This window comes from Trichosurus vulpecula, chromosome 1 (genome assembly GCF_011100635.1).
Source record: "Trichosurus vulpecula isolate mTriVul1 chromosome 1, mTriVul1.pri, whole genome shotgun sequence".
Lineage (NCBI taxonomy): Eukaryota > Metazoa > Chordata > Mammalia > Diprotodontia > Phalangeridae > Trichosurus > Trichosurus vulpecula.
The window spans coordinates 412,830,867-412,902,955 of NC_050573.1; the positions used below are offsets into that span (position 1 = coordinate 412,830,867).

At 36.7% G+C, this 72,089-nt stretch overlaps 2 protein-coding genes across 2 annotated transcripts; one reads left to right on the forward strand and one right to left on the reverse strand.

Moving 5' to 3' along the window:
* Positions 1–14,889: 14,889 nt before the first annotated feature.
* On the reverse strand, positions 14,890–51,871 carry EMB (embigin). The gene is made up of 8 exons (XM_036739233.1): positions 51,790–51,871; positions 40,752–40,868; positions 28,030–28,216; positions 27,352–27,440; positions 20,725–20,852; positions 17,061–17,340; positions 16,415–16,448; positions 14,890–14,968 (listed from the first exon to the last, which is right to left on the reverse strand). The coding sequence occupies exons 1-8, from the start codon at positions 51,869–51,871 to the stop codon at positions 14,890–14,892; spliced, it is 996 nt and encodes a 331-aa protein (XP_036595128.1).
* LOC118831802 (60S ribosomal protein L35a-like) lies at positions 47,674–48,052 on the forward strand. Its single transcript, XM_036739245.1, has one exon. It carries the CDS (start codon positions 47,698–47,700, stop codon positions 48,028–48,030), a length of 333 nt encoding a protein of 110 aa, XP_036595140.1. The 5' UTR covers positions 47,674–47,697; the 3' UTR covers positions 48,031–48,052.
* Positions 51,872–72,089: the final 20,218 nt, after the last annotated feature.

The following is a 72,089-nucleotide window of genomic DNA, read 5'->3' on the forward strand; positions in this document are numbered from 1 at the left end:
ATGTCTGTATACAGAGATATAGATATATTCCTTTTTTTTTTTTTCTAATCAAAGGAAGACGAAATATAAGTGAAAATGTGGTGAAATGGATAGGGAAGACTGATTTAATGCTAATATTGTCAATTAGCTGATAAAACATCAAAATAGACACTGCTCCTTAAATTGCTAAACTATTAGCATATTGTTCTACTTACCATCATCATGCTAAAGTTATAGTGGAAAATCGAACTTAGATGCATGATCATTGTCTTCCTCTAACTTCATATTTGCATATAGTAGTGTTAAATTTTTTTTAAAAGGTTGTTGTGTAGACATTTCCCAATATATTCCCCTTCCTGCCAGTCATCCTTTATTGGGGGTGGGGTGGTGGGGAGGGATGGGGAATGTCAGCTAAAGTACTCAATACATTAATTGAATTTGAGATTATTTGTAGTGTTCTGCATTCATTGTACTTCACCAGCTCTGTAAAGAAAGGAGAGAAATGCATTCTCATCTCTTTGGGGCCAAGCATAGTCATTATAATTTCATATCATTCATTTTCAATTATCTTCTTATTCTTACAATTTATATTGTTGTAGTCATCATGTATATCGTTTTCTTGATTTTCCTTATTTCACTTTGTATCAGGTCATAGAATCTGTCGTTCTGTGCTTCTCTGACCTCTTCATATACATTGTTTCTTACAAAATATTAATATTCCATTACATTCATGTGCCATATTTTTTGGTATTTGCCAATTGATATTTACATAATGTCCTTTTCTTAGATAAATAGATAAAACATATATTAGACACTTATTTTGTGTAAGGCACTGCGCTAAATTTGGATACAAATCCATGCAAATAGTCCCTAACCTTAAGGAGCTTACATCCTAATGGCAAAGATCACACTAAAAAGAGGACTAGAAGTTGGCAGAGAAGAAGGAGAGCCAGAAGGGGAAAAGGTAGAGAAGTCTGCAGAAAGTCTAGGCATAAATGAGTGAGGGGCTTTTTTTTTTCAGATAGCACATCATTTAATGATCTGAAAGTTGTACAGTTAGCCACAGAGGAGCTAGTACCCTATGTCCACCACAACACGTGAAAGCAATGTTAACCATGGGTTAGGAAAGTGGCTATTTCCATTTCTCCCTCCCCTCCCCCCCCCCATCACCAGGGACTAACTGGAGATGCTTCCCTTTGACCACCACTGTTTAATGTGGAAGGGGTATGCATTCCACATGCAGGAGATCCTCCTCTTCGAAGTAAGGAGTGACCCAGGACTTTTATAATTAAGAGAAGAGGGAGCACAGCTGCACCTAAACTGGTAAATACAGGACAACACACAAGGGGTTAGGGACTGACCCCTCCACTTCTGCTGATTTTCCTAGTTTCTTCATCCATTACTTAAGCAGAAAGTAGGGCTGCATCTAATGACTAACACCTTTTATATTGAGTGACATGACATGACCTAAAATTGGATGTTTAAATAGTATTTTTGATCATAATGAACACAATATCTGAAGATTCTTTCTATTGTGTGTGGGGTGAGACCACCCGCCAGCAATTAATTTAATAAGTCAGAGGTCTCTCAAATTTAGGAACAGAAAAACTTCTTTATTAAGATCCCTCAGGAAAGGGCGGTCTCTGAACCGATAGACAATTGGTAGGGAGAGGCAGGGCCCAGAGGGCAGAACCCTGCCTTATACTGTAATTTAAACAACCCCCACACCGCCAGTAAAACTCTCATTGATGGAGTCCAGGCTCACAATTTCTCGGAAACCTACCACCCCAGGTACAATTTAGCCAATGCCCCACTCTTAAAGACACTTTTTCCTTATTTGGCAAGGACATGGTTCAGGTGATTTTTTTTGTAACTCGAAACTTAGGCCTAGCTGTCAATCAGAAGCCCTGAGCCATGCCAAAAGGTCCCCACCCCCATTCATTCCACTCAACTCACAGAAAGGCCGAGATCCAGATTCCATGAGAGGGCTTCACCATCCCATTCAACTGCATAAGTTAAATATACATCTACCTAATCTTCATATTACTTCAGTAGAAGTAAAATCAATAATATTGGCAGTTATGAACTTTTCAAAGTAAGAACGAAACCCCAGATGAACCGACTGGAGTTACTCAGAAACAACTAGACAAAAACATTTATACAGTATCCCTAAGGCAAATTACCTATTTCCTGGGAAAACCATGAACAAGTCACTCATTTTCAGGCCAGAATTTTGAAATTTAATCAGCCAGCTGATAGAATCAGTATTCACATACATCAAAATGTCAGTGAGGCATATTATCAGTTGGATCATTTTTATTTATTTTTGCTCATTGTTGATTTGGCCAGGCTGTATAAGTAGTAAAAGAAAATTCTAAACAGATCATGTAACCTTTCAAAATCATTTTTGAAATATAACAAAATCTCCCCAACAATGTAAACTCCTTCAGGATAGTGTCTTTTATTTTTGTCTTTGAATCCATAGTTCCTTGCATACAGCAGACACTAAATAAATGCTTATTGAATTTTAAAATTACAAATTGATTTTAATCTCAATTTTGAACTTTTCCCCAGTAATACAGATCACAACTCTTCCCTTGCTTGCCTATTTTATATAATTTATCTCCTATCAATGCATTATAGATAGAACTCATTGGATATACCACACACTCACCAAGTGACTAGCCTATCTTCCTTTACAGTATACAATTTCTTCATATTATCTTCACAGTTTCTTATTTGATAAATGTTTTTCAGTCAGTTTACCTCTATCATGCATTGCTCCATTGCACTCTCATTCTTAATTCTTTTTAAAAAATGATATTGTATGTCTCAATGCCACAAAAACTGTAGAAAATTTGTATTAATTACTTGAGGGATATAACCACATACATAAAAATACAAATACACAGTGAGATACATATATATGTACATACACATATACATATATATGTGCTATATATATTGTACATAGTATACATGTATATATACAGATTACCTTGAACCTTGTGTAATAGGCTCTACCTTCTGGTGTATATATGTGTATATGTATACACACACACACACACACATATATATATATACATATATGGCAGTATATATATACACATACAATATAATCTATTTTGTGTGCATATGTATATACATACATATTTATTATTTTTAAGAATGTCATCTCTATATCGGTTTCCATGTTGGGGGTCACTAAATAAGTTTTAGACCAATAGTCTGGATTTGTGAGAGATACCGGCTCAAATCTGAACCAATGTTTACTTTTCCATTTAGACACCAGTAGCTACAGGAGGAAAGAAGAGTATGCAGATCCTGTAGATTTTCATTTTCATTTGAAGATATATGTATCACAGGTATGGGTCACTTACCCTTCTTCTCTTGGTTCTTATTCTTTGGGTTCATTTAACCTCTATCTTTTAACCTATACCTATAAAGGTTTAGAGACTTGAAGATTTTAAAATTTATTCTAAATTTTGAATTCCTAAAACTTTGTGATTTTAGCTTGTGTGTGTGTGTTCTACTTGACTTAAGTGGGATGAAAGATTTCCACATTAATTTTTGCTGTACTATTAGGATAAAATACTAACTCATTTTTCAGTTGTTCTCTTGTGTCTGACTCTTCATGACCCTGTGGATCATAGCTCACCAATATTTGGCATGTGACCTGGTTATAGCACAGGAAGTCTAAGTCACATGTAGTGAGAGGAGCTTCCTGACAGGAAGTTATATCACAGGAAAGGGCGGGGGGAGGGAGAGAGAGAGAGAGATATGTCATGATAAGAGCTGAACAGACTGTGACTTAGCTAGTACTATGAATTTGTCTTTGGGAAGACCCCAGCAGGGGGTCAGAGAGGTTTTGGGATGGTGAGCCTCCATATTGTGATATTATATATTGAATATTTTACTGCTCTGATAGATTGGATAAATGGCTTGTGGGATATAGTTCTCTGGTGTCTGAATAAATGGTTTACTACTTCTACCTATGTGGAGAGTCTTGTATACTTTGCATTTTGACAGTTATCATCTACATTGTTATCATTGCCTTATTGCTGCACAAGGTCACACACCTAGTGTCTAAGGCCAAATTTAAATTCAGATCTTCCAGGCTCAGCACTGTATCCACTGAGTTACCTAACTGCCTCTTTTCCTTTTTTGCAGGGGAGAGGTGGAGGGGGGTGGGGTCACCTAGCTGCCTCTTCCCATTTACCTTGTAATCATTGTGTATACTTTCTTCTGGTGTTGTTATATTTTGCATCTACTCACAACTTACCACATTTCTCTGTATTCTTCATATTCCTTTTTTTTTTCATATAGTGCAATGATATCCCATTACATTTATATGCCACAATTTGTTTAGCAATTTCCCAATCAACAGGTATCTATTGCTTTTAGTTCCTTGCTAGTATAGAAAACACTACTGTGACTACTTGGATACATACTGGAACCTTTCCATCTTTGAGCTCCTTGGGATATATATCTACCCATGTAACCTCAGTAGAAAAGCAATAGACATACATGTTTGTCTCTTTCTTAGCATAATTTCAAAGATTTCTAGAATAGTTGGACTAATTTCGCAACTCCACTAATGGTATAGTAGTGTGTCTACCTTCCCACAATCCCTCCAACATTGACCATTTCTACCTTTTGAGACCTTTGACAATCTACTACTAGAAACGTCAAACCTCAAGTCATTTTGATTTACCTTTCTCTTATTATTAGTGATTTGGTGCAATCTTGCACAGGCAGGTTTTTAATTAGTTAAAAAAAAGGCAGTAACCACATTTACATTAGACCTACTTTTTCAACATCATATTTATCTTTTGTAATTAAGGGAATACTAGAGGGGCAGTACCTTAGTACTGTAAATCCCAGAGTAAAACTAGTCTAAGGATTGGCCAGCAGGCCTCAAGACTCTGGTCAGGAAAAAGCAGATATAGAATTATCTGATCTGCTTCAAAATACAAATCAAAGTTTTCAATTCTTAATCAAGGGTTAATAATCAAGTAATTAATTACCATTGCTACTATGAAGGCATAACAATCTATTTCCCCTGGCATCCTCTCAAAATTTTTATGAATTCAGAGACCTTGGCTATATGTTTTTAGTTTTAAGTTTCATTTTTCTGATACTACTAGTTCCCTTATAGTCAAGTCCATAGCGGACCCTTTCTGCTCTACCCCACCATTCCATTGCACCTTCTGGAACACAAAGTATAAAAATTTCCTCACTATATACTTGTGCCTTCCTCCAATAAATCACTTTGTATGTGTCTTCCACATAAGTTTTCATGTTTACTCATTTCTGAAAGCTTTAGAATTATCATAAAGTTCCCAAACTCCCAAAAAAATTTCTTCCAAAGTGAGTTTTTAATATTCAGAAAGTAGACACAAAACAAAGTCAAGATTTTCCTGTTGACTAATTTGTTGAAAGGAGACAACCAAACATAACAACTAAGACTTGAAAACAGGATTTGAGGAGACAAATACTCATTAGCCTGGGGTCTGTGGAATAGTCAATTAAGCAACCAGGTTATGGCTTTATTTCCTTTGTGATCAGAAATATTTATATCTATGGAATGAGCTATTTTGTTTGCTTATAAGGCTAAGCTGTTATAGATGAGGTCCATAAGAGTACCTGGAGAATGTTTAGTCCATGATGAGGGAATAGATCCCCTTGCCTACAGGCCAACCAACATGTCATGACATTCTGAGAGAAATGTAAAGGGTGAGTGGTTGAGTGCCATTGATCTATGAAGTTCATCAATTATCATTCCTGGGGTATAGGGCAAGGATAAAAGTAGAGCAATTACATAATTCAGCACAATTCTGCTAGGAGAGTCACGTTATTATAACGTACGTGTTTTAATAGTCTCTTTCAGGAATAAATTTGGTTTCAGTAACATCTATTCAGGTGGTTAGATGGTTTTTTGAGAAGTCTTAACCATAGAGAATATAGAAAATGGGTTCCAACCAATACATTGTTTCTCCTTTTATCAAGAAATCCCAATCATATACAAAAATATCTTCAGCATAAACAAAAAAAATCACTTGGCATAAAATCATCCTCTTTCAAAAACAATTTTTTAAAGTTGAAACTTAAAAGCCTAAGTTAAAACAGGGCAAAATGTTAAGACCAAATTCTGTTAATAATCTTCATAGATGGTTATCAAGAACATATCTATCTGGATCCTCAAATGAGATTCCCTAAAATATCAATTAACTTTAGATAATTCTTAAAATCTCCAAAGCTTTATGATTCCTTACATCAAAACCATGAAGAGATAATTATGAATCATTAATTTTACAAGGATTATTCTATTTCTAGGTAGCTTACTTTTATGAAGAATAACTCAATTTATGTATGTTGCACAAAAATAAATGTGTGGGGGGGCAAATTGGAAATTAGAATGTATTTCTGTGTAAAAGAAATTATACAACACATGATCTTATAGGAAGATAAATACATTTATGGTTTGCTACTGAATCTATATGTTCACCCTTTAGCATTTATAAAGAATGTATTTTTTTTAAAAAATGGATATATCCATTTCACATAATAGTGAGTATATAGTACTTGTTTTACTTAATGTAATTACATGCAAGATCTCTCTGTTGCATTCATTCATTCTGAAACAGATAAACATTTTAAAACTAATATATTCTGTACTCTCTAAATAACAGAGTAAGGCATTGATAAGCAACATGTCCTTGGGGGAGAAGAAAATAAGGTAATTATCCTGAGCTGCACCATATTTGAGGAAACATCTTAATTTCCACAATTGTAAATTTTTTTACAAATATCAATAAACCCAACAGATAATATACTAAATGTTGCTATTCCTTTCCCTTTGGCTTCTAGATAGGAAAAAGTGAGTCTTCATCTTGTGGCTTGCTAAAAGTAATTTTAAAAATTATGTTTCCTTTAGTATTCTTTGACTTGGTTAAACTGTACTTTAAACAAAGAAGTAAACAAAAACTAGTATCCTCTAATCGAGTGACAGACTACTGAGTATTTTTTACTATCCATTTGTTAAGAAAAGTGGCAAAATTGGCTCTATCTAGTTATATAAAGTATTAAAAGGAAAACTGTATTTGGCTGTTTCCATGTTTCTCAAGACAGGGCAAAAAAATTTCTAAATGTTTTATCATTCTCTAAGGTATTTCATGGTCTCAATTCCACAGGGACATGAAAACACAAAGATGACCTAGCATGGTTGCAATGTGGTTATATGCCTTAAAAATATTACTTATAAAACTTAATATTCCTAAAATGGATATTCATACTTTGGTTAGATCCTGCCCCTTGAGATAAGTTCAAATTATGCCTATCTTGTTATTTTATATATAAATTCAAATCCTTAAGATGCTCAACAAAGACCCATAGGCCTGATAACAGCCACATTTGTCAATAATATTCATGTAATTAGTCCATTTTTTTTAAAAAAAGCTGTTAAAGGTGGAACCCTTAGTCATTCCCAAATGAGAAAAATGTGTGTATTGACAATCATTTCATTATGATCAAAGGGAAAAGACCTAATAGTGACTTGATAACTTTAATTCTTTATTATAACAACAGAATCATAGATTTAGAGTAGAATACCCTCATTTTACAGGTCAGGAAACTTGAGACCCCAAAACATTATATGACTTACTGTCACGTAGTTGGCAAGTGGCAGTCATTTCATTGTTTGTCACAGAAAAATTTATTCATTCAAGAAAGGTACTATACTGAATTTGGAGTTAGGAGGATATGAGTACTAATTCTGGTGCAGCTAATTGCTTTCTGTGACCTCGGGTAAATGACTTCATCTTTTTGCATCTTAAGTCTCCCTAAAAATAAAATGAGGGCTGATCTTGGTCACTATAGTCCCTTCCAGCTCCAGTCATTTCAAATATTTATTGTACTGCTACTCTATATAAGACACTATGCCATGTAAATATTGTAATATTTGTGCCTTCTTTTTAAGAGGCTCTTTGCTTGTTTTTTTAATGAAAGATTGATTCCTCATCGTATAAATAAAAACAAGATGGCTGAATGATAAAATACCCGAGTAGAAATCCATACAAGTGAAGAGCCAGAGAAACTGCCATAAGAGCTGATAATTGGTTGTCTCATTTATATTTTAAATGAACTTGACCAAGAACAGAAAATTCAGCTAGTTTATTCTAAAATTTCCTTTGAGTCCAAATTTTTTAAAAAGTAGCCATCTGCATTGTGTCTTTCAAGACAAGGAACAAGCAAAATTGATCATACTACATATTTGAACATGCAGTACCACAGTACACAAATATAAATACATAAGTCTCACTAATTGAGACCAATTGGGAACTTGTGATAGTTAAAACATGAGTGAGCCTGTAGTTAATGTTTTCATTCTCTGTGGGGAAAAAGATGGGATTCTGAAATAAGTGAAGAGATTAAAGAGACTTAGTGAAGGATAATAGGATGCTCCAACCATTTAAAGCACTTTAGAACTATCCACACATAAAAAGGGCAAATGGGGAAGATTTCTTATTTGGTCATTAAAGGAAGTCTGTAGGAGTTCTGTTTACTCACTAATTTTCATTATGTCCTCATTCTTGTAAATAGCACAACCAACATTTCTCTTTGAAAATATTCTGTAGTTCAGACTTTTCTCTAATTCAGACAGAGCTCCCTACCAATTAAGCAAAATCAATAATTTCCCATTGAATTTGTACATTACCGTGAAATGAGATGCCTTTAGATATTTTAGGAAGTATGCCACTGATGAACTTAATGAGGCTTTATTTATTACACTGAGACAGTACACTGTTAGCATGACAAGTTTAATGTATTTTTTCCCAAGTGTATAACAACATCGTGGAGCAGCTGAGGCACTAGAATCATTTGGCTAGCTCAGTCCCTCATTAGTCAATCCATTTAGCATGTCCATGAGCAGCTTGGCCAGGAAGATCATTTTCTGTTTTCTCTTAAAATCTAACCCATCTGAGAGGATTCTGGAAAAGGTGCAGCTTCACTTTATTTGGGGAATATGTTCCATTGATATACATACTAATCCATAAAACTTTTTTCCAGGAAGGGGAAAAAAGTTATTTACTGTATGAATATTTTAGACTACCATGAAACAGCAATTTTCCTTCCTTGAAAATTATTTCACGCTAACTGGATGAGAGTAAAGGAGTACAGAGAAAGCATAGTGGAACAGATGAAAGAAAGAGCATAAATTATTAACTTGCAGAGCTAAAACTATTTTAAACTATGTCTTCTCAGGACTATTAAACCCATCACTTAACTTGCACATAATGAACTGGTCTATTCAGTCAAACACTTGCCTGAGTGTTTTCTAGGAAGTAACAACTGACAGGTTCTTTGAAGAAAACTGATCAAAGTGATCAGTTATGTTGGAAGCTACCTAAGTATATCCAGGCTAGAGGCACTTACAGACAACACAAATGCTGTGGCATTAGCTGGGAGACTCAGGGTTAGGGGAGTGTAGCATCATGTAGAGGTGGCAATTTCATTCAACAGTGTTCATCTGTAATGTACATGACTGCAATTAACAGGCAGGGCTGTCACAACTTCGATTGCTCACTAATAGCAATAAACTTTTAAAAACAAAGATCAAGTCTATCTTTATTCATTAATAATTTTGTATTCATTAATAATTTTCACAATTTGATTTCCAAGCCAGGTCACCATTTCCTTCTTTTATTCCATAATTAATAATTGGCCTTGGTGTGTACCTTTCTGTGTTTTAATTGCTGACCTTCTACTATAGCAATACATCCAGGATCTTTAAACACAATCCTAAAGAATTTATGCCTCAGCATGAGTGCTATCATGGATAAGATTATGGATGAGACTTGGCTTCAAATGCTACCCAAGTCACCTACTAGTCCAGTTATCACGAGAAGCGTCAGAGCCTCAGTTCTTCCTCTGGAAAATAGGGATAATAATTTTTGCTCTACGACCACATAGGGATATTGTAAAGAAAATGCTTTGCAAACTCTAAGGTGCTACAAAAATATTGGTAGCCATACTTGTTAAAAAATGCCTTGCCTTGAGTTCCATTTAGGCAATGGTCATGTGCTACATTCTTATTTTAAAGAAATACTAGCATTTACTAAGGTAGCAGTGAAGTACAAAATACGTTAGTCTTCTGGCTACCATTATCCGTAGTTTTGCCAGGTGAAGTCACCCAAAGCAACATGTGGATATGGTTTTTTTCTTATTTAATATTTTATTTTCCCAATTACACATAAAAACAATTTTAGCATTTTGTTTTGAGTTCCAAATTCTCTCCCTCTTCCCCTCATTGAGAAGGCAAGCAATTTGACATAGGTTATATGAGTGTAGTCATACAAAACAAATTTCCCTGTAAATCATTCTGTGAAAGAATACAGAGCAAAAAGAGAAAAAGAAAATATATCTTTGACCTGCATTCAGGGCTTTACTAGTTCTTTCTCTGAAATGGACAGCACCTTTCATCATAAGTCCTGCAGAATTGTCTTGGATCATCGTACTGCTGAGAATAGCTAAGTCATTCAAAGTTAAATCATCATACAATATTGCTGTTACTGTGTACAATGTTCTGGTGCTTCTCATTTCACTTTGCATCAGTTCATACAAGTCTTTCCATGTTTGTGTGAGAGCATCCTGCTCATCATTTCTTAAAGCACAATAGTATTCCATCACAATCAGCTACCACAACTTGTTGAACCATTCCCTAATTGATGGGCATACCCTCAATTTCCAATTCTTTGCCACAACTAAAAGAGCTGCTAAATATGTTTTTGTATACATAGGTCTTTTTCCTTTTTTTTTTTTTAATCTCTTTGGGATACAGACCTAGTAGTGGTATTGCTTGGTCAATGCATGGTTGTATAATCCTTTGGGCATACTTCCAAATCGCACTCCAGAATAGTTGAATCAGTATGTAACTTCACCAATAGTACATTAGTGTTTTAATTTTTCCACATCCCCTCCAACATTTGTCATTTTCCTTTTCTGTCAGTCATATTAGCCAATTCAATTAGCTCAGAGTTGTCTTAATTTGCATTCCTCTCACCAAAAATGAATTAGGCACTTTTTTTCATATGATGTTGATTACTTTGCCTGAAAACTGCCTGTTCATATTCTTTGACCATTTATCAATTAAAGAATGACTCTTATTTCTATAAATTTGACTGTTTTCTATGTTTGAGAAATGAAGTCTTCCATTAGAGAAATGCATTGTAGATTTTTTTCACAATGATTACCAAACTATATATTCCCCTCCATCCCATTTTTCCCCATTTATTCTATTCTCTCTCTTTTACCTTGTCAATTCTCAAGTGTTTTGCTTCTGACTTTTACCTCCTCCAAACTGCCCTGCCTTCTATCAGCTCCCTTCCCACCTCCAGCCCTTCTCTTATCCCCTTCCCTTCCTACTTTCCTGTATGTCAAGATAGATTTCTACACCAAGCTGAGTGTGTATATTATTCCTTCTGAGCCAATTGATGAGAATAAGGTTCCTGTCCTGCCATCCCTGATTTCTCCATTTTCCTCTCCACTATAAAATCTATTCCAGGGCTCTTTTATGTCAGATAATTTATCCTATTCTACCTCTCCCTTTCTCCTTCTTCTAGTGCATTCTTCTTCCTCATCTACGTTTTCAAGCTACTATCAGGCAACTGAGGGACCTGGAACTCAAGCCAGGTGATACTCTCCATATCTGCTACTTACCTCTCTCATTTCACAAAGCTAGAATAGAATTGTTAATAACACCAAGGTGTACCTCTCAGTTACCATCACTAAAACCCCATCCTTTGCTCCCACCTCCACTCTACAGCAGGCACACCTGGGAGAACCCAAAGAAAGGTGTAGCCCTAACAAAGTCAAAGGTAGCTACATTCCTTACATTCTTTTTTATCTTGTGAACCATCTTGCCAGGAATCAATGAAATTTATGCATGCATTTGCGGTTAAACAAGCTAAATCAGAACAAGTAGTCACCTGCTGCTTAACAGATTCAAGCTATTTGCCCCAGCATATACTAAGCTTCAAATGCTCACTGAATGACTAACTGATAAAAACACAGTCTCTGGAGAACTATTTTATTTTTCAGAGTATTCAAGGCTAAAATAACAGAACAAAATCCAAATTGTATTGATATAAAGTTGACAGTAATAGTTTAACTACAGTACATTAAAAAAGGGAGAAACTAGCATTTTTTGTTGTCAGAAACATTTTGACAAGACATTAAGATATAAAAATAAGCAAAATAAAATATTGCTTATAACATGACTTCAATATTAAACTAAAAGACACTGGTATTAAAAACATCACATAAATTCACATCCCATTAGATTTGAAGTAAATGGAATAAACAAATATTTGAAGATATGTACACCAATAGTATCTTCAACAAAAGGATCTTAACCAACAAAAAATGACAAAAAATTTTGTTCTCTCTTATTTTTTTTAGGAAGAACTTTTAAAAAACATCTCATTCTAAATAAGACAAGAAACAAACTACTTTTATGCCCTTAAAAGTAAGTCAGTTCACTCAGGACATCATAATTTCTGTTAGCCAAAGGAACTGCATGGATTATATGGAACATGTAACAATTAATGCCTTAGTTTCCTGAGGACAGAGGCCATTTTGCTTTCTGCCTTTGGATCCCTCGTATTTAACATGGTGCCTAGAATACAGATGACACTTAAAAAATATTTGGAGATGGACTGATTGATTAGCTATTTAGATTAGTCATTGAAATAAAAAAGGTCAGAGAGGCTGGGGAAAACAACACCTATGGAATTAGCATGATATTCACCTGTTTGAGGCATAGTAAATACAATGTGTTCAGTCTCAATCCTCTGGAGCAAGTCAGGGCTGGGAGGAAATTCCAGGATTACATATTAAAAGATGTATAGGAGCAATCATCTCTAGAGGTCATATAAAGCACCAGGCATCTCTAATAGTAATGCTGCTTAACAAACCTAATATTGAGACAAAGAGCCAGATGTGAAGTAGAAAATCTCTGGACATCTCCTCTGGGTCCAAGATGATGCTCTTTGAATTTTAAGTGACCCCACACCAAAACTAGAGAGCAATGTGGCCCCAATGTGAGAAGGTAAAGGAATAGGAAATAATACACTTGACCTTGGTCTGGGGGTGACAAGATATGAATCTAAACAAATAATATAAAAAAAATTATTTCTTTCCAAATTTATTTATACTAAGATTTAGAGGTAAAGGGGTATTTTTTTTTGAAATAGGCTACAATCTTTTACAAAGGAAGGCATTGCTTTCCCAATTAGGGATGGGGATAGGAACTGGACCTGTGATTCCACTGGTATAGAGAAGGCTGTGCTAAGGAAACCCTCTCTACCAAAGGGATGTTGGCACTTTCTATGCAATTTAAAAGTTTAAGGAGTAGGGGCAGCTAGGTGGCGCAGTCAGTAGAGCACCGGCCCTGGAGACAGGAGGACCTGAGTTCAAATCTGGCCTCAGACACTTGACACAAGTACTAGCTGTGTGACCTTGGGCAAGTCACTTAACCCCAATTGCCCTGCCAAAAAGCAAAAAAAAAAAAAAAAAAAAAAAAGTTTAAGGAGTTGCCTAGACCTATGAGAAGTTGGTTAACTTGAGTGGGGTCACAAAGCCACTATTCATCAGGGATAGGAGTTGAACCCTGATCTTCCTGGATTCAAGGCCAATTCTCTAGTCAGTATGATATGCTTCCTCTCTTGAATTAATAAAATAAATTTTCACTAAGAGTGACCCTTTAAATTATACATTTTTTTTCCCTAATAGGCATCCTACATTTTGTTATCCCTTCAAAAATATTTCAACATTTTATTAAGACACATGGTAAAGGCTTTTCTTTTAATGACATCTTTGGTGGTGGTTGTTTTTTTTTTCTTTAATGCACAAGTATCTATTAAGGATTTTTGCTGGTTTCTGTTTGGTGTGTTCTTTGAAGACTAGCATAAAGCTAAGATTTTTCATAACACTGGGGAACACCCTGCTGAGCATGATTTTACTAAAAAAAGTTAATATCTACATGTCCAATTAGTAATAATACTTCTGCTTTTCACTAATATTGTGAAATAATCACAGCATGGAAATATGCCCTGGAATAAGTATGTACTATTTATTAAGTAACTTATCGAGCACAGGGATGGCATCATGTTTCTATTGCCTGATATTTCATTCTTTAAAGCAACAAGAAAAATCATATACTCTTAAAAGAAAGTATAAACAATCTTGAAATATGCAACTGTGAACACAGCTTCCCAGGATTCTTCATTATGAAATGATTTTTCTTTTGTTGGCTTGAAATTTCCTGAATCAAATAAAGCATTTTAAACATGATTAATGACATTTTCTTTGACAAGTAGCATTATTACACTATTCTATAGCATTAATTAAACAGTGCTGGAGGAGGGTGGGACTCACAAAATTTGCCCAAATGAAGCTCCTAGACTAAATTCACAAGTGTTACCATACAGAAGAAAATACAAGCGGAAAAAATCAGTAAAGAAATTGAAGCAAAATTGGTGGAAAAAAGTCAGAATGAATTTAGTCATTCTTCTCAGCATAAAAAAAAAACCCAAAGAGGACTAAGGAACTTATATTAAAGAGGATGTGAATGTGTCATGGGCTGAAAAAGCAGCAGAAAAAAGGAGATCAAGGTGGGAACAGGGCAAAACAAAATCACCCTGATTCACTTTTCAGGCAGGGCTACATTGCCCTTCTACGGAAATAGGCATCATGACATTTTAATTTTTGACTAAAATTTATGTTTCTTCTACATAATTTGTGTTAAAAATATAAAAGTGTACTACAAATTTCTGGGTCTTTTTATGAAGCAAGAAAAAACATGTACATCCATGGTATAGCTAGAAGTTAATTCTACCTTTAATTGGAGCATTAATTCACACTGGTATCACCCTTTCTGTGCCTGGTTCTTTGATTATTCTTGTGTACTCCATTGTGATCTTCTGATTTTCTGCATGAAATTTAAACAAACAAACAAAAGGACAGTCATCACATACTTACTATATATTACCTATATCAGGATCATTTACCATATCAGAACGTCAGTTAATATTACATAGATAGCATCAAAGCATAATTGAGCTCTCCAAAAACTACCTACTTTCACCACAGTGGTGGTCCAGGACCCTAAGCTAGAGAAGCTTCATTTAATGGCTTGGTGACATACTGTTGACTGAGGATCAGATTGGCTAAATTTACAATGGTGCACAATTTAAGAAGGGTGGCCTTCACAGCAATTCCTTTGGCCAAATGAAATATTGTGACCTGTCTATTAAAAGGCCATGAAGGTATCTGATTTTATGCCATAAAGCACATAAAGAAGTTGTCCTTAAGATCACTCTTAGGCTCAGACTGGAAGATAGAATTGTTCCTCAAATTGCTACAGATCAAATTTTGGCTAGAAAGAAGTATGTTGTACACGTATCAATGGTGAAACCAACAGATACATATTGAGGCTTATTCCAATAAGTATGATATCCCCACTTCTGAAGTGAAATACACTTATTCCCAAATGCTATGTAGCCAAAGCATTTCTACAAGTGGAAGTTTTATCTTTCAAGGTAGAAGAGATTATCGGGAGACTCTTAACCCATACCCATTTTGGATTATGGAAGTGTCCTGAATTCCTTAAGACCGCCTACATGATGAGACATTGACTACAACTAGTAAAGAAGTAATGGTCATCTGGAGTTAAGCAGACTAGATCTAGGCCACTCAATACTCATATTTTGAATTGATTGAATAAACTAGACATTTTAGTGTTGTGAAGATATTATTCTTGGTACAAGCTATCAAAATTTATAGTGGTTCTAATTCTGTATAATCAATATGAACTCAGTATCTATGGATTTCAATATCTGACTAAAGAACTATTGAGGAAAACAAAAGATATCAGTTTAATATTTTATAGTTTGAATTTTATTTATATTTCATATTTTATAGATATATTAATTATATATAACATGATAAATATCTTAATATTTTATAGTTAAATCATTTGCAAAAGAATGATTCCAATTCGAGTTTGTTTCTTCCCTTAGTTCTTAGATCTTGGCTCCCTTGATACAATAGTACCAATTTTGGAGAGATCATGAACCTTCTGTTTATATTGATTAAATATTTATAAAGTAAAAACTGGACTATCATGTATGAAAATTATGAGAATTTCTTTGTTTACTCAGGAAAAGAGTAAAACCAATAAAGTAAATATTTGGACATATGATTCTATTAATGTCCATTTTCCATTCTTATTTGTTTCATTAGTTGAGCTAACCAATAATTTCAACATTTGTTGGTCAACCTTTGGGGGAAGAGTCTCTAGCGAAATAACAATCACATTAAATGTTCACTTTTTTCTCAGCTACATCCTTTCACATAACTTAATACTAATACTTACAGCTGTTCAGCTTGTTCAAATTCTTTTCCACTTTCTGTGTTAAAAAAAAAGAACAATTTAAATTTTAGGATTCTTTTATGATATTTTAAGGATCATGTTTGATCAGATTTCTATAAATGGATTTCTCCAAAGAATGTGAGAGCTGACTAACATATCATTTTTCAAGTTATTTTACAATTTTCCAGTGAAAAAAAAAATAAAGTGTTATATGAAAAATGTGTTTCTCAAACTATTTAGGCTCATATATATATGCTATATTTAAAAAGTAAAATTGACATAAGAATTGATTCTCCTATCTTTTACTTAACTAAAAATTGTAACTTAAATAGATTAATAATGATGGCATTTTAAAATTTTTGCAACATTTTATCATATAGGACCATCACAAAATTCACTGACATATTCTATTGCATACATTTTTATGTACCATATAGTATGTGGCTCATTTAAAGAACAATGAGGCCAGGTAAAACTAGAAAGTACTCTATAAAATTTATATATATATATATATATGCTGGTATAGAATAAAAGGCTATTAATGTTAATAATGGCTACCTCTGGGAGTAAAATAAGGGCAACTAAAACTTTTTAAACTTTACTGTGCACTGATGGGTCATAATGAAGTATTTTGGAATAACATTCCTACCTGAGGATAGCTGTCTCCTTTTGGTGTATAGCTCATAGAGAAAAATACCAGTTATCAAAATAACAACTTCAGCAGTTACTACAAGAAATGGTTTCAGTGGCACCAGGTAGGTTAGCACTTTGAGGTTCTGCTTTCCTTCACTGTCCCCTAGGAGGAATATCGCGCGGCACCAGTATAGTCCACCGTCTTTTGATTCAAGGTGCTTTATCTTGAGCTTTGTTTCATTATGTGAGGATGGTACAATTTCATACTTGTTTTTCAATGTAAGATCAATGGGAACCTAATATAAGGAGACATTCATATCACACGTATAAGAATTATATGGGTAGAATTTTTTGGTTTGAGTGATTGTTTTTAAATTGGACCTATGATTTCATCTTGGAAGGGATGTCTAGTACCGACCTTCCTCTACCAAAGCAGACTGGCACCCACTCTCCAGGTTTAGTTTATTGATTTAGATTGGAACTGTAGGAGTTAAGTGACTTGCCTATCATCAGACAAATCCTCCTGACTTTAAAGCCAGCTCTTTGTCAATTTTGCCAGACCACCTTACACAAAATTTTTCTACATTTAAAAGCTGTTTGGGTGAGATATTCTCAAGAAAAAAATGTGTCATAGAAAAAAAATTAAGTAGTAGGCATCCAAATCTTTGAAAGCAGCACCACCCCTCCAGTTTCACAGGTTCATAACTTGAGCATTGTCCTAGACTCCTCCTTCTCCCTCACCTTATACATCCAATCAATCATTAAGTCTTGTAGTTTCTACCTTCAAAACATCCTTCACATCTGACCCTTTCTCTCCACTCACAAAACTATCACCTTAGTTCAAGACCTCACCACAGCTCAACTATTTCGATACTCTCATAACTGAGTTTTCCTGCCTCATATCCCCTCTTCATTCCAGTCCATCCTACACACTGCTGCCAAAATAATTTTGCCAAGTACAGATTTGACCATTTCATTCCCTTACTCTGGTGGCTTCCTATCACCTGTAGAATGAAACATTCTTCACACAGTGCATACAACATAGCATTTAATACTTGATTGCTATATGTAACACTCATCTTGTGTTATTAATGCTCATTTCAAGGAAAGCAAAGCAGAAAGCATAATTCTAAAGAATCACTTTCAGGTTTTGAAAATTCAACAAGGAGATCACCCTCTCTAGTCTTCTGTTTCCTTATTGTAAAATGAATTTGGATTAAATGAGAGATTCTTAATTTAATTTTTATTGTGGATCCCTTTGTCAGGCTGGTGAAGCCTATGGACCCCTTCTCAGAACAAAGATTTTAAGTAGATGAAACAAAATATTAAAATATTACAAAGAAAACCAATTATGTCAAAATTATTTTTAAAAATACAAAGAAAACCAATTTTGTTGAAATCTAGTTATACACATATCTCTGTCTTTATCTATATATGTAAATTTCAAGGACCACCCATTAAAAACTCTTGAAATTAGATATTCTTCAAATCTATGATCCCATAATCATTATGGGGAAATACTCTTAAAATGATTTAATTGACACTCACTGGTAGAGTAGAAATAGCATGGAGATGGGATGCCATCTTGAGCAATGGTATGTTGGTAAACTTAAATCTGGCTCTTTCCTTGTTCTAGATATTTTGGATGGGGTAGAAATTCTTAATATCCTCTATATTTTTAGTTTCTCATATTCAGACACTGTCTGGGACTATTACCTAATATAACATAAATCAATTTACTGGCTGAATTGTCATGACTATGTATCTCAAAAGAACTTTCAAAATCTGATTAAGACCTAGTGGCCGTCTCTTTATCATCTGTGAGTAGATTATCCAAACTCAAGACCTCCTGCCAGCCAACAGCCTTCTGGGTGCCCCTTCAAGAGAAGGTTGTGGTCCTGGGACTAGAGAGAAATACAAGCATTTATTTATTGTATTCAAAAATACAATAAAAATAGCTTTATATCATTCTTTGTTTATACTAAATCAACAAGCACTTCTTAAGTACATTCTAGGCACCAGGCACCATCAACTACACTTTCCTATCATATGTACGGATAACTGGCAGTTTGATAACAGTTAAAATGTTGGGGAAACCCCATCATTTAACCACTCACTCAAATTAATGTTATCTGATACATATATTGATAGCTGTGTCTTTTTTATTTGTTGCACAAAGACAAGGAGATATGATACTGTAAAGTCACACCTGAATTTTATCAGAAGTCTCCACTCTCTGCCACACTGTACCATAGCATTGGAAACTGTCTCTTCTAAAAGAATCAACTCTCATTCCTCTGCCCTCAAAAGTTGAAACAAGATCAATCTTGTTTGTGTTGGAATGTCCTATCAGATTTGGAAGCTCAGCACAACTGCATACTAGTATTATTATCTGACAAAGTAGTTTGCCTTTGACAGGAATTTATTTTCAGGTGTTACAGCAGTGGAAGAGAAAGAATAAAATGGTGACAGTCCACTTTACTGCCATTATCAAACAATGTGGAAAGGCTTTGATGAGCATTATGGATTATCTATGTCTTTATAGTTGGTGATTGGAAAATCCACTCTTCTAGATTATTGGAAATTGACATTCTTTAGCTTTCCTTGGCTACCTGCCACCCGTAGACACCTTGTCTTATTTTGCATGCAAAACCTGTAGATCTGATTTGAGTTGGAATAAATTCATGTGCAGGTTAAAATAAGAACAACTTTGGAAAAGAAAAACAACAGGTTTTCCTATCAATCTAAATGTGAGGCAGCTATATGGCGCCGTGGATAGAATACTGGATATAATATCAAAAAGACCTTAGTTAAAATGTCAGATACATACTAGCTGTGTGACTAAATGGGTAAGTCACCTAATGGTTAAGTCCTAACCTGTCTTCCTTATTTTTTCATCAGTAAAATGGATTTCAAAAATAGTGCCTATCTCCCAAGGTTGTTATGAAGATCACAAGAAGTAATATTTGTAAGGTACTGAGTAAAGGACCTGGACATAGTAGGTACATATTCCCTCCTCATCCCTTCCCTCTATATTACAATGGTAGTGAGAGAGGGATAGAGAAAAGAATGACAGATTTCTTTCAGGGTCTGGAATGGGGGAGGGGAAGAGTCTTTTACCATGATTTTGTTGTTGCTGTCAGGAATCTGCCACCATTCTAAAATTCTAGAATGTTAGACATTCACCTGGAGCATTGACAGGTGAAATGACTTATCTAACCTCCCAGAACCAGTACATGTCAGAGAAAGGACATGAACACAGGTCTGTTTGATCTAGAGAACAGCTCTTTATCTACTATGCAATGGCCTTATCAACTTTCCAGGTAGCAATCTGGGATGATAATGAATAAGGTATCTTTCCTTAGGGATATATTTCTCCAGATCACCAATTAAAAATGCAAAAGACTAATGAATTGTGCTCTCCCCTCAAAAAGACTGAATAAATCACTAAATCTTCTTTTAAAGTCAGTTCTGTGCCTTATAGAAGTAAACTCTGAACTCTGACTATGCAGATGATAACATATTTGGCATTGAGGTCATTTGTTTTTTTCTAAGAATTCTAACTCAGAGAATAACATGGAGCTGAGAAGTTTAAATAGATCTAGGATCCTGGGTCTATTATTAAAGATGCAATAAAAAGCTTTCACTTTTTTTTTTTGATCAGAAAAAATAAATTCTACCTTTTCACTTCCATTACTAGCATACCACATCCACTCCAAAGCAACATAGTTTTTACTGTTACAATTCACGACAGCAGAATCCCGTTCATAATTCACCAGTGGCTTTTCTTTCACATAAATTTCAGGAACTAAGGAAAATTAGAGGAGAAATGTACAGTTAGTAAAAATAAATTTAAACAAAATACAAATTTGTGTTTAAATATTTTCTGAAAGAGTTCTCTCAAGTTTCTAAATGATTAATGATCTGTAATGTGGTATTATTTGCTTTTTGGTTCTCTATAATTAGTAAAACAATGTCAGAAGTAATGAAATGCTCATCCATGTTTCAGTTTAATGTAGCTAGTTCTAATATAAATTTCAACAATGTTGATCAAGAAAGATCGGAGTAGAACATAGTTCTGAATCAGCATTAGTATGCATTAGATATAAAAAAGCAATGGAAACCTAAGAAAAATGACTTATGAAGTGAACAATCACTTCTAGAATACTGATGGTAAATCATGTGTCCTGCCACTTAACAAAGACACGATGGTGTAGAATAAGGCAGCCGTTTATAAACGCTGTCCACATGAAGATTGCACATAAGGGTGTAACTATACTTACTTGTTACAACCTAAGGTATTTATCTGGGGGACAGAGTTGGGAGGGAGTAGAAGGGAAATGACAATAAGATACTAAAAAAGAGGCAGAAATGAGGGGAAAGGAGATAAATGAATCATCAAAAATACACAGAAAAGAAAAAAGTTCAAAAGGGGACACAGAGATACGTAGGTCAGCGTCAGAACTACCGGATTAAAGTTGAAATATGCAAAACAAAAGCACTCTTTTTTCTGTTCTTTGTATACATAAATGCTTGTCTGTGTCAAGTTAATAATAATAAAACTAAATTTGAAAAAAAAAGCAACAGAGAATCAAGAGTTTTGACGTTAGGAATAGTTTGTTCAAAATGATTAGACTTCAACGAGACCAAGACTACTTCCTACTACCTCCAAGTTGTCTGTTAATAGTATGGAGACAGGGATGTGCTGCTATAAATGCTTGACAACTGGCTCGGGGGAGGGGTGGGATGGAATTGGGGAGACACGGAAAACATTTTAATGTTTAATTTCCATTATTCCCTTCATAACTTTCATAAGTCCAGAAAGCAACAAAACAATTAAGTCAAGCCTTGATTTGTAGCATTTGCCTATTTCTGAGGTGTGAATGAACACACTGAACATTTAAACAATTGTTCTTGTGACAGTATGAGCTGACTTCAGCATACCACTGGATGTAATTAGCCAGGCGAGATCAGAATGGCAAGTCTGATTATCTGAGTGGTCTTTTGAGTGTGTCTGTATTTGTGTGTTCCACTACGATGAGATGCATGTGCTGGCTTTTACTAAGGTTTTTAAGGCATGCAGAAGAGATGGGTAAGCAGTAACATGATTTCATAAAGGCTATTTCAGTTATGTCGGTGAATCTGATTTTGTCCATAGCTAGGCAGGTATGGTTTTAAGGATTCTGTACACACACACACACACACACACACACACACACACACACAAACTCACAGTAGTAACTGGCAAGAGATTCATATTAGAAGATAGTTGGTGGCTCTAGTCACAGCAATGAAATAAATCAAGTAGTGTTTAGGGTAGGAAGAACTTCATCAGTTCTCTCTTCACAATGTATAAATGTATATCTAACCAGAGAGGAGAAGCATCTAGAGCAACTTTCTGCATGTTATAAAACAAAAGAAACTAGATTTAATGTAGAAATGCCAGTCTGTGCATCCATATCATAGAAGATTCTGATACAAGAGGAGGGAAGAAAATAACACTGGCAAAGACAGAAGCCAAGGAACAGTGAAAAGAATTGATCTTAACATTATAGGACCACTGTGTCAACAATGTTGCCAGCAGCTGTTGTCGGGGTGAAAGACCAACAACAAAAGCACACGGGAAGGCTGCTAGTACCAGTTCTTTGATCTGCTTCTCTAAGGAAAGCAGCTTTAAGGGGTAACCATCTCACTTTAAACATACATATATCTTTCACTTAGTTCAGGGGAAAAAGTCAGCACCCTGAACTTCAGAGCAAATACAAACAGATCAACAGACAGGCATTGTCTGATCAAGACATCACATACATAGTTACCAAATAGAGAAGCAACAACATCTGGGTTTTCAAAGCCAGTGGGCTCTTAACAATGGCTACCCAGAGTCTCATCTGGTCAAATCACACAACATCTTCCAGGGAGTGAGAGCCCCAAAACAAAATACCAACCTCAGATCTTACATACCCTTCTCAGGGTCAGAGGATGTCATAACCATGTAAACTAGGCTTTCTTGTTTCTTAAGCAGGTCAAAGACTCTTGATTCAATCAAAGAAACAAAAGACAACAAAAAAGTCCACTTTGCTTGCCATTACATTTGAAAGTCAAGACTCTTCAAAGGTACTTGATTACCTCGGCATTCCAAAAGAGAAAACAGTAAAAAAGTTCCACCCTGATTACCATAACAACCATATACTTAGAACTATCTGTAAGAGACCTTTGGAGAAATCTAATCTAACATTCTCATTTTGCAGATGAGGAAACTGTGCCAACAGAATCTAAGTGATTTTCCCAAGGTCATACAGGTAGCAAGTGTTGGGACCAGGAATCTAAGGTTTGATTCCAAATCCAGTACTCAGCCCACTACAGCATCCAGGCTGAAAAACAGTGAATCCAAGAAGACAATTTCATGACAGAAAAGTAAAAAGTATTTGTCAATCAAAATTTCTCGAGCATTCACTACGAGAGGTTGAACAAGGGGCTAGTTGAAGAGACTTACTCTGATGACATTTGCACAATAGATAGTGTGTTTCTGCCTTTTCCCATGTAAGTGTAAATGAGATCATTCCAAATCAAGGCATTCCTTGACTGCTCCATTGCAATAAAAAAGAATGGACATGGTAAAAGCTACAATGATTCTCAATGTCAGCATAGCACAGGAGAAAAAATAAAGAACATAAGCTAATTTTGACCAGCTGATGTGACCAACAGTATTTCAAGCAACATGTACCTTACAGGCACTGTGAAGGCTAAATTTAAAGCAAGAGTGAACTTCCTATACAAAGTGACACAGCATTTCCCTCATATCATCTCTTTCTAATTAATAGAGCACATATTGTGGCAATGCAATAGAAAAGGTTGTACTTCCCTTATGTAATTGCTTGACCCAGTTTTGGCAAAGGTATTTGTGTAGGCTCAGCTCAATTTTCTTCTGCAGCTAGCTATCCGTCAGCTAAAAAGGAATGATTTGTCCTATAGATGGAGGTAACCTGTAAAACTATCATTGGAAGCAGCCTCATGGTCCAAGTGAACAATTTAGCTAAACTGGTACTGGTAACAAAATTCTCTAGAAAATGAGTCAAAGTAATATGTTTCACTTTTTCTTGAGAAAGAAGACCAGATGTTTAAAGCTCAAGTATGCACAATGTCAACGCCAGGATGAATCTCAAAACATCAGCAACTATAATGAATTTTGTGGAGGTAGCTTTCTTTTTTGGCATAAGGTATGGGGGTGGACAATATCCTAGTCCAGAAACTACATTCCATCTTTTGAGTTAAAAGTCACCCCCAACTCATTAGCAGCTGCAGGTTCAGAGTGTACACTTAGGTTACCATTCCCTTTCTGGCATCAATTACCCTCCTAATAGCCAAATACCAAAAGACAGCAACATTTTTTTGTCATCACACTAATCAGCTATGTAGAGGCCCTTTTATATTCTCATAGTAATAAATCATCTCTGGCTAGCACACAGACTAAGACAGTGACAATGTTGTTGAATTGGTCTCAGGGTTCAGGCTTGTACGCTTGTGTTTGACTTATGAACTTAGTAGCAGACATCCATTGATTGCCCTATTTAAAACTGAGGCTTCCATAGACTTTCAGGCATGTACTACTCTTTCAGAAAAAGAAGTTAAGGCCTCTTCTTAAGAGAACTGATGAGTCACATACAATGTGTGTGGAGTAACAGAAAGACTGGGTATTTATAAAATATCTATCCCTTAAAGGTCTGATTAAACAACTGCAATATGAATTGTTCTGTGCAAGCCTTTAAATTGTATTCTGATGAAATTAATTGCCTCTTCAGGCAATAATCATTTTTAAATGACTTGTAGGGCAGGATTCTCTTTTAGGAAAAGAGCTAGAAGGGATACATTTATTAACTTTACAAATACCTCCAGGATAATTAATGCTTAAAGTTGCATTAAAGTTAAATGCACATTAAAAACTAATAAGCTCAAATGAAAAGTTTGCATCTAAATTGCAAAAAAGAAAAAAAAGACACTCCTAACACTCAGGTATCTTTTTATCCAAAAAAATAAATAAATAAATAAAATGCTTGAATAAAACCACACAGGCTTTGTGTTGAGGTTCTAGTCAAAAACAGGAATTAGTTGAACTAAATCAAAGTGGAGAAGTAATAAAAAAGGTGGCCACTGAAATACAGATACATGTAAATGTACGTATATACATGTGCATATCATATATCGTAGGGGCAAGCAAAGTGGGCCTTTTTACTGTTTTTTCTTTTGGAGTGTTTCTCAGCACTAAGGCAAACAAGTGCCTTTGATTGGGTGTGAAGCCCTCAGGCCCTCAAAAAGTGTATATATATTCTGAGGATATCCATTAAGCTAGAACTCTCAGAACCGAAGGAGGAGAAGTTTTGCTTTGGAGGCTCACTCATCAGAAGAGCATTCATGTGATTTGGCCAGACGAGACTCTGGGTAGAAATTAAGGAGCCCCCTGGCTTAGAAACCCAGATGTTGGTGCTTCTCTCTCTGGTAACTATGTATGTATAACTTTGATCAGATGGCTAGAAGCCTGTTGATTTGTGTTATTTTCTGTTTATAATTTCTACTCATAATTTCTATTTGTATTCTCTCTGAAGTTCAAGATGCTGACTTTTTCCCCTGAACTAAATGAATGATATATGCGTGTTTAATTAAAGTAAGATTGTAAACCCCTTAAAGTTGCTTTCCTTAGAAAAGCAGACCAAAGAACCTGTGCTAGCAGCCTTCCTGTGTGCTGGTGTTGTTGGTCTTACATAGCCACAGTAGCGGCAAGTAGCACTGTTGTTACATATGTATATACATATGTACACACATACATACACACATGTTATTTGTTGTTTTGGGAAAAACAAAAAATAAAAGTAATATAAGGGAAGAATGAAAGATTAAAAGGAAAAAGGGAGGAATTAGCAATCACAAGTAAAAATACCACTTTTAATTATACTACATCATGAATCAGAAATTAGCACTGTCAAAGCAGTATGTCTACTTTGTACATCTTTCATTAGAAGAGCAAGCCTTAATGAAAGAAAAAAAAATAGGTAATGTCTAAATACTTGCTGAACATTTATTTTATTTGTCTCTTTTCTTGAACTTGTTATGGTTTATTCCACAAAATCTATGACTTGAACCAGTATATCCATCAAGAAACATGCAATGGACACATTCTGTATGTCTATCAAAACTCTAAATTGGGGAAGAGGGGATAGAAGAAAGTTAAAAGAAAAAAGAGAAAAAAAAGAGCATAGAAGTTTCTGTCCTTGGTGACATACTCTACACAAATAAGTCTTAAAAGTACGTTACTAACATGTATAAAATGAAGGAGAACAGCCTGAGTGTGTGTAGGTGGTAGGATCATATAGAGAGAAAGGAGTAAAGGAGTGATCACTCTGTAATCATGATCACCAAAAAGCAATGAGTTGTGGCTACTGACTGGGAATTTAAAAGAATATTAAATGGAAGCTTTCTCGAAGTATTAAGTAACTGAAAATGAAACAAAAGCCTTTAAAAGACTTAAAAGATTATTTTTATAGTTAGTCTAACCTGGACCAACATTTCTCTCATTGTCTAGCCAAGAAAATACTTTACTCATAATACTTCACTTTGCCAGACAAAATTCCTTATTTCAGAAATTTGTCTGTTTCTGACAAGTCATTCTTATTTTTATTTAAAAAGTTTGTGAAAATTCACATTTTGTAGCTTTTTAGAAATACAGAAAATTTTCATGAGGTCTGGAGGTTCTAGAAATGTACTTCCCTGAAAATTGATCGAGGGATAAGATCAAGTTCCTAATCATTTTCTTATATTGTACATGGTCTTTTTTTTTTTAAGAAGGTGGAGAGATCCAGTCACCATAGGAAATTACTGGTGTGAAGATTCTTTCTACCAATATAAGTATTCAACTCTTTTCTAATGGATAGTCCTATAGTATTTTGTGGGGTACCAAGAAGCTAAATGCCTTGTCAATTGTCATATAACCAAGATGTAACAAAAATGGAACTTGAATTCAGGTCATCTAGACTCCAAGGCAGGCCCCTTAGTTTGTGACACTGCCCCCTCATATTCAACATGGTGTGGTTGTGTATAAAATATGCATGTGTATATACATATATAAATATCATGTGTAGTGTGTACATAAATAACCATATATATGTGTGTATACATGTGTAAATCTGTTGTGTACATGTCAAATATAATTACATTCTGTTGACTGCATTATTTTTTTCATTAGAAATGTAACAAAACTAGGAGGCTTTATAATTCCTAGAATATAACATTGACATGGTTAAGTTCTCATTACTGACCTTTAAAATGAAATGTGCCCTTTCGTTCCTTTATCCCTTCAAAAACACAAGAGTAGCTATCCATATGCTTTTTATCAGTGACTGTCAACCTAGAGAGAATTGAAATGATTATGTTTGCATGTTTTTACCTTTCGAGAGTGAAAAATGAAAAGATTTAGATAGAATAAAACATAAGCTTAAGCAACATAAAAATACTATAAAGTAAACATTTAAAGGGATGAACATAATATTTTAAATAACAAGTCAACAAAATAATTAAAATTCAACTACCTTATGGTCATAGAAGTTGTTTTTCAAAAGTTAAATTCCAAATTCTCTGTCATTGAAAGTGTTAAAGCAGAGATTGGAGAACTACTTTTCAGAGATACTACAGAGGAGATCCATGCTACAGATGGATCTCTTGGCTTCCTTCAAATCACAACTACAATCTTTCCTTCTTTAGGAAGCTTTTCCTAATCCCCTTCAATTCTAGTGTCTTCTCTATGTTGACAATTTCCAATTTATCTAATATATATCTTGATTATAGATAATTGTTTCTATGTTGTCCCCCCCATTAGACTATGAGCTCCTTGATAGTAGGGATTGTCTTTTGTGTATGTGTCCTCAGTGCTTACTACAATGCCTGGCACATAGTAGACATTTAATTAAAAAAAAAAGTCAAATTCCTGCATCACTTACCTGATATGAGCTTGCATGATATTTTCAAATACTCTGACACTACTTGTTGTAGGGATCCGATCATTACCTTTTTTCCAATATACATACACGAATTGTGGATGTCTGGTGGTACTGAAGTTACATTTTAGTTCTATGCTAGCAGGGTTTCCTATTGTCACATTTTTTTCCACAACAGCATCAGATGTTTCTATTAATTAAAAAAGATAAAGGATATAAAAAACAGGTATTGAGAATTAAACATAGTGGCTTCAAAATACTGATTATAATTTTATAATTTCTTACCAAAACATAGCTTTTCAAGAGTTCTCCCTCTAAGTTGTTTGATTCACTTTATTTTTTTTCAAATTTGAAAGAAATTAATGTTAAATGACTAATATGGAAATATATTTAATATGATTGCACATGCATGGAGGGGGAAATTTTAGAACTTAACATCTAATAAAACTGAATGTTGAAAACTAAAAATAAATATTTTTTAAAGAAATTAATGTTAATAGTTTTCTCAATTAGATTTAAAGCTCTTTGAATTGTATTTTCCTTTATATCCGCAACATAATGGAAGGGATTAAATAAACATATCTTGCTGGTTGAAGTGTAGTCTGAAAGTATGGTTGAAGCAGCATAAAATTTTTAGTATAAAGAAAAACTTTAGAATTTAAAAAGAGTTTCTTAATCCCAATAATACTTTAATTTTTTGATTGCAAAATAGGGATAATAATACCTATTTTAACTACTTTATAGAGTAGATGGGAAACTCAAACAAGATGATATATGAAAAGTGCTCTGTAAGTATGATAAAAAAAAAGTATGAACTCTTCTTAATAGTATGAGTTTGAAGAAGAAAACATACACGTCACAATATAAGAACTCATTTTTATGATTATTAATGTTAAAGATAGGCAGGACAGAGTTGTGACTAGAAAGCTGTCCTCAGAAGCAGGAAGAACAAGATTCAAAGTTCCTTCTCTGACATTGTATGACCCATAGTATATTACTTAACCTTTCAATTCTATAGACAACTCTCTAAGCCAAAAGATGCAGAGAAGGAGCTGCCTTGCACTGGGTACTAGGAGTAACCTCAACCAGGAGTTCCCTATATCAATGAAATCCCCATCCTTATCATTAAAAGTCAGGTCCTAAGGGTATGCTATTATCAGTTAATGACATTTCTTCCTATAGAGCTTCTTGAAGCTTCCATAATTCTCTGTAAGACACTCAATTCTCTGGAATGCTTTATCCCCCTCACCTCCCCCCCCCAAATTAACAGACTATATAAAGGACAAGATGTGTGTAAAAGCTGGATAGCAAGTAGCTTTTGTCCAATAGCTTATAGTGTCATCACTCATCATTATATTTAAAAATTTAGAAAGCAAGAAAATGCTTTCCTGAGCAACAACCAAGTATAAAGTTTTAAAAAACTATGCACAGCTAATCCGAAGTGCTTTGTGAGCAAATGCTAGAAATAACTGCTTGTATAATTAAAAAACAGCTGAATTGAATTTCCTGCTTTAAAAAAGAATGCCTTTGAGTACAGAACAATGGAGCCTAGAAAGTATAATTTTGTGATATCATGATCAATAAAAAATATAGCATAGGTTAGAAATAGTTTTGAATACCGTTAAATATTCCAAGACACATGAAATATCCTCTGCTTTTATGGTCTCAATTCAATCAACATTAATATCAAGACCTGATGATAGGCTACAGAGAAAAAAACAAAAATGAGACTATTTCTACTTTCAGGTAGCTTACATTCCATTTAAAAGGCTTCACTATGTAAGACAAAGTATACATACAATACAGAGTTTATTTCAAAAAGGAGAGCATAGTAACAACTGAGTGAATTGGCAAAGACTGCCTATAGGAGTTGGCAATTGACCTGTGCCTTAAAGAAAGCCAAGACTGTTGGTGTTTGGATAACCTCAAGGATGTAAAGAATCAAGCTATTTTCTTTATGACGAAAAATGCTATCCACCTCTAGAAAAAGAACTAGATGTAGTCTGAATGCAGATCAAAACATCCAATTTTTTACTTAATTTTTTTGTGCTTTCTTTTTGTCTATTTTCTTTCACAACATGACTAATGTTTTGCATGCCTGGACCTTTATAACCTATATCAAATTCTTTGCCTTCTCAATGGGGGGGGGGGGGGCGGGAAGGAAGGTAAAAGAATTAAGTCAAAATTTTAAAAAAGGAAACCTTTAAAAATTGTTCTTGCAGGTTTTTTACATGAAATTGGAAAAAATAAAGTTTAGTTTTTTTGAAGAATCAAATTATCTAAATTACTTCCATTCAGCAGGATCACATCAACAAAAAAAAAAAGTAACATCTGAACACTTACTGTGTACTAAGCATTATATTATGGATATAAATGGAAATACCCTCAAAAACAACTTACAATCTAGTTGAGAAAGTGCGACTAGAACACCGAAATTATTGTATGTTATAATTGTTAAATTTAATGCTATGAATTAGCTACAAAAATCACACAAGTGCTGAAAAAGGTAGATCACTTTTTTATTTTTAGTTTACAACATTCAGTTCAACAAGTTTTGGGGTTCCAAATTTTCTCTCCCTCCCTTCTCCTCCCCCTCCCCCCCCAAGATAGCATGTAATCCAATACAGGTTCTACATATACCTTCACAATGAACTTATTTACATAACAGTCCAGTTGTAAAGAAGAATTATAACCAATGGAACAAATCATGAGAAAGAAGAAACAAAACCACAAAAGAAGGGAAAAAAAGAGAGAAAATAATTTGCCTCAATCTGCATTCAGACTCCATAATTCTTTCTCTGGATGTGCATGGCTTTTTCCATCATGAGTCTTTTGGAGCTGTTTTTGAACCCTGTATTGATGAGAGGAGTCAAGTCTATCAAAGTTATTCCTTACAGATACTGTGTGTCTGTAATCATGTATAATGATCTCCTGGTTCTGCTCCCCTCACTCAACATCATTCATATAAGTCTTTCCAGGTTATAATGAGGTCTGTCTCTTCCTCATTTCTTATTGCACAATAGTATTCCATCACATTCACATACCACAATTTGTTTAGCCATTCCCCAATTGATGGGCCTCCCTTTGATTTCCAATTCTTTGCTACCACAAAAAGAGCTGCTATAAATATTTTTGTACATACTGGTCCATTTTCCACTTGTATGACCTCTTTGGGATATAGCCCTAGAAGTGGTATTGCTGGGTCAAAGGGTATGCAAGGTAGATCACACTTCTGAAGTAAAAACTATATGTCAAAGTGAAGAGTCCAGGATTTGAAGTGAAAAGGCCTAGGTTTTAAGGCCTTTTTCCATTTCATTATAACCAGGAGACCTGGGACAAATTACTTAACCTCTTGCAAGCTCAGTCTCCTTACTTGTAAAATAAGGCTAATGATACATCCACTTAGAAACTTTCAGTGTCATTGTGTCATTTGCACACATTGGATAATGTGTGCAAAATAATCTGTAACTGCAAAGTTCTACTTGGATCAGCTACTATTGTTCTCAGTTTTGCTACTGTAATTCCAAGAGCAGAGAGAACAATAACGGCAGACTTGATCCAAGGATACTGGACTTAGACTGAGCCTTGAAAGATGGGAAGAATTTGGAAAAGTCTAAGTTAGGGATGGAGACATTCAACATAAAGGGCATGTTGTTCCAGAGGCTGGGCATCTTGTGAGTAATGAAATGGAACACTAAACATGTGCTCGTCAAAAAACAATGGCAGCTGCCCACAGTAAGAGAGATAATACCATTATCATCTCCTTCCCTCAAGTTTCCTTTCCCCCTAGTTTTTTTCATTCCACCAGGAAATTAAAGTTTGCGTAGCACTTTGAGGGAAGATTGAAAAATGTATCTCTACTTTTTCTCCAACAGCAATGTCCTTGTATCTGGAACATTCTCATTCTGAGCCTATCTTTTTTTTTAAAAAAAGAACTAAGTGTTAGTTCTGTATGATACAATACATTGGTCAAGCATCCATTGGAAAAAGCAGGTTATTAGTGACACAAAAAAATCAAACATTCAGAAAGTATACACATAAGACTGAAAGATAAAAAGGCTGTGAAATTGAAAATAGTTATTTTGTAAACTTTGGAAATACAAGGCCTAAAGAACTGAACATAAAGAGGGTAATACATTACCCTCTTTGGAATGGCTGAACTTCATGGTTTATAAATCTAATGACGCATTATTGTATCATATGAGAGGCCTGTTGTGGTGGCAAATAATTGGAAATTGAAGGGACGGCCATCAACTGGGGAATGGCTGACCAAGTTGTAGTATATGGATGTAATGGAATACTATTGTGCTATAAGAAACGATGAGGAGAGAGACTTCAGAAAAACCTGGAAAGACATACGAACTGATGCTGAGTAAGGGGAGCAGAACCAGGAGAACACTGTATACAGTTACAGCCACGTTGTGCAATGACTAACTGATAGATCTAGCTCTTTTCACAGTGTAAGGTTCTAAGACAGCTCCAAAATACTCATGATGGAAAATGCTTTCCACATTCAAAGAATTATGGAATCTAAATGCAGACTGAAGCAAACTATTTGCTCTTTTTTGTGTTGTTTCTTCTTTCTCATGGTTCATTCCATTGGTTATAATTCTTCTTTGCAACATAACTAATGTGAAATAAGTTAACGTTGTAAATGTATATGTAGAGCCTATATTGAATTGCATGCTGTCTTGGGGTGGGGTGGGGGGGACAAGGAAAGACAGGGAGAAAATTTGGAACTCAAAAGCTTGTGGAACTGAAATGTTGTAAACTAAAAATAAATTAATTGGAAAAAAATTTTTAAATGATGAGGCAAACCTAGAAAGTCTTTTATGAACTGACGCGTAATTGGTGAGCAGAACACCAGGAGAACAAATCATATAATAACAAATGCACCATAAAGACAACTTTAAAATACTTATGAAATGACTATAGTAGCCTTCTGTTCAACAAGTATAAAGATTTAGGTTTTTAGGATAAGAATTCATCATTTGGCAAAAATTGTTGGGAAAGCTGGAAAGCAGTCTGGCAGAAACTGGGTATTGAACAATATCTTGCACCATTTACCAAGATAAGGTCACAAAATGAATACATAACCTAGATATAAAGAAAGTTTGAAGAACATAGAAAATATAGGGGAACAATTTATAAATAAACAAGAGGTAGAGAGCTATGTGAGGTATAAAATCAGAAAATTTTGATTACATTAAATTATACAGTTTTTGTACAAACAAAACAAATGTAACCAAGATCATAGAGAAAACAGAAATTGGGTGGGGAGGGGGGCAGAATTTATAGACAGCTTCTTAGATAAATGTCTCATGTCTCAAATATATAAAGAATTTTGTCAAATCTATAAGAATGTAAGTCATTGCCCAATCGATAAATGGTCAAAAGACATGAACAGGCAGTTTTCCAATGGGAAAAAAAAATCAAAATTATTTATAGTCACATGAAAAAAATTCTCAAAACCATTATTGTTTGGAGAAATGCCAATTAAAACAACCTTGAGATAACATTTTACATCTATGGCATTGGCTAAAATGATTGAAGGGGAAAGTAATATAAATTTTGGAGGAGATGTGGGAAAATTGAGATGTGAACTGATCTAACCATTCTGGAAAGCAATCTGCCCAAAGAATTATTAAACTGCCTATACCCTTTGACCCAGCAATACCACTACTAGATCTCCTTCCAAAGATGATTACGGGAAAAGGAAAAGAACCTATATGTTCTAAAATATTTCTAGCAGCTCTCTGTGGTAGCAAAGAATTGGAAATTACAGGGATGCCTGTCAATTGGGAAATGGCTAAACATGTTGTGGTATATGACTGTCATAGAATACTATTGTGCTATAAGAAAGGAGCTCAATGATGTTAGAAAAAAAAATAGATAGACCTACACGAAATAATGAAGAGTGAAATGAGCTGAACCAAGAGACCATGGCATATAGTAAGGGCAATATTGTTTTAAGAACAACTTTGAGAGACTAAGTCATTTTGACTACTATAAATACCCAAATTAACTATAAAGGACCTATGAAAGAACACACTATTTGTATCTAGAGAAAGAATTGATAAATAGAAGTATGTATAAAATGGTTTTACATATATACATATCTGTGTCTAATGGTACTCATCTCTAGGGCAGAGGTGGGGGGAGGGAAAAAAAGGAAAAAAGTTACATGATAACTTCATTACACACTTAAAAGGAATAGCAAGTTTTACATAATAGAATTGTAGCTTCATGTACAATCATCTTTTTTTCTATTCTATATTATGGAAATGCTTGTTTCATTTCTTAAGTTCAGATAAAATAAATTAAATAATAAAAAAAATTCTTATCAACTCTTACAACCACAATTCCAGAGTACAAACGATATAGCACCCTATCCATCTCCTAACACTGAGATTATGGACTCAAGATACAGAATGAGACAGACACACATTTTTGGACATGGTCAAAGCAGGTATTTGTTTTGCTTGACTATGAATGGTTGTTAGAATGTTTTTTTTTTTTAAGTAAGGGAGAAGTTGGGGGGACAGAGAGGCTAGGGACAGCCCTGTCCAACCCATCCCCTGAAGAACAGAAATAAAAGCAAGACCAGAAACAATAATAAGTAGAACATCTTTTAAAGTTTTATGTGTTGAATTATATTGTTTTTTTTTATTTCAGTCATGTCTGACTAGGGGGTTTTCTTGGCAAAGGTATTGGAGTGGTTTGCCATTTCCTTCTCTAGCTCATTTTAACAGATGAGGACACTAACACAAATAGGATTAAGTGACTTGCTCAGGGTCACACAGCTAGTAAATGTCTGAGGCCATATTTGAACGCAGGCCTTCCCAATGCCAGGTCTGGTACTCTATCCAATTTGCCACCTAGCTATCCATTGCAACTGTGTACTTTTAAAGAGTGCATTTTAAAAAGAATTTCTTCATGTGGGGAGCACCCTATGTCAACAAAACCAAGTCTGATTCCTAAATTTCATGATATTATCCTCTTCTTTTTTAAAAAATCATTTTAATATCGTTTTAGAGGCAAGAAAGAATTGAAACACAGAAACTTTCACTATTGTTTTGATAACCATCATTAATGAATATCAAAGGGCTTTACATTTTTCTTTTTTTAATCTTATTCTAAGCTTAAATACTAATTAAAAGTGTAATTTTTATCAACATTGTGGAACAGGAAAGTAGTGCATGAAATTGCAAATCTATTATGTAGATTTTGCTTTAAAGTTGAATTATATACTTTAAAATAAATTGAAGTTGATTTGTATACTTTAAGATAAATCTTTGAATGCTTATTAAGTGCCAGGGACAGTACAAATACAAGCAACTAGACAATCTTTACCCTCAGGGAGTTTACAATTTAATAGAGGAAGCCTACACACAGAAGGGAAGGTAGCTGGAAAGCATGGGTTAGGGGATGTGGTGTGGGTGTCCAAAAAGTCAGAAGCACAACAGGAAGGGAAATGAAGGATGTATTCACCGGGGCTCCATCACAAAATGAAGGTCCATGGAGGAGCTAACTCATCAATAGGAGAAGGGGCAGGCACAACAGAGGGATGTACCAGGGAAAGAAGACAGCATGGGATGATGTATGTTCCAGGCTAAGACAGTATATGAGGCAGAGTATTAAGGGCCGGAACATGAGAAGCATGAAACTTGTAACCTCTGTGAGAGTCTACTGAAACTGTGACTACTCAGCATGGAGTAGTCAGACTCAGATCAGGCTATTGAACCCTGAGAATATTCATGACAGAGTGCACCCCAGTTTACGAGGAAGATACTGGGTCGCTATTTTTTTTTTTTACGAAGCTATGTCTTTTGGCTGATTATTGAAAGATATGAGGCAGCTAGATGGAGCAATATTGACTGCAGAGCCAGAAAGGCCTGAGTTCAAACTCAGCCTCAGATACTTACTAGCTATGTAAATCTGAGCAATTCACTTAATGTGACTTTGTTATCAGTTTCCTTATATGAAAAGTGGGAAGATAATGGTACCTATCTCCCAAGACCACTGTGAGGATAACACGAGATATTTGTAAAGTGTTTTGCAAAACCTTAAAATACTATCATCATCATTATTATTAAACACATCAGTGGGGGTCTGTGAGTTGTAATTTCAGAAGTACAGACCCACTGAGTACCATGAACCTGAAGTATCCATCCTCTGGGGGACATGACCAGCAAGTGAAAGGAGGGGGTAGGTTGCCCCCAGCACGTTGCATGTGTAAGTACTAAAATATGTATTATGTGTATATGCACAATATGCATTATTTATAAAAGCACATAAATGACATACCCAGAAGCATCTATAAAAATATATCTAGAATACATGAGAATATTAGCAAAAGTAACATCCTAGATAGACAGACTTTTTTTCAGACACACATACAATTAGCTTTAACAATGCAAGAAAATCTGTAAAGCTTACATAATTGAGATTACAATTGCAAAATAGTGACTTTTCAGAGACATTTAGCAAATATTGAGAAATTCTGGTTACCTTATAACTACTGAAGTGAAGATTTAAGCAGTATTTCCTGCTAGAGAAGATTCTTGGCTCACTGTTTTCTTCCATTTACACTTGTAATAGACATTAAGACATTTACTCTGTTATTTCTCCATTTTGAAAATTGATTTCAGATGTGTTTTGTCATTTTGGAGACAGATGAAACAGTGGTAAATGTTCCTACTTATGTTTTAACAATGTATTTCTGCTCTTATTTCCAACAACAATTGTTAGTGAATGGCAATGAATAATAGCCCAGTCCTTGCATTATTTCCAGCAAAAACAACAAAGTAGTATTTCAAATCTTACCATATCATCAGTTAAAGGGAAGCTGATGCAATGCTTAAGACACATTGCCTTAACCATCATATAGGCTTGCTACTATTTTCAAATGATCTTATTACCAACACAAAGTTAATCCAAACCACAAAAAAAAAATTTTTTTAAAACACCCAGCTAACACACCCTAGTGCTTAAACTGGACAGTGCACACTAAATTGAGAGCCGGACTCTGTCAGCCCCCACCTTTTCCCACAGTAGTCCTACCACATTGGTTTCACTACTTTTCACTACAATCTCTCTCCTCAAGACAGGTGAGAAGGGGATACTGAATGTCAACAACCAACTCGTTTTCAATTCACCAGATCCAGACATCCTATAATCATTTTTCGCTAGATTCTCAGCCCACCATCACATCTTGCCTTTTCTTTCACCTTTGTGGTTTGCCCTTTTGCCTAATTCTAACAGAGAATGAGGTGGATATGGTCTATTGCTTCTAAGTATTGTTGATCATATTCCCCCAATAAACACAAAAGCACTTCGCCTAATAGCTTCCACTAGAAGTGATGTTAAACCAGCGGCATGGATTATATGCCATACACAGATTCATCCATCCATTGGCATCTGACAAATATTGATTAAATCACTATATGCATGTGCATATGTATGTTCTTAGGTATATGTATAGAAGCCACTGTGCTTGGGGCAGTCAAATCAAGATATGGGCCATTAAAAATTCAAGAGAAAAGAGACTTATGAGCACATAGGCCTAAACGCTAGCTTTTTCAAAAGGCAGGTGTAAATTTCTTTGCTAGCTACTCCTCATTCCCCTATTCCAGATAGGTATATGTCTCAACCTGCAGCGGGCCCAACTCTACTCAGTTTTAGTCCTGAAGAGGAAGCATAAAAGGAGTCTTTGCTTTACAAAGCCCTTTCTTCACTCTCAAGCTCTATTTCATCTACTGCTTTAACATTCCTTTTATTTACGCCCTTCACCTATCTCCTAATCTCTTGTTGCTTATAACATGAGATATTTGTAAAATATGTTGCCAAATCTTAAAATATTATCATTATTATTATTATTTCTTGCCTGCTCACTCCTACAATGGCTGCCCATCTCTCCCAGCTTTGGCAGATATCCACGGACTTGACCCTTTGCCTGCTTAGATACCAACTACTCCTTCCAGTCTTTCATGACCCAGAGCTGCCTAATTTATCATACCTGCCAGTCTAACTGAATTCTGGATCTGATATGTCCTATTCAGTTAACACCAGTAATCTGGCTTAGAGCTGTCCACTCTTTTCATAGCACACTTTTGAAAACAACCATAACTTGGTCCCAACTTTCCAGGGCCTGGATCTGCATGTACAGCAGTAGGAACAAAGCCACCCACTTTTACCAAGCCGGCTAATCATGAAAGTGTATCCAGGCTTTATCTAACTTGTTTTAATTCCCCCACCACCTTATCCCCCCTGCAGAGTAATGTAAAATAAAAGTGAAAGAAAATATTTAATACTAAGCTTTAAAAGGTAAGTATGGAAAGAGCCGGTGCTAATTTTGCCGAGGAGAGATTGTGCAGGTTGATATATTTGTTTGAAACTCCCAAAAACTGTTTTAACCTAAAGCTACCAAATGGCCAGAAAGGGGGAAGTGGGGGGAAGAAATTTTTCAAAAGGATAAAGTAAAAATGAAACCACTCTAAAGTGACTGTTGTTATATAAAGAACAATGAATAGTCAATCAGTCAATAAACATTTATTAAGAATCAACTGTATGTCAGCTACTATGCTAACCACTAGAGAAGGAACTCGGTCTAATGGGCAGAGATAACATGCAAAAAACTATGTGCAAACAAGTTATGTACAGGATAAATTAGAGATAATCCACAAAAGAAAGGCACTAGAAATTAAGCTGAGCTGGGAAAGGCTTCTTATAGAGGTGGGATTTTAGCTAGAACTTGAGAGAAGCCAGAGAAGCAAAGAAGCAGAGATGAGGAGGAAGGTTCCAGGCATGGGGGGACAATCAGTGAAAAATGCCCACATTACAGAGATGGGTTGTCTTGTGAAGAGCAACAAAGAGGCCAGTCAGTGTCACTGCAGTGCAGAGTATGGAACAAGTGTCAATGTGTAAAAATACTGGAAAGATGGAGGCGCAGCAGGTTAGAAAGGGCTTCAAATGCCAGAAAGATTTTATATTTGGTCCTGGAAGCAATACAGTTTACTGAGTGGGTACAAAAGAGAAGAAAATGGGTCAGGACCAAATAGCAAGGTAGGAAATTCGGAACAAGCAGCTCTTATGTAGTAATAACTGTACATATGCTATCATAAATCCAGAGTAAAAATATCAGTGATATTTTTATCACTGTGATTTCAGGAAGTGATATCAAGAAGAATATCTGATGCCTATTAAAAACATTCAAACAAAATGAAAAATCAGAATTGGAAAATTTATCTAGCTACATTTATATCTCAGCAAATGCAGTTGCTAAAATGACAAACCAATTAGAAGTAACAATTTAAAAATGCATCACACCATTTGAATGTATCAGATAACAAAAATGGCTATTTTTATTTAATGTAATAAAACCTCTTAAATCCTAATTACTCTTATAGTTAAGAAGTGTTATTGTAAGAAATATCCCTGAACAATCAGTCAATAAGCTTTTATTAAGCACTTAAAATAACATGCTAGACATTGTTCTAGGCCCCTAGGGATACATAGAAAAAAAAATATCCCTCCTCCTTATTCTATTGGGGCAAACATGTATACATATAAGTAAATGCAAAAATTCTACAAAGCAAATTCAGTATAGATTGGGCAGGGAACACTGACAAGAAGCAATAGCAGCTAGGAGGCTCAGGAAAGGCCTAGTGGAGAAAGTGGCACCAGCTCAGCTTTGAAGACATGTTAAAGAATTTGACTTTACAGAAGCATGGATACCTAAAACTTTTAAGAAACAATTATAAAGGGGGAGGGTGGGGGGAAGTGTAATAATATGGTGATATTGTACACATTTGTCTTGTGATTCTGAGGATTGGAAAGTCTTTTTCAAAGGACCAAAGGTGACTTTCAATGAATACTCTGAGCTCTTCAGGTGGTATGGTGCATAGACTTGGAATTAGAAAGATCTGACTTCAAATCCTGCCACAACACTTACTGTGTGACCCCCATGTGAGTCACTTAACCTCTCTGTATCTCAGTTTTCTTATTTGTAAAATGAGAGTAATATGAGAACCTACCTTTTTATGAGGACCAAATGAGTTACCACAGAGGGTGTCCCAAAAGTCTAAGGGCAGTTTTAACCTAGCTGTAATAGTTTAAAACTGCCATAAGACTTTTTGTACATCCTATATATAAAGCTCTTTACAAACTTAAAGTTTTATATAAATTCTGGCTTTTATTATGATTTTTTTTTTGCCAATCTATTCATTGAATGCTGTGATGGGTTCAAAGAATCTGTGTGGTCAAGACTATCATCTGCTGAAAATCTGCTTTGCAAAAATGCACTCGGCAAAATTTAACCATTTTGCCAGGGTAAAAATATGGCTTATAACTCTGGTCTTTTCCACTAGAAAAACACAGGGCCATTTATTGTGGCATGGGTTTATTCCCTTATGGTAGTGAAAGTCATCATGGAAGGAGATAAGACACTCAGAGTTTCGTCTGAAAATGACTGAACTTTTAGTCTTACTCACCTAAAATGATAAAGAGCCTCATTCTTTCAAAAAGTATGAAGATCTCACCTGTAATTCAACTTAAGATCTTTATCAGAAAAAAAAACAATATAATGTCACAATGGATGCTAAATGTTTCCAAAACATAAATGCAGCAAGAACAATAATTAATCCAACTGCCTGTGTTTCATTTTGCCAATGCCAAGTGGATTAAAACTGAAAAAAAAATATAAAATTGTGATATGTGATATTTACCTATCACCAACAAGGTCGCCTCCATAGGAATTAACTCTGGGTATGATGAACTTGTCACATTTTCGTTGCCCATTTCTACAGTTCCTTCAGTGACAACTTGAGTTGTAAAATCTGCATCTATTAAAAAAAAAGAAAAATATAATTTTGTTAGTCTCCATGTCACCTGCTAAGATACACCAGGTAACTCTCTGAAACACTGGTTTCTAAGAGCTAATACAATATACTATCTACTACTGAATATACTATGAAAAGACAGAATAATTAAAAATAAATGTGGGGCAGCTAGGTGGCATAGTGAATAGAGCACAAGCTCAGGAGGACATAAGTTCAAATCCAGCTTCAGACACTTGACACTTAATAGCTGTGTGACCCTAGGCAAGTGGCTTAATTCCAACTGCCTGACCAAAAAAAAAAAAAAAAAAAGATGTATTTCTACAGGCTAGGCTTTTTGATCTAATTCATTGTTAACAAAGAAAATTTTTTAAATAAACTATTTTCCTCATAAAATGATATATAACTCACCTTAAATAATAATCCTAAATATTTTGGCCTCCATGTAGTTCTTTTATTTTTAAATCCTACTTCCTCAATATAGCCAAAGGTGTGCTGATAAATGTTTAACAACTAACTCTATTTTAAAAAAATGGTCCAACCAACCTTTGAGTTTAATCTGCCTTATTAACATGTTCTCCCTCGCTTTCTCAAGTCTGGACAATGAGCAGTAGGATAAAAAGGTTGGGAAATAGGATGGAGGGAAATACAGTTAATAATCATAGCTATGAAAAATTTACAGCAAGTTTCTCTGATAAAGGCCCCATTTCTCAAATATACAGAGAACTGAGTCAAATTTATTAAAATGAGAGCCATTTCCCAATTGATATGAAAAGGCAGTTTTCAGACAAAATAATCAAAAAATCTACAATCATATAAAAATGCTCTAAATAACTAAAATTTAAATTAAAACAACTATTAGGTACCACCCCCACACATCAGATTGGCTGATGTGATAGAAAACAAAAAATAACAAATATTGGAGGGGATGTGAGAAAATTGAGACACTAATGAATTATTGGTGGAGTTGTGAACTGGTCCAAACATTCTGGAAAACAAAGTGGCGCTATGCCTATGAAATTGTGCATATCCTTTGCCCCAGCAGTACCACTATTATGTCTATATCCCAGAGAGATTAAAGAAAAAAAGGAAAAGGACCAATATTGGAAAAAAAAATCATTTATAGCAACTCTTTTTGTGGTAGAAAAGAATTGGAAACCTAGGGGATGCTCAACAATTGGGGAGTGGCTGAACAAGTTTTGGTATATGGTTGTGATAAAGTACTATTGTGCTATAAGAAATGATGAGAGGGTTGGTTTCATAAAAAAAAAGATGGAGTGAAGAACAAATTTATTTCCTTTATCATCATCCGTAACAATAGTGCAAAGGGTCAAATTTCACCTGAGAACAATCCAATTTAAAATAGACTGTAAGGCACAATGCCTTACAGGAAAGCTGCTATAATGCTAAAATGAGAAATTTCAAGTCTAACTATGGTGTATCTTGAGATTTAAAATAAACATAATACATGAATATTCCTTCAAATTAATGATGGAGTAAAAATTATTCTTTTCAAAGAGATTACAATGGGCATAAGGTTGATTCATCAAAAATCCTAGCTGATGTTGACAACTAAAATTGGCAAGAGATCTACCTGCCAAAAAACTTTGGCTGAGTATGAAAGAAAGGAACAAGGAAGGAAGGATGGAAGAAAGGGAAGGGGGGGAGAGCAGGGGGGGGGAGAGGGGGAGAGCAGGGGGAGGGAGAGAAGGAGAGAGAGAAAGGGAGAGGGAGGGAGAGGAGAGAGAGAGAGAAAAGAGAAAAAAATTTAAATGACAAGATAGATATTACTAAATTCTTACACTAACTTTGCCAACAAAACTAAGCATTTTGAATTTCCAAATAGATAATGCCTATCATAGACCTTTGACATTGTTTATTAAACTAGATTACATTAAAAAAAAAAACCTCTAAGAACTCAGAAACGGTTACTTTAGTTGCTGCTTAATGATACTTCCTGGGTTAGCAACCAGTCCTCTAAAATTGGAAAACAGTGTAGCTGAAACTAGGTGTAGAGTTTATACTGTACAGACCAGCATCTCACACAGTGTTCCAAGATAAGGTCAAAACAGGCACATGATTTACACATAAAGGTTGATACCATTAGCAAATTAGGAAAGCATGGAATCGTTTATCTGTCAGATCTATGGATAAGGCAAGAATTTTGGACCAAACAAGATACAGAGAACATTTCAAATAGATATTAATTTTTATCACATTAAATTAAAATATATAATTTATTACATTAAAAAGACTTTGCACAAACAAAACCAATGCAACCTAGAAGGAAAGCAGAAACAAATTTTTACAGCCAGTGTTTCTGATAAAGGCCTCATTTCTCAAATATATAGAGAACTGAGTCAAGTTTAAGATGACAAGTCATGCCCCAATTAATAAATGATCAAAAGATAGTAACAGGTAGTTTTCAGATGAAGAAAATAAAGCTATCTATACACATGCTCTAAATCTAAAAATGCTCTAAATCACCACTGATTAGAGAAATGCAAATTAAGAGTTACATGACCTGATGCTGAATGAAGCAATACAAAGGAAACAAGACAATTCCAAAAGACTCATGATGAAAAATGCCATCTACCCACCAGAGAAAAGAGCTATGGAGCCTAAATGCAGATCGAAATATACTATTTTCACTTTTTTTGTTTGGGGATTTTGGGGGGTTTCCATTCTGTTTCTTCCTTCACAACATGATTAACATAGAAATGTTTAACATAATTTCACATGTATAACCTATATCAGATTGTTCTCTTGCAAAGGCAGGGAAGAGAGAAAAATTTAGAACTCAAAATCTTATAAAAATGAATGTTGAAAACTATCTTCACATGTAATTGGCAAAAATAAAATATTTGCCAAAAAAATGAATTTCAATTTCAACAGGCAGTTTTCAAAAGAATAAAAGCTATCTATAGTCATATTAAAAATGTTCTAAATTACTATTTTTTAGAGAAATGAAAATTAAAACAACTCTGAGGTACACCTATCAGATTGGCTAATATGACAAAAAAGGAAAATGATAAATGTTGGAGGGGATGTGGAAAAACTGGGACACAAATGCACTGTTGGTGTAATTATGAACTGATCCAGCCATTCTGGAAAGTGATTTCAAACTATGCCCAAAGGGTTATAAAACTATGCAATACCACTGCTAGGTCTGTATCTCAAAGCGATCATAAAAAATGGAAAAAGGAACAAAAATATTTATAGCAGCTGTTTTTGTAGTGGCAAAGAATCAGAAATCAAGGAGATGCTCTTCAATTGGGAAATGGTTGAATAGCTGTGGTATATGACTGTGATGGAATATTATTTTGGTATAAAAAATGACAAGCAATGGCTAATATGACAGAAAAGGAAAATGATAAATGCTGGAGAAGATGTGGGAAAATTAGAACATTAATGCATTGCTGGTAGAGTTATGAACTGATCCAACCATTCTGGAGAACAATTTGGAACTATGCCCAAAGGACTACAAAACTGTGCATACCCTTTGACACTAGGTCTGTATCCCAAAGAGATCATTAAAAAAAGGGGAAAAGGATAGTAGCTCTTTTTGTGGTGGCAAAGAATTAAGGTTGCCCATCAACTGGGGAATGGCTGACCAAGTTGTGGTACATGAAGGTAATGGAATACTATTTGTCTATAAGAAATGATGAGCAGGCAGATTTCAAAGAAACCTGGAAAGACCTACATGAACTGACACTGAGTGAAGTGAGCAGAACCAAGAGAACATTGTACATAGTAACAACAACATTGTGCAATGGACCGACTTTGATAGACTTAGCTCTTCTCAGCAATGCAATGACCTAAGACAATTCCAAGGGACTCATGATGGAAAATCTTGTCCACATCCATAGAAAGAACTATGGAATCTGAATGCAGGTGGAAGCACACTGTTTTCTCTTTTTGTTTTTTCTTTCACAACATGACTAATGTGGAAATATGTTTAATGTGACTGCACATGTGTAGCCTATATTAGATTGCATGCCATCTTGGAGAGGGAGGAGTTGAGGGAAGGAGAAAAAATTTGGAACTTAAAATCTTGTAAAAGTGAATGTTGAAAACTATCTTTGCATGTAATAATAAATTGACAATAAATAATAATGTTATATATAACAAAAATTAAAAAAAAAAGAAATGACAAGCAAGATTTCAGTAAAATCTGAAAAGACTTTACCTGAACTGATGCGAAGTGAAGTGAGGAGGACCAGAACAATTGTACATAACAGCAATACTGAATGATGAAGAATGGTGAATAACTTCACTATTCTTAGCAATATGATTCAAGACAATCCCAAAGGACTCAGGATGAAGCATGCTATTCACCTCCAGAGAAAGAATTGATATTGTCTGAATAGAGACTGAAGCATGTCATTTTTCACTCTTTCATTCTTTTTTGTTTGTTCAAGTGTTCTTGTAGAAAATTACTAATGTGAAAATGTTTTACATGACTGTACATGTGTAACATGCATCAGATTGCTTACTGTCTCAGGGATGGGGAAGAGAAGGGTAGGAAGGATAGAATTTGGAACTCAAAACCTTGAAAAGAAAAAACAAATGTTAACAAATGTTAATATGTAATGGGGTGGGGAATAAAATATTATTAAAAAAAGAATCAGTCCTCTAAGACCTCATTCTCACTTTAAAAATAAATGCCTTTGCTGGAAAGCCTCAATATAGCAAATCTTTTATAGGGCAACACTGAAAGTATCACAAAATACTAATGTAACAACATTACAATAATTAGCTTGCTTTAAGCCTAGAGGCAATATAATGGCCTGTTAGGTCCATAATATTCTGTCCTTGGCTGCTTTAGGTAATTTTTATTAAATTAGAATTACAATTGCTCTGAGCCCCGAGTTAGGAAAATCACTAAGAGTTTGGGAGTACAAATGGGCTCTTTGACACAATTTACATTTATATTTAACTCTGGCTAACCCCAATTACCTTTGTGATTAAGTCAAAATACACTTTACCGGAAATATTTGTATAAGGAAGCATAATCTACTATAGAATTTGTAAAAAGAGCAGCCCTTTTCTTGGTACTTCCTTTAAGAGATAGGGATAACTGATGGCATCAGCCTAAACATTCAACCCCTAGATTTTTATTGGGCTTATGGTCCTCTTCAGTCTTTGCCTCCTCTACCATGGTTCAGTCCTATTTTTTTTCCTTTCTCCTTTCTCAAGTTTCCCTTGAGCTAATGATCCTTTCTGACTCAGTTCTTGATGGGTCCACACCTTCCTGTCTTTTTCCAGAATCTCAATGTTTTTTTAAGTCTAAAACAAGCTAAAAGACTCATGATGGAAAATGCTATCCACTTCCAGAGAAACAACTATGGAGTCTGAATGCAAACTGAAGCATGCTATTTTCTCTTTTTTTTGTCTTTCTCATGGTTTTTCCTTTTTGTTCAGGTTCTTCTTTCACAACATGACCAATGTGGAAATATGTTTAACAGGACTGCGCATTTATAACCTATATCAGAATGCTTGCTGTCTTGGGGTAAGTGGAGGGAGAAAACTTTGGAACTCAAAATCTTGTGGAAAAAAAAATGAATGCTGAAAACTATCTTTACATTGGAAAAAAATACTATTTACAAAAAAAGAGAAAGAGCATTACTAGATGTAAAATGGCCAAGTTTGATTATATTAAATTTAAAAGGGTTTGAATAAAGAAAATCAATGCAACCAAGATTAGAAAGCAGAAAACCTGGGAAAATTTTTTATAGCAGATATCACTGAGAAAGACTTCATTTCTCAATAAAGAATTGAGTTAAATTTATAAAAATAAAAGCCATCCCCAATTGGTAAATGTTCAAACAATATGAATAGGCAGTTTTCAGATGAAGAAATCAAAGCTATCTTTAGTCGTATGAAAAAAAAAAAGCATTCCAAATCACTACTGATTAAAGAAATGCAAATTAAAACAACTCAGAGCTACCACCTGACACCTATCAAATTGGCTAATATGACAGAAAAGGAAAATGATAAATGCTGGAGAGGATATCGGAAAATTGGGACACTAATACACTGTTGGTGGAGTTGTGATCAAGCCGTTCTTGAAAGCAATTTGGAACTAAGCCCAAAGGGCTACAAAACTTGCATACCCTTTGAGCCAGCAACATCACTACTAGGTCTATATCCCAGAGATTTTTTTTAAAGGGGGGAAAGGAACTATTTGTCATAGCAGCTCTTTTTGTGTTGGCAAAGAATTGGAAATTGAGGGGATGCACATCAATTGTGGGATGGCTAAACAAGTTGTGGTAAATAGTTGGAATGGAATATTATTGTGCTATAAGAAATGACAAGCAGGATGATTTCAGAAAAACCTGAAAAGACTTACATGAACTCATGCAAAGAAAAGTTAGCAGGACCAAAAGAACACTGTACACAGTAACAACAATATTGTATGATCAACTATGAATGACTTAGCTATTCTCAGAAATACAATGATTCAAGACAATTCCAAAGGACTATCCATCTCCAGAGAAAGAACTGCTGGAATGTGAATGCAGATCAAAGAATATTATGTTTCATTTTATCTTTTTCATGGTTCGTTTGTTATTTTTTTGTCTGTGTCTTCTTTCACAAAATGACTAATATGGAATTGTTTTACATGATTGCACATTTATAACCTATATCAAAATTGCTTTTTCCATCTTGGGAGGAGTACATTGGAAGGAAGAAAATTTGGAACTCAAAATTTCAAAAAAAAAATGTTAAAAAATTGTCTTTACATGTAATTATTTTAAGAAAAGAGTAAGGCGTTTTCCTCCATCTTGGAGTCTGAGAGGCCTGGTGGAAACAGGACTTCTAGAACAGCAAAATGTCTGGAAGACTGTGGTCCAAGGCCATTTTTGCCGGCTACAAGCGAGGCCTACGAAACCAGAGGGAACATACAGCTCTTCTGAAAATTGAAGGAGTCTATGCTCAGGATGACACTGAATTCTATTTGGGCAAGAAATGTGCTTATGTATACAAAGCCAAAAAAAATACAGTGACTCCTGGTAGGAAACCAAACAGAACAAGAGTTATCTGGGGAAAAGTTACTCGGGCTCATGGAAATAGTGGAATGGTTCGGGCCAAATTCAGAAGCAATCTTCCTGCCAAGGCCATTGGACACAGGATCCAAGTGATGCTCTATCCCTCAAGAATCTAGAATATGAAAACTGATTAAATAAAATTACACATTTTTTGCAAAGGTAAAAAAAAAGAGTAAGGATGCCAAATGCAAGTTTAATTCATTTTATTAATGTTTTCCCAGATAACCCTCTCCCAGACTGACTTTTAGAAACTCTCATTTTGACTAATCTCCTAGTCCCCCTAGAGAAGCTAAGGAAGTTGTTATGCCTTGGGGCCCAAATAACTTCTGTGTCTAAGTAGGAAGATAACTCAATTCTCCCACAAAGGCATTTTTATTACTTAGGTAGGTAGGTGGATAGGCAGGATGGAGTAATGTACAGGGAACAGGCCTCAAAACCAGAAACAGTTGGTCTCAAGTCCTTTTTCAGGCTCATACTGGCTGGTGGGACCACAGGCAAGAACTTCTAGGCAACAAAGACTATAATTTGCAGAGGTATGTTCCTATACATTAAGTAGAGAGAATGCCTCACTGGAACACATAATGCTGATGAAATCACAAATATGACTATAAAAACCCTCACAAATTAGCTGGAAGCTCTCCCCTAGCATAGCAAGGGCTACAACAACCAAATATTGTTCCAATGGCCAGAGGTGATCACACTCTAAAGAGCTGATAGCATATGTGAAGAATGATGAGAAGAAAGGAAGGGAAACAAGCAATTAATTTATCAAGAGCCTACTATGGACCAGGCACTATGCTAAGCAATATATTTCAAATATTTCATTTGATCAGCACAACAACCATAAGAGGTAGGTGCTATAATTATCTCAACTTTACAGTTAAGGAAACTGAGGCAAACAGATTAATTCACTTGCCCAGGGTCACATAACTAGTGAGTGTCTGAGATCAGATTTGAATCCAAGTCTTCCTGACTCTGCACCTAGCAGCACTCCCATCCACTGACCCCTAGTTGCCTCATGAGATACTGATGTACTGTACATGAGATAGTGTACTGTAAAGACTTGAGAGGACAAATTCTCCTCACCTAATCTGTGCAGATGAAATTGTGGATCCTTTTTCAAAAGAAAGGTTTTCCCTCAAATAACAAGTTTTATGTGCATTAAATTTCCTGTCTTGGGCAGCAAGCCTTGGAGTCTAACCATATTCAATTTATCTTACATAGTATCATCACACATAATGCTCAAACCAAAACCAGTATTTAATTTATTAAATATTTACTATGTACCAGGCACTGTTCTAAGCACTTTACAAATATTGCCTCATTGATCATTTATAAATATCTTACTTGATAGTCAATACGAATTGGAATATTTGACAAAAGAAACAAATTTTTTAAAAAAAACTGTCCTGAAGTTTAAAATTATTTTCACAGAATTGTGAAATACTATAGAAATCAACTTTGTACATTTTCTGTTGAGAAAAAAATGTTATCCTGAAGTTTCTTCATCTAGTATTTTGACGTCATTGTTTTTATGTACATCTTACTATTTTTTCTGTCTTCAGGTCATAAAATTTTATAGTAGAAAGTAACTTTAGGCATGATCAACCAGTTAACCTTCCTGTTTTACAGAAGAGGACACTGAAGCCCATAATACTACTAAATGGGCTTGCCAACATCACAGAGCTGATGTCAGAGTTGAGACTAGAACCAACATCTCCTGTTGACCAGCAGTCTTTGTGCAACACGTGGCTTCTTTTAGGTGAAAATATATAAGCCTCCCAAAAGAGATCTCACACTACAGCTCTTTATTAAAAAGTAAGTCACCGCTCAAAGAAAGCAAGTAGCCAAAAAGAAAGAAAAAAAGAGAAGGAGGGGAGGGGCTGTGTTGCCCAACTGGGCTAGTAAGTGTGCAGGTCACATTTGAACTCAGGAAGATGAGTCTCCCTGACTCCAGGCCCAATAATTTACTAAATCACCTAGCTGCCCTTTGCACAAAGGAGACATGGGGGGGGGGGGGGACGGGGAGGAAGGGAAAGGGAGATGGGGGATGACAATAACTACATTCAACCTTTTTTTTCTAATTTTATACATGAGGAAACTAAAGACTGAAAAGTATATGAAGTCAAGATGAAGAGGGCTGGATCCGTCTAACCAAATATTCTTTGTCCTTATCAAAGCTTGTAATTCCCATGGATCTAGCACAAAGTCAGAGGTATGGCTAACTTACAGCAAACCTCCTGAGTCCCTTTGTTTTAGGGGCTTCAACCAGGCAAGAAGTAGACAAAACAGACCTGAATGTATTGGTTAAACTCACATACCCCACACACCAGGATATCAAGTAGATATTCAATCCAGAGTATGGAACAGAGAGCACAGCCCACCACCCCCCACCTCCACAATTCTACCAGTGTGCTTACAGCCCTTTTACAACTCAATTTTTCTTTATAAGCCTTCCTTTGATATTCATTCTAACTTAATTTCACTTATAAGGTGGGAAATGGAGGACAAAGGGATGGTTTCACTAAGGCCAGGATCTCAGTGCACAACCTCCATTCCCCATTCTTTTTCCACTAGGGCTTCCCTTGATATTCACCTCAGTTTAATTTCCCCAATAAAAATGGTGATTACATACATTCTTTTGACTGCTACTCAGAACTGGAAGGCATTGTTCTGGAAATAGGTTGAGGAAGATATTTGGGCGGAGGAGGGGGCTACTGGGGAAGCTCCACACAGTTAACAATCAAATGGGGGTAGAAGGCAGCAGAAAGAGATTGGGCACAAAGGCACACCTAAAAGTGGGCCCCAAAATGAAATGAATGCTAATGGTTCTTTATAAGTATACATGGTTGGTGGCCAGAAGGATTAAACATACTCCGAAGTTAAAAAACAGACGAAAGCTTCGAGTTCATAAAAATTGGAGCCTTTGGTTCAGTGTTATTTACAATATTTTAAAAAAATAATTTCTTTTTATATATAAAAGTTTTGGTCTATCAGGTATATTCGTTTTCAGGGCTCTGGGGATGCCTAACACAGGAACTTTTTGCCTGCTCAGTTTAATGTGTTAGTATCAGGTGATGTTAATCATCCGTAAGATAAAACGGCAACTTTACTACTGGATTTTGGCAACACGCCTGCGCCTGTACAGATAGATGCCTGCCTTCCCCAAGTTTTTAGGGCACAGAAGGAAACCTTTTTGAAAAATCCAGAGAAAGAAAAAACATATGCCAGTCTCCTTTTGGTGCTCATGAGTCTCTCTTTACTGGAGTTTGAAATTAAACTCTGAAAAGGCGGAGGAAGCACTTCCTTCGAGCTGTGCACTTGCCAGGACGAAAGGAGCTGTTATTTGTCCTCCAATCAATACAGGGAGGGGAAAAGAAGTGAGGGGGAAAGAGCTTTCAGAGGTTTGTCACTGCTATCAGCTTCCCCAGGCGTCTCCACCCTCACTTGGTTTCTTTAAAACAAGCCTAAACCTATACTTAAGACAGACTCCAAAAGAAGTTCTATATTCGCCCAGAGACTTGGCGATACCAGAGCAGAGGCACCATGTTTCTCCATTTACTCATTCAGCTCAATAGCACACCCACCAGCCAACAGGAAAGCGACGTAAACCCTAGCTTTCCACCCATCTTGGACTGGGCATCCACGATTTCCACTCTCGCCTTCTTCCCCGCAACTTGCTTGCTTTCCTGGGCTGGGCGCAAGCTTCACATTGGGGAGGTTAAGTGGAACAGACAAGCGGTACTTCTGGTCTCACACAACAGCCCCTATAGCACTCTCCTCCCAGCCCCCCTCGTCCCCACCTCTCCTACGCAGTCTCCACCCTGAAGAAAGAAGAACCTCAAAGATGCTGCAGGGAAGGACCTTTCTTTTACCTGTGATAGTGCCTTTCGAAAAGGACGGGGCAACCACGAAAAGGAAGATACTAAGCGACAGAGCCCCCAGTGAGGAGCGCATGGTTCTTGTTAAGGCACTGCAGAGTACCCTCAATGAGACCCGGGAGGCGGGAGAGTCTGGGCTCCCCACTTCTGCCCGTCCAGCTGGACTGGAGGATGTCACTCGCTAGGACCCCTGCACTCACGGAATGGACGGAGCAGCAGTTTGTCCGAGAAGGAAGTGTAGATGTGGGTGGGGAGAGGAGTAGCTTAGAGAAAAGCTAGGTGAGAGGGGCGCGGCTAACCTTTCCTCCTCCCCCAGAAACCCTTTCTTCCCCACCCCACCCCAACCCCCAGGACTGTCTAGAATAGTACGCGCTGCCTCCATCAATTATTCAAGCCTGCATCTCCTGCTGGTATCTCCACTGTGAGGTGGCCACCTCGTCTCAGCATGCTTTCCCAACCAATGGGCCTCTGCAGATCTTAGGAGGAGGGGCTTAAGAAATACTAAGCAAAATTGGCCATACAGAACCCAATAATCTGTGACCTGGGAAGGTGCTGAAGCTGTTAGGCAGCTTGCAGCCAATTATTTTGATTAGACACTTAGAAAGAAGAAAAGGTAGCTTTCTCTCCACCTGTCTTTATTTTAGAGGCTTTTTTTTTTATTTACTGTCCTGTATTTGCTTCGATTATCTTCGTTTCCCACATGAGGGGGCTTGGACTAAATGATCCCTGAGATCCCTTTCAGTTGTGACATTCTCTGAGACCCTTTAATGAAGGAAGCCAGTTTCCAAATGTATTAAACTGTCTCCCCCTCTCTGCTCCTTTCCGTAAAATCTCTAGAGGCCTGTTCTCTGAAGGTTAAGGTTTGGCAATCTCCTGGCTCCCACAGAGAGAGTATGTGTTTTCCTTTGTTTGCTTAGGTAAAAAGACACTTCGAAGTAGTCACCATAGAGCTTAGGTGGAAAAAAACCAGCCTAAAATGGAGTAGATATACTGTACATTGTTCTCAGCCAAGCACACTCTGGGAGTGGGGGAGGAGGAGGCAGGTAATTAACATGTGGCGCAATGGCTTGGAATGTCCAATACTCAAAAAATAAAACAAATAAAATGTATTCAGTGAAGCTATAGCATTACAATATTAAAGGGTAATAATATTAATAATAGGTGATATTAATGAACTATTTTTTCATTTAAAAAATTGCGGGTTTTTTTCGCAAAAGCCAGAATCCTTACTTTGTTAAGGTAGAACCCAAAATTTCAGAGACATGAAATGGCTCAGGGACATGGTGTCTGCAGGTGGTCATACAGTTTTGAACTGAAAGTGAACAGTTGAGTTCTAACAATTTATGAAATACTGTAGTAATCAACATTTTAAAATGCTCCATCACAGGAATCATTCTTGTTTCATCTCTATCATAACTCCATGATGCAATAGAAAGAAGAGTGAAGTTGGAATCACAGTTCAGTTCTGAGTTCAAATCCCTATTTTGACAATGACTATATGACTTTAGGCAAGTTCTTAACTTTTCTGGACCTCAGTTTCCTCATCTGTAAAAACGAGAGACTGTGGGGCAGAGTCCAGATGGTGGCTGGAAAGCAGGGACTTGCCTAAGCTCTCCCCCAAATCCCTCCAAACACCTGTAAAAACTGGCTCTGAACAAACTCTAGAGCTGTAGAACCCATGAAATAGCAGCGGGAAACAGGTCTTCAACCCAGGAGAGCCTAGATGGTCGCCAGGAAGGGTCTATGGCACAGTGCTGGGAGTGGAGGAAAGCCCAGTGTGGGCCGCACCAGGACAGACCAGAGCCTGAGTCAGCCAGCTGGAACAGGCCTTGGGACAAACAATGAGCTGTGGCAGTTACCAGACTTCCCAACCCACAAACGCCAAAGAGGAGGTTGGGGGAAACTGCAAGATTGAGTTCAGAGCAGTCATTAAGGGATCCAAGGGCTTGGAATATGATATTCCTGAGGTCAAAAGAGCTAGGATTAAAACCAAGAATCACCTACCCAACAAAACTGAGTATCATGCTCCAAGGCAAAATATGGATTTTCAATAAAATAGAAGACTTTCAAGCTTTCTCAATGAAACGACCAGAGCTGAATAGAAAATTTGATTTTCAAATACAAGAATCAAGAGAAGCATGTAAAAGGTAAACAAGAAAGAGAATTCATAAGGGACTTACTAAAGTTGAACTATTATGTTTACATTCCTACATGGAAAGATGATGTGTGTAATTCATGAAACCTTTCTCAGTACTAGGGGAGTTGAAGGGAATATAGACAGAGGGCACAGGATAAGTTGAATATGAAGGGATGATATCTAAAAAATGAAATAAATTTAAGGGGTGAGAGAGGAATATATTGAGAGAAGGAGAAAGGAAGAGATAGAATGGGGTAAATTATCTTGCATAAAAGTGGCAAGAAAAAGCAGTTCTGTTGGAAGGGAAGAGGGGGCAGGTGAGGGGAATGAGTGAATCTTACTCTCATGGGATTCAACTTGAGGAGGGAAAAATATACATACTCAATTGGGTATCTTACTCCACAGGAAAGTATGGGGAAGGGGATAAAAAAAGGGGGAATGATAGAAGGGAGGGAAGATAGGGGGAGTAGGTAATCAAAAGCAAACACCTTTGAAAAGGGACAGGGTCAAGGGAGAGAACTGAATAAAGGGGGACAGGACAGGATGGAAGGAAATATAGTTAGCCTTTCACAACACAAGCATTGTGGAAGTGTTTTACATAACGATACACATGTGGCCTATGTTGAATTGCTTGCCTTCCTAGGGAGGGTGGGTGGGAAGGGAAGAGGGGAGGGAATTTGGAACTCAAAGTTTTAAAAGCAGATGCTTAAAAAAAAAGTTTTGTTTTTTGGTTTTTTTTGCATGCAGCTGGGAAACAAGTTATATAGGGAATGGAGCATAGAAATCTATCCTGCCCTACAAGAAAGTAAGGGGAAAGGGGATGGGGGTGGGAAGTGGGGTGAAGGAGGGGAGGGCTGACTGGGGAACGAGGCAATCAGAATTTATGCCATCTTGGAATAGGGGGAGGGTAGAAATGGGGACAAAATTTGTAACTCAAAAAATCTTGTGGACATCAATGTTGAAAACTAAAATATTAAATAAAATAGGGGCAGCTAGGTGGCGCAGTGAGTAGAGCATCAGGCCTGGAGTCAGGAGGACCTGAGTTCAAATCCGACCTCAGACACTTGACACATGTACTAGCTGTGTGACCCTGGGCAAGTCACTTAACCCTGATTGCCCTGCCAAAAAGCAAAAAAAAAAAAATTAAATAAAACAAAACCTTAAGAAAAAAGAAATTGCAAATGCATGGTCTACTCTAATTTCTTTTGGTTGATTTTACTTCTGATTAACTAGAGAAGTAAATTCTGCCAAATCATTCAGAAGCTCACTATGGTCAAATGAAGCAAACTTTTAAGGCAAAAAAAAAAATGAGAAACTGTATTAGATAACCTCTAAGGTCTGTCTCATCTCTAATTCTGTGATTCATTTCAAATAGAATGAAAAGAGGGAGTGATTAGCAGCATATGGAAGTTTTAAATAGGAGAAAAACTATATTTTTTCTACTACTGTTAAATGGAGGGGAGGGTGTCAATTATATAAGTATCAGTATATTTCACGTCATATAACCGCAAACTTAGAAAATAGTTTAGTGGAAGTCTTGAAATTGGATATTTACAAAATATGGATCAAATACCTTGCTATAATTAGTTTTATAAACTAGAGAATATGGTGGTTATGTTCAAAACAGACTTTAGAGTATAGGCCTTCATAAAACTATTACTAAGAGGAAAGCTTTCTAATATCAAGGAAAATGATCAATTAACTGGCAACCTTATACCTAGATTAAGGGTTAATGCTTTCTAAGAGCTTTGTCAAGACTATATTGTTTGCTTTGGTGAACAGTATAAGGTACTGATAATAATCCCAGGTATTTGGGGTTAAAGTCACATTGAAGAGTTACCACTCTCCCTATGTACCCTTATGTTATATGAGGTCAATTGTGATTTCAACCCTCTTATTATATATTCTTGAGCTTTTTTTTCCTATGGAAAATGAGAGTCATTCAAGTGTTGAACCAAATGGACTGTGTTGCTGAAGTCATTTGTCTGTATTACTCATATACTTCAAATGAGTTTTTAAATTGCAAGTGTGAAAACAAATGAGCAATGAGTTAATGAATGACTAATGAATAAGTAAATTTTAATTAACAGGTCACAGAGCCAAACCTGTGACTTCATGACCTGAAAAGCAAATTGTTAGACATGAATATGACTGACCTGGAAATAGGGGAGAAAAATTTCTATCAGCATATTCTAATACTAATTTCATGTCTTGAAGAGCTGAAAACAGGATGAAAGAATGAAAACATTTATTGGGCTCTATATGAGAGGCAGTATGCTCATATATGTCTTTGTAGATATGCCATAATATGTAGAATGTGATAAAAATTAATTATAAAATTAAATATAACACAGTGAAAAGAAAAGAACACTTAATTTGTTGTCAGAAGACCTAGCTCTGAATCTCAGTTCGGTTGCTCACAAGTCCTGTGATCTCAGTGACTTAACCTCTATAGAACTCATTGTTTTTGTTTCTAAGGAGGCTTGGGAAATCAGAAGGCCTGAGCAAAGAAAGATGTAAATCGATAGACACCTTCAATAGCCTGAACAACATGAAGAAAGACAATTTTTAAAAATTAATAGTTTAGCTTTACTAAGACATTAATTATTTATTAAAAAAAAAACTAACCTATTTACTGAGCAACAACAACTACAACTACAACAACAAATGTTCCAGGCACTGTGCTAAGCCCTGGGGATACAAAAAGAGGCAAAAGATAGTCCCTGCCTTTGAGGAACTTGCAATCTTTTGAGGGAGATAAAGTGTAGACAAGTATATACAAAGCAAGCTCTATGCAGGATAAGTTGGTTTTGTTCATTTCACTCTTAGTGATCCCATTTGGGTTCTTTCTGATTTCCAGCCCAGTGCTCTAGCCACTGCACCATAATTAACAGAGGGAAGGCACTGAAAGTAAAAGGGTTGAGAAAGGCTTCAATAAATAGAGAAGATAGACTTATTTTGGACTTAAAGGAATCCTAAGAAGTGAGTAAACTGAGATGAAGAAGATAAGCAGTCCAGGTATGAGGAACAGTGGAAGAAAATGCCCAGAGCCAAGGGGTAGATTGTCTTTTCAAGGAACATCCAAGAAATCAGTGACACTGGATCAAAGAGTATGTGATAGAAGACTGAAAAGGGGGAAACAGGGGGAACATGCTAACTTATGAAAGGCTTTGAATGCCAACCAGTGCATTTTGTATCTGATCATGGAGGCAATAGGGAGCCATTGGAGATTATTGAGTAATAGGGTGTCATGGTACGACCTGAACTTTAGGAAAATCACTTTAATGGCTGAATGGAAAATAGATTGGAGTGGGAAAAGACTTGAAGCAGGCAGACCTACCCACAAGTTAGTGCAATAGTGAGGTGATGAGGGCCTGCGCTAGACTGGTGGCAGTGTCAGAAGAGAAGGGCATATTATGGAAATGATGTGACCTAACTGGAAATTAGTTCCTACTGGTTAGTTCCCTTCCAGAATTTATAGCACATTAGAACCAAACTAATATGGATGAAATGTTGCACTTTGAGTCAGGAAGAATTGGATTAAAATCCCCCACTCTCCTCCATTCATCTACTATATGACCTTGGACAAACCCTGTAACCCAGGGGTGGGAAACTGAGGCTTCAAGGCCACCAGCGGCATTCTAGGTCCTTGAGTGTGGCCTTCTGACTGATCTGAGTTTTACAAAACAAATCCTTTTATTAAGGGGATTTGTTCTGTGAAGTTTGGATTCACTCAAAGAGTAACCTCAAGGCTACAGGTTCCCCACCATGAATTCTAACTTTTATGAATTCCCTCCACAAATTCCTCTACATACATGTGGCTATGTAATTTCTATCCTTGTCTTGTGTTTGTCCAATACTTGAAGGGAGCCTAGGTGGTAAAGCAGCCTAGTCGCTGAGATTCCCCCAATATACATACCCATTCAACCACACATTCTCATGCTTGAGAGTAAGGGGGGAGCTGCAAGCACATACACCTATGCCCTTGCCTTCCTGCAGACACACTAACCAAATCTAGCACACTAACCCCTCTTCCAAGCAGCAGATCCATTACTACCACTCATTCAGTTACCATTGTAAATACTCAGAGTAAGTTGAAGTATTTTAGGGCAGAACATTACAAAAACAGTATTTTGGAGGAAAAAAAATCTGAGAGTTCTTAAAGAAAAAAAAGGAGGGTGGTATTTTGACTAAGCTAGGTGGCACAGTGGAGAGACTGTCAGGAAGACTCATCTTTCCAAGTTCAAATTTGGTCTCATATACTTACTTGCTGTGTGATCCTGGGCAAGTCACTTAGCTCTGTTTGCCTCAGTTTCCTCATCTGTAAAATGAGCTGGAGAAGGCAATGGAAAACCACTCCATTATCTCTGCCAAGAAAACCTTAAGTGGAGTCACAAAGAATTGGACACCACTGAACAACCCTCCTGAAACCTCCTTAATCACAAATAAGATGTGATTTGGGTCACAAGACTAAGACAATCCCAGTGAGGATGTAGGATGTATCGTCTCAGCTCCTCACCATTACATCATTGGGAGATGAGATCAGTTCTCGGGTAAAGGGAATAGTTCTCAGACATGGGAATAGTCTGCAGGGGATGGGAGTTGCTACAACAGTTTAGATTGAGGACACTGACTTTTAGCAAATTTCTCTGGAATATGGACAGTAGATTAAGTTAAAAAGATGGAAATATAAGTTTGAACACAAAAGTAGAGGTACGAGATAAGAATTGTGAGACAAGTGGTCTGAGGTTACCTAAGTGAAACTTATACCCAAGGAGAATATTAAACTTAGCTTGATTAAGTCTTAACAAAATGTAATTAAAAGTCAATTTTCAATTTCACAATTTGCCCCTTTGATTTTGGGGAGGCCATGTCTCCCATGAATCAGTCTGATTAAAGTTACAAATCAAAGTACAATAAAAATTATATATCTGTCAGTCTGTAATGTTAGTAAAGCTGAAGTAATGCTGTGAGTAAGAAATTTGAATCATTGTGAACCATATAGTGTTTCTTAGGAATCAATGCATCAAAGCCAAAAGGCAATTGTGAGGCCTACAGCTAGGAGAGCCCTATGGCACCTGGAAAGGCCCTTTGATGGCCTCACATAGAGTTTGGGCTACTATTTCTGCTTCTAATACTGTCACTCCAATATAAAATGGAATAGGGACTATTTTATCCCAGATACTGTACTTTAATGGAACTAATTTGAGAGAGGATGGCCCTAAAGTCATCAGGCTTAATCTTATAACAATTCACCCTTTGTCTTTGAAACCACCCCTGACTGACACATTGACAGACTCCATTGAGGGCAGCCCTCTTCAGTAAGCAGGTCTTACAAAGATAACAGTACATGGGGAAGGAAGGAAAGGTCTTTTCCTAGTAACTCATTCCCAGTGTCCATTTCATTAGCATATCATGTCTTAGGGCTCGGATGTCTCAAGCAGGCATCTGGTTTCTGAAAATATCTCCTCTTGGGCATTCTGGAGTACAGTTGTCCTCAGAGCAACTCTGAAGGGAGGGGTTTCTCCTACATCTGCTTCTCCAGTTCAAGTTACTTGAAGAGATTCTTAGATGTTTCTGCTATAAACTTTTGTAAAACAGACCTCAATACCATTTAGTACATCCTCCTAAATTTGGTATTCCAATAACTAGCTTATGCATCAGGAACCCATAAGAAACTCAAAACTTCAAAGAATTTAAGTTTTCACACCTCACTTGCTGTTACCTAAACCTTGTACCTGATAGGGACACTTCTAACAACAGGCTAAAAGAAGAATCTTGGAAAGAAATCCATGAGGTCCTGACTTCTAGGTAAAGATTAATATTTACCTAAGTAGATACATAAGCTATGATGTATAAAAGTAAAACCTTCAGTTTATTACTTACAACTGCCTTGTGATATGAATTAGCAAATCGTTATGCTATTCAGGGAAAAAAATTAAATATTTTAAAATATCAAAGAAGGCAAGAGTCTAAAACTTTTGAGTTAAGCTTTAAAAATTAACCTTCCAATCCATTCAATTTTGAAAATCTTTACATTAAATCTTTATCTAAATCTAACTTCCCCTTAAGAGGATATTATCATTATATCAGCTTGAAAGAATGAGCTCTTTCAAAAACCTATTCTCATACATGAACATTCAACTTTTAAGTAGGTGTCAAGCTCAAAAAAAAAAAAAAAACAAAACCTCTTTTATTTAATTTAGGACATGGACTTGATATTGCCTATTGACGTACTGGTGGTGCAGGGAATAGAGTGCTGGACCTTGTGAGAGATGGCCCACAGTGAAGTTTCCTCACTAGTATCTCTCTGCTACATTCATCTCTTTGCTCAGCTTAGTTTCCTGAGTAACTCATGATTTCCCCCAAAATGAGGTAACTTAAAGGAAACAATAGTAGTCCTCTTCTGATTGGTCACCTCCAAATTTGCTGAAAGAAGATGCATAATGAGGTTTTGTAAAACACAGTCCTCTGATAAGATACAGATTAGTTATGAATAGTTATGGTAATGAAGGATCGAAATTGCTTTACCCCAATTAGTTAGACATTAGTAAGAAGATTGTGATCTTCCCTCACCAGCCAATGGTGAGGTAGGACAGGAGTTAGAGGTGGGGTTAGGATTAGGACAAAAGAAGCCTGCGAGCTTCCACATCTCGTGCCCCTTGGCTAACGCTGTTTAAGCCACTGAGGCTATGCCCTTTCTCATGAGAAAGAATAAAGACGGTTTTCTGATCTCAGACTCCGAGCTTTTGATCCTGGTGTTGTCATCTCACACAACCTGAAGTCAGGAAGACTCATTTTCTTGAGTTCAAATCTGGCCTCACACATTTACTAACTGTGTGATCCTGAACAGGTCACTTAACCCTGTTTGCCTCAGTTCCTCATCTATAAAATGAGCTGGAGAAGGAAATAGCAAACAACTCTAGTATCTTTTCCAATAAAATCCCAAATGGGATCGTGAAGTCAGACATGACTGAACAAAGAAACAGTGACAATTGGTATCTTAGTGTTTTTAATATGAGCCTCCAACTGGTCAACTAATTTTAAGGACAATGAGTCTTAATTTCCCCCTTAGGAGGAAATTATCCCTACATTATCAAAAACAGCAGGGATACATATAGTGCCAATTAGTGAAATATAAGCTAAAGAGAAACCATCAAAGGCAACAGTTTGGAAGATGTGTTAGTTAAATGCCTAATATGTGTTACCTGGTAATAGAAACCCTGGGGAGGAGTGGACTACCTTCAGGATTACCCAGACCCCAGAGGCATTGTAGACAGGATAAAAAGGGTTCTTAGGAATCTCCAGGGAAAGAGAGCCATTGGAAAAGCATGAAACTGTGTTAAAATAAGATTTCTGCATGAGGAAAAAAGAGTGCTTTACTGGGAGAGGGTCAACAGTGGCCCTAGCAAGTGGTGGGCAAGCAGAAAATCCTGCTTAAAATATTCAGATGTTTCAATTTTAATCAATATATAAATAGATTTGGCACTGATACAAATGGGTACTATGGGTCACCTACTTTGAGTGTAGAAATATGCTATGAAAGGAAAAAGGGACATAATTGTGGCAATCTTAAGATTGTCCCCTTGGTGGCACAGACTGATTGATATAAACCTTAACAAGGAAATTCCTTTAGATCTGTTTGATTCCTAGATATGAGTCATATTTAACAGTCAGTTATGTAGCAAAGTTCCACCTATATTTGCAAGGTATTATATAACCAGACTCAGAATTAACTAAGTGGGAAAATTTCCTTTTCAGAAAAGAAACAGCATGATGGGGAAACTGATTCAAACAGATCCTACTTTTGCCCATGCCAATATTTCTAGTACAATGCTTTGCCAAAATTATGTTAGGCACTACGTTATGTACTTTGTAATCATATTATTTGGTCCTCCCAGTAACCCTGGGTTGATAGGTGATACTGTTATCCATTTTGCAGGTTAATAAACTGAGATAAATAGAAGAATTATGTGTCTAAAGTCACACAATCAATAAATTTCTTGATTCCAAATAGCAATTAGAATTTGTATTAAGTTCTAATCTACAACAATTACTCTAACAGGAGAACATATCTCACCTTAAATTAGTTTTAAGATAAACCTTAATCAAGTGCAATCACCTCTGATTTTACAATCACAAATGATATAATTCAAAATCTTAATTTACACAAGGCCATTGGATACTATCACTTTAAAGCCTATTATTATCAATAATCAATTATTTTCTAAGATTCCTGGTAGCATTTTTCATATTCCTACAAACCTTGTATTTATTCTTATTTAAATCATTCAAAGAGCTGAATCTGTTCCTTCATGTTCTTAAGGTTGACTTACTTTATACTTAAGAGGCTAGTCTCATGTCACCTTAATTCTGGTTTTTGATTTATCCAGGCTGGCATTTCACATGAGGTACTCTTCACGTAAATTAAATAAATACAGGTGATAATATATAGCCTTGTAGTACTCCTTTTCCAATGTTAAGCCAATCAGTTGTTCCATGTTCAGTTCTAACTCTTGCTTCTTGACCTGCATACAGGTTCCTCAGGAGATAAGTAAGGTTATCTAGTAATTCTCATCTCTTTGGGGAACTGTCATATTTTGTGATCCACACAGTCAAAGGCTTTTAGTGTGGTCTATGAAGCAGAAGTAGATTTTTTTTTCTAGGATTCCATTGCTTTTTCCATAATCCAGTGAATGTTGGCAATTTGGTCTCTAGTTTCTCCGCCTCTTCAAAAGCCAACCTGCTCTTTTGGTGATTCTCAGTTCACATACTGCTGTAACCTAGCTTGCAGAATCTTGAGTACAACCTTGTGGGAGTGTGAAATGAGTGCAATTGTTCAGTAAATTGAACATTCCTTTAGCATTGTCTGCTTTAGAACTAACACATAAACTGATCTCATCCAATCTAGTGGCCACTATTAAGTCTTTCCAAATTTGCTGGCATATTGAGTTCAGCACTTTAAAAGCATCATCATTTAGGATTTTAAATAAATTGGCTGGAATTCTGTCACCTCCACTAGCCTTAGCAAGGTCCCTTTTCCTTCATTATCCAGGACATCGGACTCTAGATCAGTAACTACATCATCTTGGTTACCAGTGAATATTGAGATCTTTCCGTATATTCTTACCACCTCTTTCTTTTTTTAATTAGATTTTTTTTATTTTTAGTTTACAACACTTAGTTTTACATGTTCTTGAGTTTCAAATTTTCTTCCCTTCCCTCCCCTCCCCCCCCCAAGACAGCATGCAGTCCAATATAGATTCTACATAGACCTTTGCATTAAACTTATTTACAAAATAGTCAAGTTGTAAAGAAGAATTATGACCAATGGAATGAATCACAAAAGAGAAGAAACAAAACCAAAAAAAAGAGGGGAAAAAAAAGAGAGCAAATAGTTTGCCTCAATCTGTATTCTGACTCCACAGTTCTTTCTCTGGATGTAGCTAGCTTTTTCTATCATGAGGCCTTTGGAGAGTCTTTGAGCCTTGTATTGCTGAGGAAAGCCAAGTCTATCAAAGTTGGTCATTACAGAATCAATATGTCTGTTTACCACTTCTTCTTATTCTCTTCTGCTTCTATTAAATCCCTATCACTTTTGTCTTTTATTGTGTTCACTTTTGCATGAAACATTCCCTTGATATCTCTAATTTTCCTGAAGAGAAATCCTTCCCCTTCTATTGTTATCTTCTATTTCTTTGCATTGCTCACTTCAGAAAACCCTATTTTCTTTGCTATTCTTTGGAATTCTACATTCATTGGGGTATATCTTTACCTGTCTCTTTTCCCCTTTGCTTTTCTTCTTTCCTCAGATATTTGTAAAGCCTCATGGGACAGCCAAACAGAGCAGGTTAGAGACAAGCTAGAGACAGGAGTCAGAAATCAAACAGAAGTTTAACTTCAAAGTGAGGAAAACAGTTTGCAAGCAATGAGGCAGATTAGATACATGGGCTGAGGCCCCACACCTGGCAGTGTACTCAAGGCAGTGTTGGGGAGATTTCAATATTTATACCAATGGCTCCATAGTAAGCTGTAACCCTGACAATGAGGGGTAAGAGCAACAATGAGACAACTTTGATTCATACCAGGGCTTCATGACTGGACAATAATTATAGTAAACAGTTCTGGGATTTTGCTGTGGCTGAGATCATCCAGAGGGTGAGTGCAAAGGATTGTTGTTTGCCAAACTCAAGGCACAGCCTGCTTGCTGGACCTTACCTCTGGAAAACAGGGTGTTTCCTCTGCTTGTCCAAATTATGAATTGATTGTGTTAGTAGATTTTGTGTCTTTATGATAACGCAAAATGGTAGTCTGTTTTAGGAGAAGAAAACATTACATACAGATTGATTTTATTGTTTTAGAGAGGGAGTTTTTTTTACTGTAGTTTAAAAAGTCACCTTCAGTAAGCTTTTAAAGACAGTTTACAATTTGAATTTTCTTCGTGACCATGAAAGGAGAAGTTTGTTTAAATCAAGGAGAGATATGAGGGTGAGTGAAACTTAATCCTTACTTTTAAGTAGCTTAAGTAAAATTGATTTTAAATATTAGAAATTAAAAAGCCATATTTAATTGAGTTCTGAAATGGAATTTTATAGAGCTGTCCATCCCAGAATTTGGAGTATTTTTCAATTTCAAGAAGAATAGCCTGTCTTTTAAAGTATATTTTTAATATTATATTTTTTCCAAATACATGCAATAATACTTTTTGACATTTTTTTTCTGAATTGTGAATTCCAACTTCTTTCCCTCCCTCCCAATACTCCCCTTTTGCTAAGAAGGAAAGCAATTTGATATAGGTTATATATGGCCATGCAAAACATATTGCCATATTTATCATATTGTGAAATGAGACAAATCCCCGCCCCGCTCCTCCCCCCAAAATAAAGTAAAAAATAGTGTGCTTTGATTTGCATTCAGAATCCAGCAGTTCTTTCTCTGGAGGTAGATAGCAGTTTTCATCATAAGTCCTTTGGAATTACCTTGGATCTCTGTATTGCTGAGAATAGCTAAGACATTCACAGTCATTCATCATACATTATTGCTGTTACTACGTACAATGTTCTGCTGCTTCTGCTCACTTTACTCTGCATCAATTCATGCAAGTATTTCCAGGTTTTTCTGAGAGCATCCTGCTCATCATTTCTTATAGCACAATAGTATTCCATCACAATCACATACCACAACTTGTTCATGTACTCCCCAATTGATGAGCATACACACACACACACACACACACACACACACGTGTACATGTACATATAGATTTTCCCCTTTTTTAATCTCTTGGGAATACAAACCTATTAATGGTATTGTTGGGTCATAGAGTATGCACAGTTTTATAGCTCCCTGGACATACTAACTGCTTTATAAAAATATATTATGCAAAGATGCTAAGCATTAAGCAGGACTAAATCCAAGTGATCCATGTGATACTTGGATTTCTTATGTTATTATCATAAAACCATCATATAAGAAATGGAAAATGCAACTCTCTTGATTTGGATATCACAGAATATTATCTGAGCATTTTAAAGAAAGGAGGGGAATATTGAGTTGTGTCTTCTTCTGAATGGCCAGAAAGAGAGAAAACAAAAACCTCTGATATTACTTTGATATTATAATTGTTTGGACATATGCTTCTAAAACTCCATGCCTTGGGGGTGAGGTCTTGCTGAGACTTTAGGGCCACTCATCCATTTGGCGTCTACCTGGCATGCAACTCTCACCTGTAGCTCCAAGAAACTAGCATCTGCAAGGGCCACACCCTGGTAAAACTTTCTGGGTAAACAGACTAAACCAAGTTGAGAGTAATCAGGTAACTGATAAGCCTCAAACTCATTGGTGAGTTAGGGGGACATCTACCCCAAGCATGTGAAGACTTCCTCCAGAGGAATGGGTGGATGAGAACAATTTGTTCCAAAGGCCTTCAGGAGGCTGAAGTGGACAGGGTACCTAGACCTTGCTCAGACATCAAAAATGCCAAGATCATCCACTGCATTCCAGGTCATTGACTTTTATCATTACTGGACTTTGATGATACTGGAAGAAATTCTGATGACTTTGTGCAGCGATGCCTTACTTCAGTTTATGAGCATCAAGACTCTAATGTGATGTCATTTGATCTCTTCAAAAAGGAAAAACAAGGAACAGCCAACCACAAACAAGTCATGTGATCTGGGTCATAAGACAGAGGTAAGACAATTTCAGTTGGTAGACATTTCAGTGAGGAGGTGAGATAAGTGTCATCTCGTTCAGTTATTTCAGTCCTGTCCTACTTTTTATGACCCATTTGGGGTTTTCTTGGCAAAGATACTAGAATAGTTTGCCATTTCCTTTCATTTTATAATTGAGGAACCAGGGCAAACAGGATTAAGTGACTTGCCCAGGGTCACACAGCTAGTAACTGTCTGAGGCCAGATTTGAACTCAGAAAGGTAAGGCTTCCAGACTCCAGTCCAGAACTCTATTCATTGTGCAATCTAACTGCCCAAGTATCATCTCAGCTTCTCTCCATACAATACAATTCAGTTACATAATGCAATATTGTGTCATCAAAATTTCCATGCAGGTGGGTGGAGCCAAGATGGCTGAGTAAAAGCAGGGACTTGCTTGAGCTCTTCCCCAAAGCCCTCCAAATACCTGTAAAAAATTACTCTAAACAAATTCTAGAGCAGCAGAACCCATAAAATGACAGAGTGAAACAAATTTCCAACCCAAGACTACCTGGAAGGTCTACAGAAAGGTATGTTGCACCAGACTGAGAGAAGAGAGCAGTCCAGCATGGGCCTTGCTGGGATAGATGAGGCCCTAACAAACCTGGAGCAGGCCTCAGAGGACTGAATCACTGGCAGCTGTGGTGGTTTCCAGACTTCTCAACCAACAAACAAAAAAGACACCTTAGAAGGTCAGGAGGAAAGGCATGTCAGACCTACGTGAGAGAGAAGCGTGGTCCGGCCCCAACCCCAGGGTGGCTGCAGTGGCAGCCACAGCAGTGGCAGTTGCTGCTTCTGGAGATCTTGGCCCACAGATAGTGCGGGGATCAAGTGACTGATCAGAGGGGGATTGCAGGGATCTCTTTTCTGGCACTGAGGCAAGATTCTCTTGCTTTACCCATGCTTCAATCTGGGTTACAGTCCTAAGTGACAGTCTTGGGGCCAAGAGGAGCGCTGGTGTGGTGGAGCTTGGCACGGCAGTGGAGAGAGAATCCTTCTCACAGTTCCAAGGCAGAAAAGAGTGTTTGTGATCACTCACAGACCAGACAACAAACCAGGAGAGGAGTAAACACCTCTCCTTTGATCATACCACCTTGGAAAGAACTGAAAATTTACAGGTCCTTTGAAATATCTCTGAAAACAGCTGCACAAAACCCCTGAAGCTTGGGACAGTACACACTCCACACTGGAAGCAGAGTCATACCTTAACAAAGAACTGAAACGTCAAGTAATTGGCAGGGGAAATGAGCAAATACTGGGAAAAAAATCAGACTACAGAATCTTACTTTGGTGACAAGGAATATCAAAACATAAACCAGAAGAAGACAACAAAGTCAAAGTTCCTACATAAAAAGCCTCCAAGAAAAATATGAATCGATTGCAGGCTCAAAAAGGATTTTGAAAATCAAGTAAGAGAAGTAGAGGAGGGGCAGAGTCAAGGTGGTAGGTGGAAAGCAGGGACTTGCTTAAACTTTCCCTGTAAAAAATGGCTCTAGAGCAGTGGAACCCAGAAAATAGCAGAGGGAAGCAGGTCTCCAGCCCAGGACAGCCCAGATGGTTGCTGGGAAGGGTCTATTGCATACAGCTGGGAGCTGAGTGCAGCCCAGTGTGGGCCACACGAGGACAGACCAGACCAGGAGTGGACCCCAAGCAGGCTGTAGGGCCATGAATCATTTTGCTGTGGCAGTTACCAGACTTCTCAACCTACAAATGCCAAAGACCACAGAGCAGGTTAGTAGGAAAACTGCTAGATTGGGTTAGAAGGTCATCTGGCCCCAGCCCTGGGGGTGGCAGAGGTGGTGTGTGGTGGTGACAGCAGCAGCAGGAAGCTCCTGTGGATGTGTCCAGAGCTCCAGTGTCAGCTGCTTCCAGAGTCTGTGGCTCACACAGTGGGAGGAATCAAGTGGCAGACCAGACCATGAGTGCAAGACTTGCTTTGCCCTGCTTGGATCTGGGTCGCAATCCTCGTTGGCAGTTCTTGGGTGAGAAGAAGGGCTGCTATGACAGAGCTTGCAGTGGCAGTGGAGTAGAAGTAGCTCTGAAAACATCAGCACAGCCCCTGAAGCTTTGGACAAAGCACTCTCTACTCTACAAGCATTATACCCTGACAAAAAGCTCAAAGGTCAAGTAGCTGGCTGGGAATGTGGCCAGGCAGTGAAAACAGATGCAGACTCAGACTCTAGAATCTTGTTTTGGTAACAAAAGATCAAAACATACAGCCAGAAGATGTCAAGAAAGTCAAAGAGCCTTCATCAAAAGCGTCCAAAAAAAATATGAATTGGTCTCAGGCCATAGAAGAGCTCAAAAAGGATTTGGAAAAGCAAGTAAGAGAAGTAGAGGAAAAATTGGGAAGAGAAATGAGAGATGCAAGAAAACCATGAAAAACAAGTCAATGAACTGCTAAAGGAGACCCAAAAAAATACTGAGGAAATTAACACCTTAAAAAATAGACTAACCCAAATGGCAAAAGACCTCCAAAAAGCTAATTAGGAGAAGAATGCCTTGAAAGGCAAAATTAGCCAAAAGGAAAAGGAGGTCCAAAAGACCACTGAAGAAAATACTACCTTAAAAATTAGATTGGAGCAAGTGGAAGCTAGTGACTTTATGAGACATCAAGATATTATAAAACAGAACCAAAGGAATGAAAAAATGGAAGACAATGTGAAATATCTCATTAGAAAAACCATTGACCGAGGGCGGAGCCAAGATGGCGGCTGGTAAGCAGGGAATAGTATGAGCTCCATACGGAGATCCTCCAAAAACTTATAAAAAATGGCTCTGAACCAATTCTAGAAAGGCAGAACCCACAAAACAGCAGAGGGAAGCAGGGCTTCAGCCCAGGACAGCCTGGATGGTCTCTGGGTGAGGTCTATCCCACACGGAGCTCGGAGCTGGGAGCTGGAAACGGAGTGGAGCAGAGGCCAGCCTGAGCGGCGTGGACCATCCAGACCAGAAGCCGGGCGGAGGGGGCCCTAGTGCCCTGAATCAGTGAGCTGCGGCAGTTATGAGACTTCTTAACCCACAAACACCAAAGACTGCTGAGAACGTTAGTGGGAAAAGCTGCGGGAGTGGAAGGAGTTCCCTGTTCGGCTTCCAGCCCCGGGGGCAGCGGAGGTGGGGCAGCTACAGCTGTTGTTACTTCCAGCTCCAGGCCCACCTGGTGGGAGGAATTAAGTAGCGGATCAGAGCAGGAGTGCACAGCCTGCGGAAGATCTAAGCCCAGGTTGGGTTGGGGGTTCTTGGGGAAGGAGCAGTGCTGGTGTGGCAGAGCTGGCACCTCCCCCCCAAACGTGGAACATAGAACTCTGTAGTCTACAAGCAGTCATACCCCACTGAAAAACTCAAGGGTCAAGTTAGTTGGCTGGGAATATGGCCAGGCAGTGAAAGCGCACCGAGATTCAGTCTCAGACTTTGCATTCTTTCTTTGCTGACAAAGAAGACCAAAACATACAGACAGAAGAAATTAATAAAGTCAAAGAGCCTACAACAGAAACCTCCAAGAAAAACAGGAACTGGTCCCAGGCCATGGAAGAGCTCAAAAAGGAGTTGGAAAAGCAAGTTAGAGAAGTAGAGGAAAAATTGGGAAGAGAAATGAGAAGGATGCGAGAAAACCATGAAAAACAAGTCAATGACTTGCGAAAGGAGACCCAAAAAAATACTGAAAAATACACTGAAGAAAACAACACCTTAAAAAATAGACTAACTCAAATGGCAAAAGAGCTCCAAAAAGCCAATGAGGAGAAGAATGCCTTGAAAGGCAGAAGTAGCCAAATGGAAAAGGAGGTCCAAAAGACCACTGAAGAAAATACTACTTTAAAAATTAGATTGGAGCAAGTGGAAGCTAGTGACTTTATGAGAAATCAAGATATTATCAAACAGAACCAAAGGAATGAAAAAATGGAAGACAATGTCAAATACCTCATTGGAAAAACCACTGACCTGGAAAATAGATCCAGGAGAGATAATTTAAAAATTATTGGACTACCTGAAAGCCATGATCAAAAAAAGAGCCTAGATATCATTTTTCAAGAAATTATCAAGGAGAACTGCCCTGATATTGTAGAGCCACAGGGCAAAATAGAAATTGAAAGAATCCATCGATCGCCTCCTCAAATAGATCCCAAAAAGAAATCTCCCAGGAATATTGTCACCAAATTCCAGAGCTCTCAGATCAAGGAGAAAATACTGCAAGCAGCCAGAAAGAAACAATTTGAGTATTGTGGAAACCCAGTCAGAATAACCCAAGATCTGGCAGCCTCTACATTAAGAGATCGAATGGCTTGGAATACGATATTCCGGAGGTCAATGGAGCTAGGATTAAAACCTAGAATCACCTACCCAGCAAAACTGAGTATCATGCTCCAAGGCAAAATATGGATTTTCAATAAAATAGAGGACTTTCAAGCTTTCTCAGTGAAAAGACCAGAACTGAATAGAAAATTTGACTTTCAAATACAAGAATCAAGAGAAGCATGAAAAGGTAATCAAGAAAAAGAACAAGAAAAAGAAATTGCAAGGAACTTACTAAAGGTGAACTGTTTTGTTGACATTCCTACGTGGAAAGATGATGTGTATGATTCATGAGACCTCAGTATTAGGGTAGCTGAAGGGAATATGCATACATATATGTTTATGTATATATATGGGTGAATGTGTATGTATGTATATATCTATGTGTGTGTGTGTATGTATATATATATAGAGAGAGAGAGAGAGAGAGAGAGACAGAGCGGACACAGGGTGAGTTGAAGATGAAGGGAAGATATCTAAAAGAAATAAAATCAAATTAAGGGATGAGAGAGGAACATACTGAGAGAGGGAGATAAAGAGAGATAGAATGGGGTGGATTATCTCGCATAAAGGAGGCAAGAGCAAGCAGTTCTGTGGGAGGAAGGGAGAGGGCAGATGAGGGGGGAATGAGTGAACATTGCTCTCATCAGATTTGGCCTAAGGAGGGAATGCCATACATACCCAATGGGGAATCTTACCCCACAGGAAAGAAGAGGGAAGAAGATAAAAATAAATGGGGGAGGGGATGATGGAGGGGAGGGCTGATGGGGGTGGAGGTAGTCAAAAACAAACACTTTGGAAAGGGGACAGGGTCAAGGGAGAAAATTCAATAAAGGGGGATGGGTTGGGAAGGAGCAAAATATAGTTAGTTTTTCACAACATGAGTATTGTAGAAGGGTTATACATAATGATACACATGTGGCCTATGTTGAATTGCTTGACTTCTTAGGGAGGGTGAGGGTGGGAAGGGAAGAGGGGGGAGAATTTGGAACTCAAAGTTTTAAAAACAGATGTTCAAAAACAAACAAAAATGTTTTTGCATGCAACTAGAAAATAAGATACACAGGCAATGGGGTGTAGAAATTTATCTTGCCCTACAAGAAAGGAAGGGAAAAGGGGATGGGAGGGGAGTGGGGTGACAGAGGGGAGTGCTGACTGGGGAACAGGACAACCAGAATATACATCATCTTGGAGTGGGTGGGAGGGTAGAAATGGGGAGAAAATTTGTAATTCAAACTCGTGTGAAAATCAATGCTGAAAACTAAATATGTTAAATAAAATTAAAAAAAAAAAAGAAAAACCATTGACCTGGAAAATAGATCCAGGAGAGATAATTTAAAAATTATTAGACTACCTGAAAGCAATGATCAAAAAAAAAAAAAAGAACCTAGACATCATCTTTCAAGAAATTATCAAGGAAAACTTCTCTGATATTCTAGAGCCAGAGGGTACAATAGAAATTGAAAGAATCCACCGATCACCTGTGAAAAAGATCTCAAAAAGAAAACTCCTAGGGATATTATAGCCAAATTCCAGAGTTCCCAGGTCAAGGAGAAAATATTGCAAGCAGCTAGAAAGAAACAATTTGAGTATTATGGAAACACAATCAGGATAACACAAGGTCTAGCAACTTCTACATTAAGGGATCAAAGGGCT

Bases quoted from the DNA above. Each gene is read 5' to 3' on its own strand.
- EMB (XM_036739233.1), bottom strand. From the start codon at position 51,871: ATGCGCTCCTCACTGGGGGCTCTGTCGCTTAGTATCTTCCTTTTCGTG. The intron at 28,217-40,751 runs GTAAATATCACA...TTTAATTAATAG, and splicing joins GGCGACCTTGTTGGTGATAG to AAACATCTGATGCTGTTGTG. The intron at 17,341-20,724 runs GTAGAATTTATT...TCCTTATATTAG, and splicing joins CTAGTAATGGAAGTGAAAAG to GTTCCCATTGATCTTACATT.
- LOC118831802 (XM_036739245.1), top strand. From the start codon at position 47,698: ATGTCTGGAAGACTGTGGTCCAAGGCCATTTTTGCCGGCTACAAGCGA.